General features: G+C 36.0%; 1 protein-coding gene across 5 annotated transcripts; it reads right to left on the reverse strand.

The window, feature by feature from the left end:
* Positions 1-3,612: 3,612 nt before the first annotated feature.
* On the reverse strand, positions 3,613-57,949 carry LOC138699629 (UDP-glycosyltransferase UGT5-like). Of its 5 annotated transcripts, none has more exons than XM_069825654.1 (6): positions 57,758-57,949; positions 55,322-56,163; positions 24,196-25,020; positions 18,060-18,282; positions 16,099-16,318; positions 3,613-4,156 (listed from the first exon to the last, which is right to left on the reverse strand). In XM_069825654.1, the coding sequence occupies exons 2-6, from the start codon at positions 56,156-56,158 to the stop codon at positions 3,865-3,867; spliced, it is 2,397 nt and encodes a 798-aa protein (XP_069681755.1). In that variant the 5' UTR covers positions 56,159-56,163; positions 57,758-57,949; the 3' UTR covers positions 3,613-3,864. The 5 variants fall into 5 exon arrangements, with proteins under 5 accessions (XP_069681755.1, XP_069681754.1, XP_069681752.1 ...); XM_069825653.1 differs by having other exon boundaries at positions 57,754-57,949; XM_069825651.1 differs by having other exon boundaries at positions 57,717-57,949.
* Between the last annotated feature and the right edge of the window lie 14,140 nt (positions 57,950-72,089).

Genomic DNA, 72,089 nt, shown 5'->3' on the forward strand with positions numbered 1-72,089 from the left:
AATTTCCGAGAATTGAAAGAAAACATACCACTCGTGTATCGTACATTATTTTGTGCGAAGATCGTTTATTACATACCTGAAAGAGGAATTTCTAATTAGTTGCAATGAAATCTTCATCTTGGTTTCTGTTCATTGACGGCAAATTTGCAAAACAAAAAATATCTATCTTCAACATTGTTCAACGAAATCGCGGAGGTATTACATTATTTTTGTTGGATAATAGAATTAACAAAAGACTATGATTGATGTTGCACTAAAAATAAACTATTATTATTATTAGACTATTATTATTATTATTATTATTGATGCAATAGTAATAGTAATGATTTACTTAAAATGTTATTCTAGCAAGGAAACACAAGAGTTCCTATTGTAAAAGAAACAATAATACAATAATAATTATCAACAAGTATAATAAAGTAAATATGTCAGCATTTTTATACGTAATCTGTGGGATGAAACATCGGGGGTACGCGTACCATAGATTGAATACTTCTGCATCTAAAGATGATGTTTGCCTTGCAGGTGACTGCTCCGCGTGTTTTTATCTAAATAGGTTAACATTGACTTTCTACTAAATCAACGGAGCAGTGTAATGCTTTCCGAAAACGTACCCAAAACTTGAACAATCTCGTTTCTAGATAAATCCATTCAAAGAAACACTAACATTGCAGTATTCTTACGCAAATGTCCACTTTAAAACCAATAATAGCCTTCAAAATGGCGGAACACGTACAATCTCTGTACCAGTTCTTTGCGAATTCAGTGCTTACTACAACTGTGTGAAAATATAAGAACACTATTTTCGATCCACTTAATATAATGGGAAATTTTGACTGACATATCGTGCTCTTCTGAGCATGAAAAGTTACAGTCCAAAGAATTAACTTGTTCCACTGTTTGAATATAGTCAGTGAGGGAGATTGCAGTATGCTTTAAAATAATGTTATTCAGTTGTCCTTATTATGTACCAAAACAAAAGCGTGCACAATACGTACGTAATTGTTGAGAGTTAATACAAGGGTGGCATTACTCAGACACAAATGCATAAATAATAACTATATCTCGGATTTTTAGGTCCTTAAAATGAATTTTTAGGCACCTAAAATAGGGAGCAAAATTTTCAAATTAGGCACTAAAATACAGTTCCTGGCACGTAAAGATACAATTTCAGGCAGCTAAAAATACGATTTTATGCATCTAAACTGTGTTTCTGTCCGCTCAAACTATAGTAACTAATGAATATAGGGATATCTTATGCGAAGTTTTACCGTCAGATGCCAGGAGCGTTCCATGCGGCGCAACATGTTGTAGGGCTATGTTTTGTCATATGCTACAGTTGATTACGTTTTCCCGCTTGTTGGTTTTCTGTGCGTGTCGAAATTATATTTACAGTTATTTTGTATAACCTAGTAATAATTTAATATAATTCAATATTTTCTTACCTCATGATTTAATTTAATTTACAATAAATAGTAATGTAAACCTGTATAATATTGAGCGATTCCCCGAGATGGGTGGGGAAATCTGCAGTATACAGAATATAAATACGAGTAAATTGAATGTTCATGAATCTAAACGAGAACTTTGAGAACAATATGCACGAATAAAAAAATAGGAAATATGTCGAAAGTGAATATTGCCCTCTTTAATAAGTATTTAAGAACCGGAATACTAAAAACAGGATATGCAGCCACCAATGTGTTTTTATAGGGAAGAGACGGTCGAGATTGAATTCCTTGTATTTTTTCTGTAGTTGCAGAAAGATCAAATGCAATTTTTAATAGGATGATATAATATGATTGCAATAGTATCACGATTTGTAGTATGTTTTGTAGGTTAAGGACATGCAGTTTTGAATACTGTGTGGGATGATTTTGAAAATTTGAACTTAAAACATGGCTTTAATAATTAGGATACAGTACATTAAAAACAATATTCACGAAATGGATTTCACTAGGGATCGTCCTGGATAATAAACATTCCAGTTTATCGAGAGTTTACTGCAGGCCTAAAATTCGGAGACTTCTACTACTACTGCATATAATCTAAGCTAACATAGCTCGTTGTCGAGGTTGCATATGTTTTTATTACGTTTTCTTTTTCCTCTTCCAAAATGAAACTATAGTCAACAATTCTTTGCTTGAAGTAATTACTTTTATTTAATAGCTAGCTCTTTCGAGGCCCAATTTTATTACTTATATTTTTTAAGGTTTAAAGTATATATTCAGAATATTTCGGGACCTGATTGAAGACAAAAACTTTCCCTGGTTTTTACATATAGGAACATAACAACAAAAATTTGCCATTTTTAGTTGTTTTTAAGAGTATTTAATATACTAATATACTACGTATATCTTCAATGTTTATATACCGAAAAACAAATGCACACGCAAAGCGCATAGTACACGTGCGCTATCTGTTGATGCTAGTTCAGGATATCCATATTAAGTATTACGGTATACAGCGACAAAACAGTAAAGAATTATTGTGGTTAGAAAGTTAATTTTTGTTATGTTTTAAATTATGAATAATTATTTATTAATGAATTCATCGGCCTCATTGTTCTATGGCTGTTAATGCAGAAGTGTTAATACTATAGTTAATTTAATTAATTTAACAATGAATTTACAATTAACACATTATTCATAATAAAATTAGCATTGCAATACATAACAAGATTTTTCACCAAAATTTTATACTGTCTTTCCTTAGGTAACCATTTTGTAAGCGGGAATAGATCTTCCCAATTATACCTAAGTCATGGGTGGGTATTTAAATCTAGCAACATTTTACATGGTAATTTCTTCAGGTAGAAATACATCCTCCCCATTCATCACATTCCTACTATCTACCCAAGTGCTCAGCAAGAACAGTCACTTTCTAGGAATTTCTTCATTCCTGCAATCAAACTATTGCGAGGTCTTTCAACCAAGCCAACCCCAATCCACCCCTGATAATCAAAGCTCTCTTCTTTATTGTCAATTACGTGAAAAAAGACATATTAACAATATTGAAATAGGCATTTTTAGGCTCTAAAACCTTAAGATTGGGCATAGTCGGAAAAATAGGAATTTTAAGCACCATAAAACTCCTTTCAAACGTTCATATTTTATTTAAAACGTGAAGGTGTAGTTTTAACGTATCTCTATTGAAATAAATTAAACATTTAACCTAAAGTCCGAGGTCTAATGATGAAATTTTTGACGGGATATTCTTATGCGTTTAATGTATCGTATATCGAGTAACTGTTACTTGTCTATTGAATTTGAATCTCTTAAAAACCATAATAAAACTATTTTTCGTTGCCAGATATTGTATGTTTTTCCGCTGATCACATTGTATAACAGGTTGACCATCCCCATGTTAAAAAACGGTATCATGTGGAAGAGAACAACCACCACGATAGCCATCGTCGATTGGGAACTACCACAAGATGGAAGTACAGTTGCTCCACGTAATTCAAATGAGAGTTTAACGTGACTTCTTATGCAGTAACTAGATGGCAGCATAGTGAAATTGATCAAAGTTGTTGCCGTCAAAGCCTATATGGCAGAGCAATCTACTGTACTTGTATTTAGTATCACATTACCTGTAATAAACTTGCAAGAATGAATAACAAAAGTATATATTCCACAAAAATACAACAATTAAAACACTAGATTTGTACAGAAAGACAATCGTAACTGGTCCCCAACGAGTTCAATTCAAACTCTTGTCTCTTGCATGCTGAGTCTTCAATAGGGCCTATTACAAAATGCATCTTGACTACAACCTCTCATCACACATTGCACTATCATTTCGCTCTTACGCCCTGTGTCCACACTTTCCAATTTCCGATCCAGCAACATTAAATTAAAACTATTATTGTTGTTTCTTGCTCTTGGAAGTTGTTTTTGCACCTCCGCGAACAAATGCAACGAGTTTCTTGAGTATGAAGTAGATAATGAACAAAACCGCCAGAACTCCTGCTAGGAGCACCGCTATCACGTCCAGTAGCAGGTACTGGTACAGGGGGAGGTCCGCCCCCGCCGTTCTCAGATGAGGGGCTCCATGGTGCCTGATGACGTACTCTGTCCAGTAGATGGCGGTGTCCATCGGAGACATGGGTCTGTCCCGGAATATTCTGGAAGTCCGCTTCGCATTTTCCGTGTAACTGTAATTGCAAAAATGATCACTATGAATAATTTCAGCTAAAAATTACTTCGTAATTCTCGAATTTGTAAATTACATAGACGGATGGATAGGTAAATGGACGTAAAACGGATAAACGATATCCTTAAAGGCACTTTTAGGTGCTATGGGTGCTAAAGTGTATTTTAAACTAAAATTTTGAAATTTACCGTACCTTCACAACACCTTCTCTTTCTACTTCGTACAATAACAGATCGTTCAAATGAAACCCCACCATTTCTTATAGATAGGAACTAAAACAGCGCTGACTAAAACTCGAACTGCAGTGATTACAGGCGACAGACAGCCTATCACAGTGTAGTATATACAGTCAAGAAGCTCAATACGTAGTAAATATGCATCCATAGGTAGTTGCTAACCACTAGGATCGCTACTATCGCCTCATTACAGACAATGCGAAATAGTACCTGCACAGTCTATTGTTCCTAGTACCCTCATAAACTCAAGTTTCGTGACTATATACTAGACTGGGAGCCTATGAAGTAAGGAGACGAAGGAAAGGTACTCGGCATGAAAACTACAATCAGTGGTGGTTCCTGTACTAACATCTTGATCAATCCCGCACATAAAAATCTCAAGCTTTCTTGTATCAGTAATGTCACTGCTGTCATCAAGAGCCAGTGAATAATATACGATTTTTCTTGCTTCTTTTTTTTTTTTTTTTTTTTTTTTTTTAACCTTCCTCTTGACTAATATAATCAGGAATTTTCTAAATTCTTCTCCCGATACTTGGTCGAGAAATTCGTAGTTTTTTTCAAAATTAAAAACTTCTTATGGACAAGTTATTTAAGCTATTTTAATCATTACTCTTTTGAGAATTTATTTTCTACTAAAAGACTTTAGAGCACGAGATATTTCAAATCCCATTAGGTAGCTGACTTCCTTACATTTATCTATCTCATAATTTTATGTGATTTAAGACATGTCAATTCCTCGCGTTAAACAATTCGCTGGCACATAATATTGAATCAGTTTTTCTACAATATTATTATTAAACGAATAACTAATAAATAGTTACCTTCATCTAAAGATTAAGAAGATTAAAACTGAGATAAAATCTAATAATGTTATCCTTCTAGGGAGAAGATCTAAAAATATCAATATTCATGCACTTACAGAAGAATTATAGAAACACATACTTAGTGACCAATAATAATAATAATAATAATAATAATAATAATAATAATAATAATAATAATAATAATAATACATTATTCAGCGTGGCAATTAATGTTTCTATATACTCCTAATTGAACCGTTGAGCAAAGTAAATATACTACATTTTGTCCGACAGAGCAACAAAGAAGTTCTCTTTTTCATTCTTTACGAAACCACCTCTTATTGCTTGTAGAGACAGAGTTTGTAGAGCGACATGATACCGCCACTGCTTGCCTTCAGTACATGAATGAAACACGCAGCAATGTGCAGGAAACTCCTAGTACCCGTTTGAATGTCTGTGATTACACGATGTAATCACGACAGCCGCTTTGGTCACCGCTGAACTAAAATCACTGCCCATTAATCGCCACGGCTTTAACACACTACTCGCACTGTCGCACCAGGTGACGGATATCGGCTTCATAGAATCCCTGTGGCCTGGAAGTGAACAGAGTTTAACAGCATTTTGCATTACTTCGTCCGATTAAAATATGATTCCCTTCAGGCCTTTCTTCAAACTTCTAAAATCATGGGAGTCGGGAGACAGTATGGCGAAACCTTTGGTACTCATCGCTTGTTGATTTGGCAGTGTGATTTCGAGTATTTTCCTGGAGCAAAATTAGTCTTCTTACTATTTTTCCACTCTTCAGAAATTCCGATATAAAACTTAACATGAATTTCCCTGCAGCTTGTTTTTAGGTCGAGGAGGATCCTATTAGTGGCTAAAAATGATGGAACCATGACTCGTCACGTGTTACAATTCGATGCAAGAACTGACCATCCTTCCTGATATCGTCTGAGTTCTGTTAGTAGATTCTCACATGTTTGGGCTTTTCTGCTCAGCAGTTATAAAGTATAAGATATTGATCGCAGACTTTGCAATACTGAAGGTATTTGTGAAGAATTTTATGGATACTTTCCTGGCTGATACTCAGTACATAATGAGATACAGTAAGTTCTTTCCTTATTATTGACCTATACTCTCGAACAAGAGCATCAACATGTTGAATTGAATGTGCCATGATAGCCTTAAGCATTCCGTATTTGTGGATTATCCTATAGCAGCGGTTCCCAAACTTTTTCAGCCACGGAGCCCTTTTTGAAGCAAAAGTTTCTCGTGGAGCCCCAAGAAATGTTTACTTTTTAGTTTTATCTGTTTATGTTCTATGAAGCATATTTCACACGATACATAAACGGAAGTATTTATGTAATAGTAGGTTATTTTACGACGCTTTATCAACATCTTTGATTATTTAGCGTCTGAATGAGATGAAGGTGATAATACCGGTGAAATGAGTCCGGGGTCCAGCACCGAAAGTTATCCAGCAGTGCATGAGGGCAGGCCACTACAGGGAACCCAAGAGGTGGAACTTAAACTGAGAGGATTCGATCCGACATCGGGATGGGAATCCGGTGTGGCTTAGTGGATAAAGCGTCAGCACGTAGAGCTGAAAACCCGGGTTCAAATCCCGGTACCGGAGAGAATTTTTCTCTGTTCCACTCTTCCATTATCCAGCATTTGCTCGTATTGGGTTGAGGGAAAACCAGGAAAAAACCTCAACCAGGTAACTTGGCCCGACCGGGAATCGAACCCGGGCCACCTGGTTTCGCGGCCAGACGCGCTGACCGTTACTCCACAGGTGTGGACAGTATGTATGTATGTATGTATGTATGTATGTATGTATGTATGTATGTATGTATGTATGTATGTATGTATGTATGTATGTATGTATGTATCCTCCCCTAACTTAGTCCAAAATTTGGGAAATGGTTTGCTTCTAAATTATGCCTGACAGTGGCTGTTCGAAACCATGTCTATAAGGAACTCATATCTGAAGCAGTGAGAACTGCTGGTTTTGACATCACTGGAAATGGATCTACAATCCACTCATATTTCTTTAGAATCCCTTGGAAAGTATGAATTCATATTTTGAAGCAAATTGTCAAGGAGTTCTTTCATTATTGCTATGAATGAGACATTCATTGTTATGTTATTTTCTTCTATAAAGTTTGGAGTCAATGTGAAACGTAAGCTATTTTATTGTCGACGCTTTCTGTGTAGAACGCTATCTTTTTCTTCAGTGCGACAATTTCGTCATCAGCATCGAATATAGTCTTCCTTTTAACTTGCATGTATGTGCTGAATTCATTTTTGAAAAATGTCTGCCAAGTAACACGATTTGTGCAACCATTCCTGATCATTCAAATAATCTGCTAGCAAACTGTTCTAGTAATTCAAAAGTGAAGAAACTTCCGTTCGAAGTTCATGTAATCGGGACAATGCTTTACCGCGCGACAACCATCGCACTTCTGTGTGTAATATTACTAACAATGACTTATGTACACTACCCATATCTTCGCACAGGATTTTAAGTAGCCTACACTGCGACGGTCGTGCCTTAACAGAGTTTATCATTTTGACGGCGTTGTCTAGTACCTGCTTTAATAACATTTTTTCGTTGCGAGGGCGTGTTGGTGTAGTACACAGTGACTACTTGTTCAGTTTTTAAAACTGTCTTGATCCTTGTAACAGCGCCAGCAACAGGACCTACCATGGCCTTTGCGCCATCTGTGCACATGTCAATGAAATTATCCCGCGGCATCGAGTTTTCAATGAAGAAGAAAAAATTTCAGTACCGCTTGTAGAGGATGGCAATGGCTGCAGAACAAAATATTTCATGAAAGAACCTGAAAATACATACCGCACAAACATCATTAACATAATTTGAATAATTTCGAGGGAAAAATTGTTCCGGGGCCGGGCATCGAACCCGGGACCTTTGGTTAAAGGTACCAACGCTCTCCCAACTGAGCTACCCGGGAACTCTACCCGACACCGATGTGGATATAGAGGGAAAAATTCGATCGGTGTCGGGTAGAGTTCCCGGGTAGCTCAGTTGGGAGAGCGTTGGTACGTTTAACCAAAGGTCCCGGGTTCGATGCCCGGCCCCGGAACAATTTTTCCCTCGAAATTATTCAAATTAACTTTACAGGGAGTTATTCCTGAAAGCTTAATTTGCATCATAAACATAGCTAATCCGGCAAAGACCGTGGATTTGTCAAGTTGTAACGAAAATTTCGTTTAACTGATACGGGAAATCACGATATTTTTTACGTCTTTTCATAGATTCTGGATTCGATTATGCAGTGTTATTTGATAAGGACACACTGGAAATCAAGTTTGCAGTTTTCTCACCCACCATGCACTTCACTACCTTCACTAATAGTGGTTTCATAAGAGTTTCAGCAAGGATGAGGTTTACCACCAAGAGTCTGGCCATGACTAACCAAGTACGATGTTTTCAGTGCTTTCTCGTTGTTTGTTTTTACACGAGGTAAAATTTTGTCTGAAATGCATGGAGTTGATCACTTTTTCTTTCGAAGTAGTCTGCAGTTTTATTGTGAATTCTTGAATTGAGAAATACCGTCTAAGTTTGGCAGGGAACATAGCACTATTGGGAAAAACTTTGTTACACATCACACACTGTGGACGTTCATCAGCAAACTCAGTGAATCCCATGTCAAAATATAAAGCACAATGAAATACATTAAAGATGATATGTTACAGTTGTATGGACACTAATAAGTAGTGTTCATACAACTGTAACATATCACCTTTAATGTATTTCATTAAATCAATGAACACTGTATTATTGACCTAACATGTGTGTTTTATCATTAAATATAAATCACAATATTTTCGTTTGTTATTTTCAATACCTCTACACTAGGCACTGTAGACTCTGAGACAGGATCATGTTCAACATATTCCGAACTCAATTCCCAGGAATTCGCACTATCTTCTTTGAAGTAAGGTTATGGCTGTTGTTATCTCCCTTTGACTGAGCACTGGTTGATGGCTAATGACTCTTAGGTCTTAGGGAGCCCGTCTTATGCCACAGTTCCGGTTCAACAAAAGTTTAGCTAACACATCTGCTATCAAATTAACATGCAGGTATATAGTATATATATATATATATATATATATATATATATATATATATATTTTTTTTTTTTTTTTGAGGTAACGTAACAGTCAATAGATTGTAGATTCCACGTACCACGAATAACAAACGCTGCCTGCCCAATATATAAAAAATAAAATAAATTTCGAGAATCATTGAGTACTTGGCAAGCAAGAAAGATCGAGATAGTTCCAGTGACGATAGATCTAATATTAATGCTTCCATTTAGCAAGAAGAACGCAAACTACTTTCTCAGGAAGTATTTTTCGCTTGATGGAAGTAGTTTCCCTTTTCCCGCTAGAGACTAGATGGAAGCAGCAATTTTTGTCATCTTCATAACTTCCGCGGACGGAGCCCCTGAGAATCATTGGGAACCGCTGTCCTATAGTAATGATTCACCGCAACGAAATTACACACATCAGTCTGTTACAGGTGATTTGCCTAAATATCTCTCTCCATTATAATAGCCATTCTTCGGTGGATTTCAGCAGGTGTACGCTAAGGTGACACTTAAATGGAGATTAAAAATAAAATTTATTTTTTTTGTCTCTGCTATGGATTATTTGAGGTAGTTTTGTGTTTTTATAATCTGAGAAAAATTTGGCTGCATTTCGACATCATTTATCCATGCTTAAACGCCTTAAAATTTATGTTTTAATGAGTATTAACTGTGTAGAGCTTACGTGATATTTATTATACATAGTTTTAATATTTCACTAATATATTTTATCACCAATAATTTAATTATGTACGCTAATGAACAGTAAAAAAAGAGAGAAAACATTATAGTACATTCGCTCTTCTTTTTTTCATTTACTGGAGCAATAATAACAGGTGTGCCAACCACATCTACCAATACGAAGTCTATAACTACTGTTGGGAATACCTCTTAAGGTAACTCCGGTCGATACTCCTCTTACACATTTGTAAGTCTCGTCCGACCTTGATTTGAACTAGCAATATATATCGATGGCTGAGAACCAGACTTTTTATAAGCAAGAAATCTGTGTTTCATTTTATTCCAGTTCATGTCTGCATATATGAATCGAACAAAATTGTAAATATTCCTCTTCATAAGGTTGCTATGAAGCTATTCCACATTATGTCATGAAGCTTTGAATGTCAGAAGCTTAAAATAATTCTCCTGAAAAAAAAAAAGTAAAATGGACTTGGAACAGTCTGGTTCTGGGCCATCGATATAAATAAATATATATATATATATATATACTTATTTACTTACTTACCTACCTACTTATTTATTTATTTATTTATTTATTTATTTATTTATTTATTTATTTATTTATTTATTTATTTATTTATTCATTTATTCATTTATTCATTTATTCATTTATTCATTTATTCATTTATTCATTTATTCATTTATTCATTTATTCATTTATTTATTCATTTATTTATTCATTTATTTATTCATTTATTTATTCATTTATTTATTTATTTATTTATTCATTCATTCATTCATGCATTTGTTTGTTTGTTTGGAGAATGTTTCATGTCTCCGGAAATATTATTGAAGGAATGGCACAAAGTATGTACCGACATAGAGCTTCTTGCACTTCAGTTCTGTCCGTTGTTAAACTATGAATATACTGTATTACAAAATTTGTTTCCCTTACTTTAGTAAACTGAATTATAAGCATTGTCACATAGTAATTAATCACAAATATTTCGAGTGAAGTGTGAAGATAAAAGTGTACTGAGCTCAGTTGACGGGAGCGATATGGTTTTACATATTGAAGCAGTATGTCAGATATAAATCCTCGTGTACATCTATGTGAAAGGAAATAAAAGTCACAGTAAATTTGTGCAGTAGTTGACAAGCAAGGAACAGGACGAATGAACATACGAGACTTAAGAAGATTTTGCGAAGGAAAAACGTTGCTGAATGGCTTGTACTGCGTAACGCAAATCAAATGAGTTCGTGTGCCATTTTTAATTATCATATTTTTTTATGCGCTTTAATCTGGAAAAGAAAATATTCTGTAAATTTCTACTTTAATACTCTGATGCTGTAAAAAATGATTTCGAAACTTTCGCGAATAAAATAATTTTTCCACATCGGTCCTCCTAAAGAAAGTAGTTCTGGACATGCCATCTGCCTGTCTATCCGTCTTTATACAACGGTTTTTTAATCAACTCTTAGGCAGATTTTGTTTACATTCACTACCGCATCTACTAGTCAGTTATCCGGATTGATGCCTGATTGATGTCCCTAAACTCCTATAGTTTGTAGAAGTTTATCATAATATGCCATATTTTCTTCCTTTGGTTGCGAATAGTATTAGTTGAAATATATTACTTAGTGACAAGCACCTCATTGTTGTATGAGTATCATTCTTTGTCATAAACCACTTTTTGCGTATGTATGAACCCAAACAAAGCGTGGTATACCATACTCCAAAATTTATGTCGCTTTTAGATGTCGATTTTCGTAAACACAATACTAAAATCAATATGTATTACAAATTAAAGACAAACACGTGTCAATTTTGGAGTTAAAGAGAAAGCTTTTTGTGTGCAATCTAATAACGAAAGTTTTCTCTCTTTATTTGAGTGCATATGATACACTTCAATTATACACTTTCATGGAATAATATGTAAGACAAGTCGGGCAGTTCCATTTCTTTACTATGCTGCATATCTTTACGTAAACGTATTCGTGGGCGCGATCACTTGACGACAGATGCACAGCTTTACTATGCTGCATTTCTTTACGTATAAACTATTCGTGCGTGCGATCACCTGACGACAGATACAGAGCTTTACTATGCTGTATATTTTTAAGCAAAAGCATTAGTGTGTGCGATCACCCTGACGACAGATGCACAGCTTTACTACGCTACATATCTTTACGTAAAAGTGTTCGTGGTTGCGATCACCTTGACGACAGATGCACAGCTTTACTACGCTACATATCTTTACGTAAAAGTGTTCGTGGTTGCGATCACCCTGACGACAGATGCAGAGCTTTACTACGCTACATATCTTTACGTAAAAGTGTTCGTGGTTGCGATCACCTTGACGACAGATGCAGAGCTTTACTACGCTACATATCTTTACGTAAAAGTGTTCGTGGTTGCGATCACCTTGACGACAGATGCACAGCTTTACTACGCTACATATCTTTACGTAAAAGTGTTCGTGGTTGCGATCACCCTGACGACAGATGCAGAGCTTTACTACGCTACATATCTTTACGTAAAAGTGTTCGTGGTTGCGATCACCTTGACGACAGATGCACAGCTTTACTACGCTACATATCTTTACGTAAAAGTGTTCGTGGTTGCGATCACCTTGACGACAGATGCACAGCTTTACTACGCTACATATCTTTACGTAAAAGTGTTCGTGGTTGCGATCACCCTGACGACAGATGCAGAGCTTTACTACGCTACATATCTTTACGTAAAAGTGTTCGTGGTTGCGATCACCTTGACGACAGATGCAGAGCTTTACTACGCTACATATCTTTACGTAAAAGTGTTCGTGGTTGCGATCACCTTGACGACAGATGCAGAGCTTTACTACGCTACATATCTTTACGTAAAAGTGTTCGTGGTTGCGATCACCCTGACGACAGATGCACAGCTTTACTACGCTACATATCTTTACGTAAAAGTGTTCGTGGTTGCGATCACCTTGACGATAGATGCACAGCTTTACTACGCTACATATCTTTACGTAAAAGTGTTCGTGGTTGCGATCACCCTGACGACAGATGCACAGCTTTACTACGCTACATATCTTTACGTAAAAGTGTTCGTGGTTGCGATCACCTTGACGACAGATGCACAGCTTTACTACGCTACATATCTTTACGTAAAAGTGTTCGTGGTTGCGATCACCCTGACGACAGATGCACAGCTTTACTACGCTACATATCTTTACGTAAAAGTGTTCGTGGTTGCGATCACCTTGACGACAGATGCACAGCTTTACTACGCTACATATCTTTACGTAAAAGTGTTCGTGGTTGCGATCACCTTGACGACAGATGCACAGCTTTACTACGCTACATATCTTTACGTAAAAGTGTTCGTGGTTGCGATCACCTTGACGACAGATGCACAGCTTTACTACGCTACATATCTTTACGTAAAAGTGTTCGTGGTTGCGATCACCTTGACGACAGATGCACAGCTTTACTACGCTACATATCTTTACGTAAAAGTGTTCGTGGTTGCGATCACCCTGACGACAGATGCACAGCTTTACTACGCTACATATCTTTACGTAAAAGTGTTCGTGGTTGCGATCACCTTGACGACAGATGCACAGCTTTACTACGCTACATATCTTTACGTAAAAGTGTTCGTGGTTGCGATCACCTTGACGACAGATGCACAGCTTTACTACGCTACATATCTTTACGTAAAAGTGTTCGTGGTTGCGATCACCTTGACGACAGATGCAGAGCTTTACTATGCTGTATAACTTTACTTGAAAACTATTGTGGGTGCGGTTACCTAACGACAGATGCATAGCTTTACTATGCTGTATATCTTTACTTTAAAAAATAAGACGAGAACAGAGGGAAAAATTGTAGGAATAGAAGGAGAACAAGGGAAAACAGGAGAACAAAGGGAATACATGCAAAACCAATGGCATAAAAGAAGAATTAGAGGAATAGAAGGAGATAGAGGATAATACGAGAACGAGGTGAAAACAAGGAGAAGGCATGCAATACAGGGAGAAAACATGTAGAGCATAGGGGATACGATGAGAAAAATGTGAAGTAAAGGAAAACAACGGAAATACAACGAGAACAAGAGGAATACATGGAAAACAAGGAAATACAAGGAAGAGGTTGCATTTTTACTGTACTCCAAACAGGAGAAAGTCTCAGGGGAATGAGACACAGCGGGGTAATGCTGTGAATGAATGTTGATGTCATAAGGTCACGCACGTGGGTACATGCATCTTCATTGGTTAACTCTCAAACCACAAACGATAACACAGACACATACTTATATTACCCTACTTACAAAATTAGATCACGATTAATCTCCTGGAGTGCTATTCATAGACATTTCGCTAGCCCGCCCTAAGAGCGTGCTAAACTAGCCCCGGTTATCGACTGATTACTTGTACAGGATTCATATCATATCATATCGCTAGTACTGGTTTATGAATACGAAAAACGTTAGTTCGCTGATCATCCACCGGAAGCCCGCGCTAAGAATGTCTATGAATACGGCTCCTGGTCTTTTAATCCCTCCATACAGGAAATAACATATGCAGGAGAGCGCATGTTGTTTAAACTGACGTTATAACGGTAATATTATCTATCTATTTCGCTCCAATATATGACGCAATGGTAAGCACATTCCTTTCACGGTTAATCTCCTGGTTGGAGAACAGTATGTGAAGGCGAGTTCCCTTGTTAACTCCGTGCTTAGTGAGAGGAAATACGTAATTCTACGTCAGAATTATAGTACGTAATTTCATTCGAAACGTCGAAAAGGAAATAAATTTTTACCTATTTTAAAGCGTGTAGCGAGAAAACATATCGTTCTCGTGACACTCTTTATGTAGTTATCTAGTTATGAGATTCAAGAAAATTGTTCATTGAAGGATTTCGCACTGCTTGTGGGAAAGAACACCATGTATGTCTCTCTATTTAATGGAACACATTGAAACTTTAGACTTAATCAATTTTCTTGTCTAATAAACAGGTATAGCGTTATACAGGGACATCATTTTATTTTTACTTCAATTTTTATTGTACCTGAGTTTTTGAATGTACTCCACTCCCACCCCTTCAACCGTCTTCCACACAGATCCAAGACCGCATATACAGTCATAGTAGCCACAGTACATTCCAAAAATATGTTCGCATTTTCCAGTGACGAAAGAGCTTTCAATATTGAATCATTTTCGCATAGGTACTGTCGTCCATTTGCCTACGTCGTATCCCGGTTTCCCCAACCAGCTTTTATTCGCCAGCTAGTGGCTGGGCTGTCTTAGCTCTTTTCTGAGAACATTAATTTCTGTTAGGAATTGGACGTCTACGTAATATTATACAACTGTTTAAAATAACTTAAATAAAAGGGCCTCGTTAAGTAATTAACTGTCACGCGAGTTCCCTCCTTTCTACGACCCTACGACATAACCACTTGGACGGACAGTAGATAGTATGTCTGAGTAATTTTATCTTTTCGGATCGGTCAGAAGTGAAGATTGAATTTACAGTACGCAAGGTACTCTTTTATAGAGTAGGTACAGAATTATTTCAACATGAGTTACTAGTACGAAGAACTGGTAATTGGAATTAAGTACAATATGCTATAGTGCGATAATATGCACATTAGAACTGAAGCCTGTATCGAAATGTGTTTAATATCCATATTATGATTATTTTTCAATTTAACTTCATTCTCTACATTGTACGCTAATGTGCTGTAGACAGTATAATGTACACTGCATAATGAATACGTCCACATGGACAGCTCAGTTCGTGAGTAAAAACACTCATTGTTAATACTGTACTGTATTTTGATTAAACAAAACCTAATGAAAATGATTAAACTCAAAAGCGCAATATTTCCTAGTTTACGTAAATGGATGAACTACGTTTCTTCCCTCCTATACCTAGTAAAGTGATTTGTTTGTATATTACGTCAGTATCATCGAACTCCAGTCGTGGAAGGGGATAGCAAACAGCGTTGATCCAGAGGTATAGTCAAGTTAATATTAAAAATGTTAGTAAAAATAAAATGATGTCCCTGTAGAATTAAATCAGTTTCAAGACGTTTCTTCTCACCTAGGGTTGTCCAGTACAGTCTTGAGGGCCTCGAGGACATTATCCTTGGTTATGTCGGAGTACTGCAACAGCACTCCCATACCTGCCGCCTCCACCATCTTCATGTTGACTTTCTGATCGCCATACATGGGAATGCCCACCATGGGCACTCCCACGTGCACGGCCTCTATGGTCCCGAGCAGCCCTCCATGCCCCAGGAACATCCTTATCTTGGGGTGGTCTGTAACGTGATACGTATTGTGACAGAAAAGAACCACTCACATACCATTAACACTAGGCATTACATAAACAAGCGAATGCATGAGAACATAATGTTCTATCGAGTTGACTGTGCTGATAAGATAACAGTTTTCATTCATTTTGATGCATGAGAAACTCCCTAGAAATTCCACAAGTTTAATTTGAAACGAATTTTTTAAATCTTGTTTACTGTACAGTTATGAATGCATAACTGCTAGAGATGAACAAAACTAACTGCCGCTCTCGCTCGTTGTGTTCATTGGGTTCAAAATTCTTTAAGACTTCGATTTCTTTTATGTCACTACGATTAATACATAAGATTAACAAACCTCTTGTAGGAAGAAACTGGAATGTGCTTTTTAAATTAATATCGTTACATTTGTTAAGCATCTCAAGATATTGCCCTACATTGCTTCAGAGCGTTTCTGAGAGTGTGTGTTTGCATTGCGTAGATATTTAATATTGTAAAATATATTTCAGTAAATGTATCTTTCTCTTAGCTCGAATGGTTTCTCCATTGCACGTGTGGACGAAATGTTGCTGGCTCCTGATTTCTTTTTCTTTTTTTTTATTTCTTAGTTTCGTCTATCCCTATTAAAATCATCTTTTATTGCATATAAGCTGCCTTTAAATATACACTTCGTTAATGCTGTTATTATATCCACGTGATTGTCGTGTCCTTCACTGACTTACACACACAGGTACACGAATAACAGATGTAGACACACTGTAGTAGTAGTAGTAGTAGTAGTAGTAGTAGTAGTAGTAGTAGTAGTAGTAGTAGTAGTAGTAGTAGTAGCAGTAGCAGTAGCAGCAGCAGCAGTAGTTCTGATACCTTCTTCTGCTCAGAACTATTCTCCCGTTCACCATTCCTTCCAGTGCATCCTTCAGTATGCAGTTTTTTCTCAGCCAATGACCCAACCAATTACTTTTTCTCTTTTGTTTCATCATCTTGTATAATAATGAAATCATGAACAAACGGCAACATATTTATGTACTGACCTTACCTTGTTTTAATACTGTCGTTATGTTATTATTGTAAAATGATAGTGTACCGTGATACACACTTTGACTAATCTCGATTAAATGCTTAAGATAGTCTCTTTTCTTAAAAAAAAGAAACGGTATTAAAATTATATTTACACCACAGAATGCTTTTTCGATATATATAAAAGCTACGTATGTCTCTAAATTGTATTATCTTTTTTTCAGTAATTTGTTTTTTAATAAATATGTTGTCGACATAAGATCTAATTGGACGGAATCCATTTTCTTCTTCCAATATTAGGATATCTGATATATTTTGTAGACTTCTGTTTATTATTTTTGCGTAAATTACGTGACCCAAATTTAAGATGACTACACCTCTGTAATTTATGGATTTACTCGTATCTCCTTTTTTGTGGAATGATGTTATTACTGTATCTAGTCATAAGTTAGGCATTTTAATTTTTGTCTAGCACAGATTTTTAATGATAAAATCCGTTGCGTGAATTGCGTTAAGAGAATAAAGAAGAGAAATATTGGAAAGAAGAATAAAAAAAGGACTCCGTGAGAAGTAAAATTGGTGGCATATAAGAAAGAGAAAAACATGAAGATGTAACAGAAGAGCGATGTAAACATGGGGAAAACGAAAGAAAAGGATTGGATAGAGGAAGGAAAGTAATTGTGAAATAAAGAGATTAAGACATAAAGAAAAAAAACTGAAATATGGAACTGACTGAGCACGTCAAACTGGGGCAGCCACTTGGCAGTCTTGACGTTGTGAGGCCGGCCAGGTAGCGAGTCATTCTCCCACTTCCACAGCACGCGCTGGGGCAGCTCGGCGAAGGCCTGCAGGAAGGCGTCGCGCTTGTCTGCCGGCAGCGTCTCTGCGCGGATCATGGAGCCCATGCTGAAGTAGATCACCCCGTGCTCCGCGCCACTCAGAAAATCATCTATGTCCTGTAACGACAGGTCGGGAGCGTATGAGGTAGGCTCTATAACAATAATTAGGTGACTGATTTTTTGGTAACAGTGATAATTGCGAAATGTTTCTAAATTTTATTTGTAATGGACACTTAACTATACTATAATAAGCGAAATAACGTTGCGAAATATGCCAGATTTCTTGGTATGCGAGATTATGTCTGTTGCCGCGAAATGAAACCTTTTTATTACGAAAATTACGAAATATGCCCAAAAATTTGATTCATTGCGGCTCTGGTCTTTATTTGTATTTTCTTGTCTCCTTCCGAGATAGTTTTTTAAAATTTCATTCAAAAATGCTTGTGCGGGTTGCTACAGTAACTAATTTTTCTGTTCTTTGGTAGCGCTCATAATATGTATGTATTTATTTACACTGCAAGTGGGCAAGCACCCGGTGGCAGTGGTATACACAATATAAACAATGCACAATAAAATTACAATACACAATACAATTATTCAATACACAATACAATAAGAATACACAATACAATTATACACAATAATTACAATTAATAATAATAATAATAGATAAAATAATCTAATTAATAAGTCAACCTAATTTTACATTACAACCTACATATGTATAGGCCCTACATAAGTCTAGGTTTTGTGTTTGACATTCTCATTTTAAAACTTGCATACACAAAAATAATACTTACCAACTGTTGCACAAACCTTCGTGCATATAATGTTCAGACTATGCTAGGTATGTGTTTTGTGGTTGTATTTGAATAGTGAGAATGCTGTGTTATGTTTATTATGTTTGTAAAAGTTTGGGCCAGTATGAATCATAAATAACATTTTATAATGAGAAATGTGCTTTAAAATAGGTATTTAGTTCACAAATTATTTACCGAAATAGAAGCATGTATCTAAGTTATTTAATGTATAAAACTCACAGACATTAACAAATCAAAATTTTGATGCTGGGAATTATAGATAATACAGTTTTAAGCTTGTGTGCAAAATTTCATGTTTTTACTCCTAATGGTTGCAGATAAAAATGTTGACTACATAAGCATTGAAAAATGTAAGTTACGAAGAACGACGTTTAACGTTATAATACTATTTATCTATTATCTCACCTCATACAGTACACTCAATGTTCTCCATATCCATAAGTAGTAAGTCACAGCTTTCCTAGCACTGGTCAGATAGTTTGTCTCTCTAAATGCCACGAAAATTTCTATAACACAGAAACTCCAAAATGGCTACTGAAAGGGGGACTGGCACATTGTGGTATTTGAATTTTAAAGACCCCTTAGATCCTTCAGACAAACAAAATATGTCAGTATTTAATACAGAAAGGTATGTACTATTTATTAAAAACAATAACAAAAAATTTCCATTTTTGTCACAATTTATTTCGCGTTTGTTTACCCTTAATCAATGTGCAAACTTCATTCAATAAGATATTAATGTATTACCTCGATATAAGATATTAATGTATTACGTAACACAAATAAGTAACATATTTAGTATTCATATTTACATTGTAGCCCGTATTATTATGAAATTACATCTGTAGTAATCACTACAGCAAGATGTAGCGTTCAACTTTTTCTAACCGCTTTGTTGATCATATGACCGTTTTGGCCGTTTAGAAATCGCTATCATGAATTAAACAGGCTGTAATTCCGTGGATACTTATTTCTTAATGATTCTTGAATTTAGACGGCCGTCAAAGTGATCTTATAACATCTCCAACTTGAAATATTTATTCAATGTAAATTTGTCCTATCGTAGAAAAACATAGTGTGATACGTACTCGTGTCAAAAGAAGAACCTTTACGAACTTTTTATTATGAATAACTATTATCCGATATTCGTGAGTTTAATCCTGATCGAAGGCGATAGATTTTAAGGGCTATGAAATTCTTAACCTTACTTCATCCCAAAGGGAGGCCCATGTTGTATACTTATTGCACGTGAAACAATCGTGTCCCTAGTGGAGAGCTCCTCCCAAAATTTGTCAGCTTCTACAGTTGAAAGAGCTATTAAATAGAATACTTCGTGATGCTGATTTCCTTCACCAGTTTCAATAGTTGTACTTTGTAACTGTAATGCTAATGAAGTTAAATTTGGTACTGGTGACCTGTGGGTGCAATTTGAATGCAGTGGCACATGTCTTCCCACAATAATCATGCAGCATTGAACTGCAATTTGATTACGACATCAAAACAAATGGAGACGCTAAACTATGTCAAGAGCGTGGACAGCGGAAAAAATAAACTGCCGCCGTAATAATAGTGGGTGATAATAATGCAGAAGAGCTGGAGTTCTAATCAGCAGTCTTGAGGAATATGAGGACATGGTCAATTCCGATTCTTGTCAGTACGAGGTCAACTAATTTAACAATAAAGTTCCTAACATTTTAAATAAGTACTGTACCAGACATTACGTGAAGTTAATTATAGGTACTGTATTAGTAGTTTCGGATGTCAGTATTTTTGCAGTGTACATATTCTCATTATATAAATATATTTTAGTTTTATATTTTGCTCCCTATAACATAGTTCTAATAAACTCTATTAAATTAATTCTTATCATTTAACCAATTAGCTATCTCAACTTAATTATAGGTAATTCTTTACGTGTTGCACACAGACTGAATTGAAATACATTACTTCTTCGTGTAGGTTTTATCTCACATTAAAGAAACATGTACAGTACGATTATTTAGTCCTGACAGTCGCCAACGATCTGCGCCTGGGCCAGGCGAAGTCCATTTAGTTACGCCAAGGGGTGTTTGGGTTATTCACTCGCTTGCCTTCAAAGCGATCGGATGTCATGCGTGCGGTATGTTTCCAGTACAATTAAGCTGTACTGCATTTCTTTGCCGACAGCTCGCCCTTATCTCTACTCCGGAACTCTTCCCACTCCTCCTATTACTTACTCTCTTTCATGTCACTGAGCTGTCAGGACTAAATAATCGGTCTGTACTAGTCGTTAAAACTTTACTGAAATATACTGTAAATATCCATCATTTTTAATGTGTATGTCACTATTGTGTTGATTAAGGCTGGTTGAGTGGAAGAGAAGGCCTTATGACCTTAACTCTGCCAGCGAAAATAAAACATTCTATTCTATTCTATTCTATTATATTATATTCTATTCTATTCTATTCTATCTTACGTAATTCTCATTTCTACAGTGTCAATGATTTTATATTTTCTGGAGTCGAATATCTAAAACCAGTTCGGCCTATAAACGACTAAATGGGAATGCATGACCTCAAAAAAGTGGCTAGAGCACTGGATCCATATTCGATCCCCGGCGTATCCCTAATTTATGACTTGTGTTGAGCAAGCCCGCGGTCCAGGTAACATATGTTTTCTCTAGCAGTTGCCGTTCCCTTGTGACAACCCAACAAATCTCCATCATGTCATCGCATCGCGGGTGTAGCGTAGTTCAGATTCCTATGGCACACCCTGGGCACACGACTCTGTCGATAAATTGGTTTATACAACTGGCTTCATATGGGTGAACAACGAACAGTCGAGTAGCCGCTAATAAACGAATTAGCCTAGTTAAATTGGTGTGTAGGTTCGATAAACTAAACAAACACCGTTTTATTCTTAGAATCTATATAAAAATCGGTCTCATAAAATTACCATATTTTCTCAAATGCTTTATATATTTCTCAACAATTGACTTCTTTTATAACAATTTTTTACACAGGTAGGACCCTTAACTTGCTGATATTAGCACCGCCTCTACGAGTATGTCTCATAGATGTCGCTACTGACATGTTCCATATTCTACCTGAGAAGCAATGTAAGCTACTGACATGTTCCATATTCTAGCTGAGAAGCAATGTAAGCTACTGACATGTTCCATATTCTAGCTGAGAAGCAATGTACGCTACCAACATGTTCCATATTCTAGCTGAGAAGCAATATAAGCTACTGACATGTTCCATATTCTAGCTGAGAAGCAATGTACGCTACCAACATGTTCCATATTCTAGCTGAGAAGCAATGTAAGCTACTGACATGTTCCATATTCTAGCTGAGAAGCAATGTACGCTACTGACATGTTCCATATTCTAGCTGAGAAGCAATGTACGCTACCAACATGTTCCATATTCTAGCTGAGAAGCAATGTACGCTACCAACATGTTCCATATTCTAGCTGAGAAGCAATGTACGCTACCAACATGTTCCATATTCTAGCTGAGAAGCAATGTAAGCTACTGACATGTTCCATATTCTAGCTGAGAAGCAATGTACGCTACTGACATGTTCCATATTCTAGCTGAGAAGCAATGTACGCTACCGACATGTTCCATATTCTAGCTGAGAAGCAATGTACGCTACTGACATGTTCCATATTCTAGCTGAGAAGCAATGTACGCTACCAACATATTCCATATTCTAGCTGTGAAGCAATGTAAGCTACTGACATGTTCCATATTCTAGCTGAGAAGCAATGTACGCTACTGACATGTTCCATATTCTAGCTGAGAAGCAATGTACGCTACCGACATGTTCCATATTCTAGCTTAGAAGCAATGTACGCTACTGACATGTTGCATATTCTAGCTGTGAAGCAATGTACGAATACCATGGAATGAAAATTAATAAAATACAATATAACACAAACTTTTCTGGATGATAGAAGAGATCATTTGAATAAATTTCTTATGGGAACCTGTGTCCAGAATCGTTTCGTTTGCCACTTATATAACTTAACGTGATGTGTGTTGTCAAAATATTTTCTCTAACCACAGTTTTTAGTGTAAGGAGTCATGGTAAATCATTACTTTGTGTGTAATGTAGACTTCGATATTGTCATGGTAATGTTTTTAAACATTACAAAGTTCATGCTAATAGGTAGAAATCTTGTTTACATCGTACATTAAAAAAGCTATAGGCATCGAACTTACAACCAGTGCACTATGACCTTTTCTCATTTGAAATGTATCTGTATCATTAAGTACAGACAATAATTTTTGTTTCTTTAGTGTCTCGTTATAAGAGGAAGACTCAGATTTAAGGTAACTTGCTGATATTTTTTTCTCTTGTCGGAGAACAAATGGAGCTGAAAGGAAAGCCACAAAATTTTATCACTCACATCATTTGCGACACCATCTAGCTGAAATCATTTTCACGAGGATGCTGGAACAAGTACTATATGCAACCCAAGTTCAGAAAGTTGGCCTCGAGTTCGATTCTATACTTCGTTCCATAATGTCTGACAGGAGATGTAAACATTACCGGCAGAGGAGGAGAGAAGTATAACTGTTCTTCAGCCAATGGCAGAGATCTCATTCCATGCTTGTCTTGAAGTTGGACGAGGGTAAAACGCTTCGGACCGCCCAACTTCAAGGCAAGCGTAGAATGAAATCTCTGCCATTGGTTCAATAGCAATTATACTTCTCTCCTCCTCTGCCGGCAATGTTTACATCTCCTGTCAGACATTATGAAACGAAGTATAGATGGCTACACTGACTACACATACCAAGGCTTATAACTACCAGACGGAATGTTTCCGGACACAGGTTCCAATATTAAATTTTTCTACAATAATCTTCTCTACCACCCCCGTTTGTAACAGAGTTACAGAATTAGCCTGTATTTGAGAGTGGTAGTGCTGGAATGGTGCTTGTGCTAGTAACGGTTCTGATATTGATAGTGATTATGGTGCTGTAGCGAAGCTAATATGATTGCAATCATATCATTGTAGTATATGTGGTAACAAAAATGATTGTGACTACGAAGTTGGTGATGTTGATGAAAATGATATTAATACATGTGATGATAATGATGATTGTTATTTCTTTTGACAATAATAGGTAGAAATTGTGGTGATCATGACCAGCAGTTGACTGTATCAACATTGATCTATGTTTCTAAATATTAAAGACTTCGTAATCTTAGAGAATACCTTCGGCAAATTCTTTGGTGGTTTTGTAATGTGGATGCCGCCAACCTCAATAACAGCCGGTACCAATGGTCTGGGTCTGTTAACTGTAAAATGGCTGTTCACAAGAATGAGACTTCCTCGTTTAGCGATATCTTCCAGTGGAGGAAGAGACGCCTTAAGACGATTCTCAGCTGTGAATCTTCCTGGACGGTTGAAAAGCATAGGGTACAGAACCCAGGTGAATAACAGCGTGTGGAATGTGTTGCCCAAGCGCTCCATGAAGTTCATCCTGTCACTTAATTCCGTGGCCAAATTGGGTATATATGAAGGATTGTCAGGGTTGCCAATCCTTTCGTTGGCCCAAGCCAACAGATTGCTTGAGCTAAAATATATGAACGGAGTGTTGAAACCGTGGACGAGCCCCAGGAAGCAATCAGTGTTGAACAGTTCTGTGATTATCAGATCGAATGTCCGATTTCTTAATTGCTGTACTTGTGGAAGCGGGAGAATTGATTCACAGTGAATCTGAGCGAGATATCTAAGCATAACGACATTCTCTAGGGGTCCAACAAACTCTATCATGTTAAAGCTTATGCCTTGAACTGGTGGCATGTTGACAGAACCTTTAAGGCTGATGTCTGTTAGATTTGGAAACGGCGAATCTTGAGGAAAATGGCTGACAACTACAACTTCGTGCCCTCGTGCAGCGAGTTGTTTGAGATATGGAATGTACACGTCATGATGGCTCTTCCCCACGTATGGAAAGATTGCTAAGATTCTAGAACACGTGGCGAAACTGATGCAGAAAACTACGACGACTACTAAACAAGCTGCAATCGGCTTCATCTGCAACAAAGGTAATCACTTACGTTGAAAATTCCGTTACAAATATTTTAATTAAATGCATAATTATATATGAAGTGTACACGACAAAAAGGATGAATAGAGTTGCAGGAATATTCAGCGTCATATGCCATTGCTCTATGAAACTTAGAAGGCAGACCGGACCTAATTGGTACGTAAACACAGAAACAAAGCGAATACAGTCCCATTCTACGAGTATACGAGTGTATAGTATACATTCACGTACAGCAGACGTCTCAATAGGGTCTTCTCGGAGCACTTCCTCAGTTCCTCCTCTTTCTTTTTTTTAATGTAAGAGTGGAACAAGATTCGGGACCAGTTCGTGTATCTCCGAATGACGTCATTGACCGCGACGTTTGAAAAAACATCTGCAACCACTATGATGTTGTGTCCATCTCCGAATAAAGAATATCCTTATTACCGCAAATGAAGAAATAGTTTTCGTAGGGAAAGCGAAATTGTGGGAGTCGCAAGTTTCTGTGGGTAACTATTACCACTTCATTAATCTAAAATTTATTGTTACCTAATTTGAATCAAGACCAGTGTAACAAATATAATAAAGTACTGAAGGACTTGAGAAAAGAATTTGAAACCAGATTTAAGATTTGAATAGTTCTAATTTAAAATAATTGTTTGTGAATTTCTAAGATGTTTTGGTTATTTTTAATTATTGAAAACATTACGAAACATATTATTTAACTATTATTGTAATGAATATATTAATATTGGCATATCAAAAGAATACGTACTTCAACAACCAACAAGTTTAATAATTGTAATTTAATTATTATTATTTAATTGAATTTTATTTTATTAAATATAATATAAACTTAAAAGAAAAGAAAGATAACAAAAACCATTTACTAGAAATGAAGTATTGTTGTTGTTTAGTCAACTGTCCGAAGACATGTCTGAACCCCACAAGTGATACCAACAAGGCGTCACTTATGAGGTAACTAGGCCAGGAGATAATGGGGTAGGGTGGCCAGTTCCTTGTGCTTAAATAATTACGTAACATGTACAGTTCTTCATGCTTCAGATTACTTCTTTTTACTTATTGATATATAATTAGAAAATAAATGTATTATTATTATTATTATTATTATTATTATTATTATTATTATCACTGCAAACTACTTAAGAAATTCCTTCCGAAAACAATCGTCTATTGTGACAGTACAACTCAAAAGTGCAGCTTTGTGGCATTTCTTCCGCTACAGTTACCACTTAGCTCGCTCATGCTTGTAACATGAATCATCGATCGGCTATCTTCGGGTACTGCGCTTATCTCTTTAGCTGAATGCGCTATCTACACTTGCTCTTTGTAACAACTTTTATGCGTTGGCCTTGAGACACCTGTCGTACAGGAAGAAAAGATCAGAGAGATTATTTTCATAAACTTAGAGATGAGTCTGAAAATTGTCGCATGTACTGCAAATGTCACGGCGTGGATATCCAAATTATATGTTAAATCTGGTGTTAAAAAGCGTTCTTTAGTATTCATAAGACACATCGGAACGACCTTGGGAAATATACATTTCATAATTTTTTTATGTTGAGATTGTCGGGAAAATATATTCGATCACTTTTTGACTGACCATAATGGCTCTTCCATCCCTTGAATGATTTAATGTGGTTGAGCACACTTTCGAAGATATTATCAGATTTTTTGTTGTGATGATTATGATGTTTGTCTCGTTGATCTTTAGGTAGCATACCTGTATTGTATTATATTGTATTGTATTGTATTGTATTGTATTGTATTGTATTGTATTTATTAACATTCCATGGTATTCATACATTGCTTCACAGCTAAAATATGGAACAAGTCAAAAAACTTAATACATACTACAGTATTATAAAGTCTTAATTTGTAGTTACAGTCTAGTTGAAATATATACAGAAGAGGTTTACAATATAGTCTACTAGTACAACACAAAGGCTCAGTATCAATTCTGCAGTGCTTGGGAAAAGTGACATAAGTCAGTTTCCACAAACCTTTTTTTGTTAATTTATTGGCAACTTACACTGGTTTATGTCGATTTGATTTTTTTCCAAGCGAGCAGATGTTCCGTAAGTTGTCAATAAATTATCAAAAAAGGTTTGTGGAAACTGACTTTGTCACTTTTCCCGAGCACTGCAGAATTTCATGAAGCGTTGTTGAATATCATGAATTCACCTATAGAATAGAAGGTGTGAGAAATTAGGTAGGCCTACTTCTTTAATTTGGTCCCGCATAATCTTATGTTGACTTATGGTAACTCGTCTGAAGCTAAACACGTTTTTGTTTTACAAAATACAGCTATAAGAATAATGGCCGGTGTGCATAAAAGGACATCATGTAAAAATATTTTCCGAAACTTAGAAATCTTGACTTTACCTTGTGAATACATTCTTTCCCTAATGATGCTGTATATTAAGAACCAAGATAAATTCAGTACTAATCGAGACATTCATCATTTTAATACAAGACATAAATCAGATCTTCATCTACCCTCTGTTAGTCTAAGCTGTTTTAAAAAAGGAGTTCGCTATTCATGTATAACAGTCTTCAATGCACTGCCTAATTATCTTAAAGATTTGAAGAACCACGAGAAAATGTTCAGAAAAGAATTAACCAAATTTCTACATACTCATACCTTCTACACAATTGATGAGTTGTTTATGCTTGTGAATTGAATTATTCTACTTAAATGACTTGTACAATTTTATATAGCTCAACTAAAATATGTTTTTATATTGACTTAATCTGTTTACTATGCATTGTATTTTTTTTTTTTTGTCTGGCATTGAATGGTAGTCTGTATAGCTCAATTGATGAATTGTATATGCTGTAAATTGTATAGTAGTCTGTATAGCTCAACTGATGAATTGTTTATGATTATAAATTGAATTAATCTACTTGATATTAATTGCAAAAATTTTAATAGCTTAATGAAAGTATGCTACTTTGTATTGTATATATTTCTATAGTTTTGGCCGATGAATTGTATATGCTTTAAATTGAATAGTAATCTATATAGCTCCATTGATAAATTGTTAGTGTTTGTAATTTGAAGTAGTTTGCATGATATGTATTATCAATTTCTGTATATCACAACTGGTGGAATTGTTTATGCCTTAAATTTAATTAACTTGTTTTGTATTATACATATAGCTCAACTGATGAATGATCGTTTGCGTTTGTAAATTTAATAATCTGATTGGCTATGTATTGTATACTTTTAGTAGAGCCATCGATGTAGCTCAGTCGGCAGACTCGCTGGGCTGCTGATCCGGAGCTGCGTTCGGGCTTGGATTGGATTCCACCTTTGGTCTTCGGTTTCTTCCGAGGTTTTCCACAGCCGTGGGACTGAAGCCGGATGGTCTATGGCGAGTCCTTGGCATCAACCTCTTTGATTTGATTACCCCCCCCCTTTGATTTGATTACCTGGTTGGGGTTTTTCCGAGGTTTCCCCCAACCAAAAGGCAAACGCCGGGTAATATTTTGGCGAATCCTCGGACCTCACCTCATCTCACTACATCTCGCCAAAATGTAAAAAATTGCACAAAATTGTAAAAATTGTAGAAAATTACTAAATTGTAAAACTATAAAAATTTGTAAAAATTGTAATTGTAATATTGTAAAATTTTGACTTGTTCCACATCTTAAAGCTTCATTTCTCATGTAAGATTTATGGAATAAAATAAATGAATGAATGAATGAATGAATGAATGAGAGTTGTGTAGTACCTGAACGCGCGTATAAGAGATTCCATGCAAGAAAATGAATGCTTTCAAACACACTGGTATTTCGTCGATGTCGTTAGATTTTAACACCCTTAACCTTATAAGAATACTTCCTATAATGTAATTTAGCTGCTGCAAAGGGATATTTTACAAGTGTCCCTCATAATAGAAAGTAAGTCTATAATTTCTACAGTCAATGAACGTTTGTTTTTATATGTGAATTTATTTTTTATGACTGTACCTAGTGACTCTTTATTACATTATGCATGAATTGTATCAAAGCACTTAGAGCATATTAATATTTTTCCCTTAATAATTTATGCTCATTAAAGGCTTGATTTAAATAGCTATAGGGCAATATTACAACAATTTATTTGGTTTTATTCTTTAACCCGATCATTAATTATCTTCTCTTATAGCTTATATTACTCTAATAGTTAAGTTAATTAATAGCCTATCATAAATTGTATGCATTAAATAACATAGATCCTATGATTACATCACAACAAAGTACTAATGCATTGCAAACTCTTTGCTCTTTGCTGCGAGTTACTACAGGAGTAGAAGGGTAGTAGAGTAGAGGACAACTCCTTGGCTGCCGCTCCTTCCTCCGCGCAAGAAAAGCATAAGGAACATCGTGCGCTCGAATAGCTACTTATTCATCCTTCTTGCCGTGTAGTCCTCATATATAATATAATATATACACAGATTTCCTCAAAATATTTCAACTCTGTATGAGTTACAGTTCTTGCACAATATATGGCCACACAATATACTAATTGTCAATGTAATGTCAGTACTTATGATCAAACCGTTTTCTGATTTGAGTTTTACAATACAAAGGAAAGGTTCAGTCAATATGAAACATTATCTTCGTAAAATGAACACTACTACATATGGTGTTGGCCGAAATTGTGTAGCATCTTTTAAAAAAATGTACATATCTGATAAATTATAAGCGAGTATTGCATATCTGTTCCGTGCAGTAGTGTTGTGCTCTTAAGTCTAAGCCACCCATGTTTGGACTCGCGTTATACAGGGACATCATTTTATTTTTACTAACATATTTAATATTAACCTGGCTATACCTTTAGAGAACCGGAAACACCGTTCGATACCCCCTTCCACGGCTGGAGTAAAACACAAACAAATCACTTTACTAGGTATAGGAGGGAAGAAAAGTACTTCATCCATTTACGTAAACTAGGAAATATCGCGATTTTGAGTTCGATAATTTTCATTAGGTTTTGGTTTAATCATAATGCAGTACTGTATTAACAATAAGTGTTTTTACTAACGAAGTGAGTTATCCATGCGAGCGTATTCATTAAGCAGTGTATATTATACTGTCTACAGGACATTAGCGTACAATATAGAGAATGAAGTTAAATGGAAAAATAATCATAATATGGATATTTAAACACATATTTGAAAATGGTGGCCGTTCATTTCGATAGAAGCTTCAGTCCTTTTGTGCATGTTATTGCATTATAGACTATTTCATCTAATTCCAATTGCCAGTTTCGTTCTTCGTACTAGTAACTCATGTTGAAATAATTCTATACCTACTCTATAAAAGAGTACCTTGCGTAATGTAAATTCAATCTTCACTTCTTCCCGACCCGCACAGATAAAATTACTCAGACATGCTATCTACTGCCCGTCCAAGTGGTTATACCGCAGGATCGTAGAAAGGGAGGAAATCACGTCACAGTTAATTAGTTAACGAGGCCCTTTTATTTAAGCTATTTTAAACAGTTGTATAATATTACGTAAACGTCCAATTCCTAACAGAAATTAATGTTTTCAGAAAAGAGCTAAGACAGCCCAGCTTTTACAGAGGGGCGTGCAGAATCAGGTGGGGGAAATCGGGATGCGACGTAAGCAAACTGACAGTACCTGTGCGAAAATATGATTCAATATTGAAAGCTCTTTCGTCACTGGAAAACGCGAACATATTTCTGGAACGTACTATACTCACTAACTCAGTGCTGTTTACTATATGCGGCCGTAATTCTGTGTGGAGGACAGTTGGAACTTCATTAGTAGAAGGGATGGGAGTGAAGTACATTCAAAAACTCAGGTACAGTAAAAATTTAAGTAAAATAAAATGATGTCCCTGTACAATGTTCAAGTCTTCATAGAGGAAGAAATGTTTTCATGAAATTTCGGTCAGTATATGGGACCGGTGACCACCAAGCATCATGGTGAATTTTGGTAGCTACGATATGCAGTGAAATTTGGTTTGGGAAACTAGATGTAACGGTGTGGCGGATTATTGTAAGAAGAAAATATTTGGCATTTTCGTGACACCCATTTCTAATTTTAGTGTATGACAGTTATGAAGAAGATGTTCATATACAATTAAGAAGTCTTTGTTTAGACAGGTCTGAACCTCACAAGTGATAGGTACCAAGAAGGCAACTCTTATGAGGCAATTAAGCCAGGAGATAATGGGGTAGGGTGGCCAGTTCCTTTCCCCCTCCATTGCGTACATCGCAGACTAGCTACATACTACACTATTATCTGTGCATTTCGAACTGGCTGCTCAAGGTCAAGCAATGAACTGCATTTTCCACGTGTGCTTACCCCAATCCCGGATAATTCTCCTCAACTAAAGTCAACTGGGACAGCCGGAATTATCAGTGCTTCAGTTCACAGTTTTCAGTTAAGTGGCTCGTGGGTGGTTTGTACTTTTGTACATTTGTACGTGACCTTGATCCGCCAGTTCGAAGTGCACAGATAATAGACTTCAGATGCATAAAACAATATTGACCTTCCTTTGACACAATATACCGTCAAGTGAGATGTACTGTCTGATAATAGATGTGCATATCGACCAGAAGCTCTATAAGAGGATAATTAAGAATTGTACCGATAATCTAAATATAGCAGTGATATAGACCTAGGACATAACTACATTCTACTTGCACACTTTTTTCATTCTGTGGTTGTCATTAAATAATCATTTAATAAAATTGTTCACTAGTATTGCTCTCCTTCCCAAAGTGCCATATTATGTATTTCTGGTAGCTGTGAATAATTACAATACGTTTTGAACTCGACGCCCGCACTTTTATGAGGTACATATCTCCGTAATATTAAGCTCTTAACGTATTCACGGTTAGTTTTGGAATGATAAGATTAAATTCCGAACAACATTAGAGTCTTGCGATATCTTGGCTTTAATTACAGCAAAACGAAATCAATTTCACAGATATCAGCGTTATCTTACATAGAACTGCATGATTAAATTCCGTGACTGGTCAGAAAGTCTTTCAAGGAAATTACATAATGAATCGTAGATACAAATTAAAAGAAATGCCAGACACAACTTATCTATCTTCAGCAGCGCGTCGATTTCGACATCATCATAACAATTGTCGTTGTCACCATCATCATGATAAGCAGCAGCAGAAAAAATGAAACATGACTTGATGGTTTGGGTACTTAAGATTTCTTATTCTACTTTTTTTAAATGTCTCTCTCTCTTAGAATGAGGTCACGTTTTGATTTGTAAGCTTTTCGCAGTAAACTTCAGTATCGAAGAAAGGTTTCTCTATATTTCCGGGAATTAGTTACGAGAAAAATTATTTTAACGATTTTTAAGAATTTATTTCTTGCATAACGTGAAGAGAGAAATAGAAATGGGCAACCCAGTAAGTTATGTCTCTAAGTACATTTCCGAGAAATTATTACATAAGCAGAATTATATATATTTTTTTTCTGTGCGAACATTTTTCGAAACTTTAATAATTCTAGACCAAGTCAGAATTATCACTATTCTTACATCGAAAAGATCACTCAGTCCTTTACTAAGACAAATTTCCTCTCCGTTGTAAAAACATTTGTTTCTAGTGGGGAACAAATAAAGAAGATTTTTATCATTTACCGTCATAACGCTAAAGTTTTGGTATCTCAAATCGACCAAATTTTGATCTCCATTACTGGTGATCGTCGTTGCACTAATTATTTGCGTCAACGCTTAAGTATAGCTATTCAACGCGGAAATATAATGAGCGTTTTAGGTACTCTTCCCAAATCCAGTCCTTTAGACGAATACTTCCTTGTTTAAAATTTATTATTGTATTGTATTGTATTTGATTGCCAACATTTACATCCCTGTAATGTGGACCTCACAATTTTTGTATCCGGTGCCACAATTACGTTCATTACAGATATACCTTTTGTAGACGCTCTTATAATTTGACTTTATACCCCATTTAAATTTTTAATCATTATTCCCACCTTTAAAAACCTAACAACTTCATTTAGATCATTCAAAATTGCTACTTTTACAACTTTGTTCTTGATTTTCAATACACTTATAACTAGACTTCGTGGAATTGCCACGAGATTCGCAAGGTTTACTGTGCACGCGGTATAGACTGTATGAGAAGGGGGCGTGTCTCTGATGTAAACACTGAGCAGTATACTGCTGTTACAATAAAACCTGTATCCTGCATTCAAGAAATATAATGAATGATCATTGAAGTAGGAAATGTCTAAACATGTAAATACACAATAATTTTATAGTGAGATATATTAACTCTTAAAATTTAATGTAAGATACATCATCCTTGAATATAAGTTATACATTACAGTAAAGAGTTATGTACATTTTGAGCGACTGCAAAGTAACCTCCTCCGATGGTCACTTAAACAGTTTTTAGATTGGGAAAATGTACGTTCAACATCACACGATGTAATACGTGCATATTTGAAGAACGGAAAGTCACTACTTTTTAGTACACCAACTTCAGATGTCTTGTCGTGACCTGATAGTACATAATTTATAATACCAAGTTGTGAATAGGCAGAATTTTTAGCAATAATGTTTCTCAACTTACATTTCACTTTTTTTGAAATTAGTGAATTGTTATTTTGGATAATGGTTTGTGATACTTTTAATCCACTATATGAAGGGCTTCTGAGAGTTGTAGTTTAGACGATTCGAACAGGATGATGCTTTTGGACACGATTTTAAAATTAGAATCAATGACAGAATATCTTTCAATAGCTGTTCAGAAAGCAATGATTTTACAGCTACCTCCATTATTTTTCCATAATGTTCTGCATAATAATTAACAGAATTCAACCACGTTCCCCAACGGGTCAAGACTGGCTGCGGGGGTAAGGTTATTCCAGGAGTAATTGTTTGGAACAGCAACACTCTCACTGTAGTATGCTTGATTGAATTCTTGTCTGCACTGAACAAATGTTAAACTTTCACTATTCCAACCACAGTAATGCAAAAACAAGTGCTTACATAGGTATACATTAGCTGTAGCTGCTCTATCTATTTGGACCGGTCACAACTCTTAACATGAACTGCTACTACGAGACCGGGCGGTCGCTCACCTCCTCTATACTACCGTACGTCGGCAACCTGATTGCATGATGCGTATGGCAATTCAACGAAGTCTACTTATAACGAACACATACTGTTTCTAATAATACTTGTTACTAAAACATACTACCCCATTGTCCAATAAGTTCATTATTATGTCTGTTTGTTGTGTGCATTTCATTTTTCAGATCTCACTAATTTTCTACATATTACACTTGCTATCCTAGCTAGCCTCCTCCGCCAGACTCTTCACCTATTTTCAATTATCTCTATCGTTTTACTTAACTTCCTACTACACTTCTCTAATTCATTCAGAATTGACACTTTTATCACTCTGTTCTTGATTTTCAGATCACTAGACTATATCGAACACACACTGTTTCTAATAATACTTGATACTAAAACATATTACACCATTGTCCAATATGCTCGTTATTATGTCTGTTTCACGTGTACCTTTCATTTTCCGATCTCACTAATTTTCTACATATTATATTTCGCCATCCTAGCTAGCCTCCTCCCCCATACTCCTTACCTATTTTATTACCTCTATAAAACTGCTCATCATTAGCAGAATGTCGTCTTTTGTAGCCAGATTACTTGATGACTCTTCTCCTGTTCTGGGTCCTGGATTAAACTCATCATTCTTATTCTTCACTTCACTTCTCACCATTTCAGGTTTAAAATTTATTAAGTCTTCTGTGTGTGTAAATTTATTTACTATAAATAAAATTGTTATAGTGCGAGTAATACTAAAAATATACGAAGTAGAAATGTTTATGGTTCTTTGATGACCCTATTTTTTGTTTAATTTTTAATTGTAATTTACGTGATACCCAATTGCTAAAATACGAGATAGTAGCATTAAAAAATGTTAGAATAGTTATTTCACTTCAGTAATACAAGCATGCGAATAAATAGTTTAAACACGAGAATTCCTTTCACTTAAATGTCACTGTTTCCACCCCAAAATAATTGTTGAAGGTAATACTTCCTTGGGATCGAATTTCGCTCTTTCAATTCGCACGTACACGACACACCGATAGGGCATGTTAGCCATCTAATTCACATATAATTTTAATAAAGGAAGTTCAACCAGAGTGCTACATTTTCTTAACTGATAGGCCTACACACGTAGGTATGTCTACTCAGTGTTGCCACGACCTATTCACGAATATCAGGAGAAAACCATCGAAAAAAAACAGGAAATTACAGTAGATTAATTAAACATTTTTTTTTATAATATTAATTACAAAACAGGGTGTACTGTAAGAATTATGATACTGTTTTATTACTATATAGCACATCCTTAACCAATGAAATGGAACAATTTTGCTAAATATTACTACTGTCATCTTTATTCAGCGTATGTAAGTAAGACATGCAATTTTGTTTTTACACAGTAATGTCTCGCTGACAATGTTTCCCATTAAAATATATTAATCAGGAGTTTTTTTGTATATTAAACTATTTTCGATAGAACGAGATTTATTTTAAAGATGATATTAAAGACAGTACTGCATTAGCTGCGATTATAACAGACGAAAAATTATTTCTTTTCCTGTTTTTGCATAACTACCCTTTAAACTATTCATAATTTTCCCACTCTGATTTATAATTCTGGGAAGGAGTATTTACTTTTTTCTTTCTTGCTGGAACATTTTCACTCATTTTAAAAGATCACTGTGCACGATAACTAACACAAAAATGCCATTACCTACACTTTACCCTCTCACTGTTTCACGTGTTCTTGCGTCTTTAAGCATCATTGTGGGGACGCGTTATGAGCAGGGAGAGACAACGAGCTAGAAGAATATCCTTACTTCTAGCTCGTTGGGGGACAAATGAAAACATTGTTTGATCGTATCTTCTTTTTATATTGCTTGTATTATTTTATTTCTATTTCTCTTGTTTGTTTTTTGTAATTATATTTCTTTATTCTATATATTTAAATTTAAATTTAAATACTCTTAATATACGAGTAATATACCTGAGACTTGTGTATAAGATGCAAAAATAAGACATGTTGACATAATATAATATGTAATAAATTGAAAATCCGAGCATAGAACTAAATGACTGCAGCATGCCAAAAACGAAGGAGAAATTCGGACTTTTGAAAAACAAAGAAGTAGAGCAGTAGATTCAATGAAAAAACAGGAAATCTCCTGCTTAATCAGTTAGGTATGGCAACACTGCGTCTATTCACAGTGTGAAACGCGTTACGATGCGGCGCTTACCTTCTCGCTGCGACGTCTACCGACTTCTGAATGCGGTCAGTGACAAAACAAAAGCTTGTCAGGAGTAAACTGCGCGGAGGAAAACAACAACCAAGGGTATCAACGCTTCCATAACTATATTTACCCAGTATAACATGTAGTCAGTCATGTTTATCAGGTTACTCTAGATTAGATTACATTATTCATTACTTTGAAATTAGACCTAACAAAAATGTAAATTATACTTTTGTTCTGATATAGCTGAGAATGTTGTATCTGCATTTGAGAAACTTTATCCAGGAACTGAAATATTTTATTGTCCAGAATTAACCCTTCTTGATGCACAGATCATGCTTGATGCTGTGAAAATCTCAGCGGAACATAATTTGGATAATCAAAATATGCCCAATAGTTTACATTCAACTAGTGTTGTTGATCGATCAAAAATATTTAATCGATTAGCTATTTGAATCTAATCGATTAATCGAGTTTTGATCGAGTTGAAAAAATGTTTTAATATACTGTAATACACAGTTATTGTTAAATTTAACTTGTGTTCGGTGATAAGCATAAGTATTAAATTAATGTTCTATATATCTGTATATTTTGTATCGTTATATTACAAAACAACTATTTTAATTACCTACTAACATATTTATTATGAGGTTTATAATTTATTGTGTCTATTTCTCCGGGAATTTTTTAGACAAACATAAATAACAAAAAGTATGAAGGCTCATCTAGTTAATACTGCTTCATCCATGATTTTAAACATGTGAGTGCATTCACATGCTCCGAATTAAGTGCCGCTTTACGTTTAGTAACAATGTTTCCTGCATCTCCAAACACAAAAAAACTTTTTTCTCTCAAGCACTTCTCCACGATCGTTCAATTTAAATCCAAACGTTTCACCGAGTTTACCTCTCAAATTCTCGTATGACTTAATGGAGTTTACGCTTTTCACAAACCACAGAAAACTTTTCTTTTCTTTATCAAACTAAACACACAACCTTCATATACAAACTCAGTACAGAAACTGCAACTTCTGCAAAAGTACAGCGGTCGAAACAGAAGACTGGCCCCTATTGTAATCGAATTACCAGATTTTAGAAAGAGAAGAAGGTAGTTACGCAGTTACGCTCTCACTTGCACACAGTGTAGACATGGCTATTTTATAAGGGATGAGGGGGACGAATCCCACATAAGTATTATTTCATATGCTAGAAAGATGAGCTGACAACGAGGTTGAAGTTTTCTTGGGAAACCATAAAACTTAATAAGGGTTTCGCATTGTGTTTCAACTTTCAATAGAGGTAGACTAGGTCACTGGCTTCATATCTCCATCTGTTTCTGAAGTGTCTGTGCAAAGATTTTCTCTATGCTACCTGGTTTACAGTTAGAAAATAACAGCACTATTGTGCTTTTAAGTAAACAGTTTTCGAGAGAGAAATATTGTCGGAATTTTTAGTATGAGTATGTAGGCCTATTAATAAAATAATAATTAATATCGACTACAACCTATTAATTTTAATCGACTCGATTATTCGATTAAATATTTTTGATCGATTAGTCTTATAACAGAAATTAATCGATTAAATTCCACAACACTACGTTCAATCAATCTTCACACAGCTTACTTTCTCTTAAAAATTATTTTGTTGTTTCTAAACTGAACTGTTTTCTTCGTATCACCCCTGTGTGACTTTTTCCTTCTTTTGTCAAGGATGTTTGTGCTATGATAAAGAATTGTTTAGAATATATAGCTAATCTTTCACTTTGACCACAATGACTGGTTATTGGCAAGTTTATCTATACGAAATGAAAACGAGATCAACTGCCAACGCACCGTCATGGTCGTATAAGTTTGGGAGGGATTAGTGTTGGCAGATTTTCTGATAGATCCCTATATATATATATATATATATATATATATATATATATATATATATATATATAAGAGTTGTTGGATAAGAGGAAATTGCATACTGAAAGATGCACTGGAAGGAATGGTGAATAGGACAAAAGTTGGAGCAGAAGAAGATATCAGATGATAGGCACCATTAAGATATATGGACAAGATGCGAATTATCGGGGGGATAAGGGGATTCCACCCCCGTTGGAAAGTTATCCCTCTCTCATAAATTCATATTAACATCCCTGCCAAGGATAACTTCTGCCCCTCTCAAAAAATGTAATTCTATTATTTTAATACGAATATACTTTATAAAGTATAAAGCAAATAAAGAAAATAATATTGATGTCTTATCATCACCGGCAAGCTGACAACAATCAATAACTTAGGAATTACACATCTTATCGTAAGCCTATTATTATTATTATTATTATTATTATTATTATTATTATTATTATTATTATTATTATTATTATTATTATGATCACGACTGCAATACAAGCAACTCAGTGCGACCAAGCGTTGAGTCGTATCGAATGAGGATAATAATAATTTTATGTATGGTATTCTCTATCTAGGATTCTATCCCCTCTCATCAGAAATCTTAATTCGCATGCTGTAGGCTATATGGATCATATCCGGAGACTAAGAAGAAGGATAAAATAGATAACATTGGAGAATGCTGGGTTTGCAGTGAAAGATCTGCTCTTTGGCAGAAAACTATGAATGAATTCATACTGATATCATCTTCTTCATTAGCTTCCGTGTTAATTTTGAAATCTATATATTCAAATTCATTACATCCTTTAATGAGACCTTTTCCATGTTGCAAAATTAAATCTTTAGTATTTTCACCACGTCCCATAAAATAAGGTCATTATCAGTAAGGAGCGGATTCCTATGTAATTAAATATTCTTTTTGCGTGCGATAAAACACAATTAACAAAGTTAAAAATTCCGAACATGGAAGTTTCAAGTTTAAAACCCGAATTTTATTTCACATAGAAACACATATTTTCACAAAAAATTATATAGGCTAAATACATATTTTCAGGAAATCTATTATAAACACATAAATCTTGGAGTTTTTTTTAATTAAATAATTTTTACAAGAACTTATAACTATTTTAAAACTAAATCAATTATGTCACTCAGAAGTACGTTATCTTTTTTAAGAATTCTTGGTTGCTTCGTGTTTCTAAGCGCTGTGTGGTGCATCCGTGATCCATTTTCGTAATAGTATCGCCTCAAGTTCTGAGAACTGCTAGGCAGCATATCAATGTTATTATTAGAGAATAAATTAACATGGACAAGGAGGAGAGATCTTGTAACACATAATTAGGAATGTTTATTATTGCTGAAGATGATTTCATTCCACCTTTTTGTTTGTGGAACACAACAGATAGGAGCTCGGGTAAAACATTATTTAATTTAAACAAATATCTCGCCTCTCGCTCATGTCTATCAAGTAAGGCAATACATCTTGTTGCGATTCCCTGCCATCGGGCTTCGTCAATCGATATCCTTCAAGATGTACTGAAAGATGGTTATTTAAAAAACGATTTGGCTTTCCTATTAGCAAATTTAAGCTTTTTGTGTGACACCATAAAAAACTCGAAACATCCGAAAACCTATTGTCTGAAACAGGGAGATGCGTGCCGTGGAAATTAAACTAGACTCGTTACCAGCTTCAGAAGCACAATTACTAAGGGACAAATTCCACAATGTATTTGGGAAAAACAGTGGATATAAAAAATGTGTGAAGTTGCTTAAGTATTGGAAGATGTGCCTGTAGATGAAATTGACGGTGTATGTGTTTGTAACATTCCTCTTTTTAAATATGCACATCCGACGTCCTGTGATATGGAAAGATCGTTTTCACAGTATAAGTCGTTGTATAGAGATAATGGGTATGCATTTGTGATGGAGAATTTGGAGATGACCTTTGTTGTTCACTGCAATTCTCGGCCAACTACTAGCACTCAAGTGTGGTTGATGAGTAGGCCTACCTAGTAACATTTTTTTTTCAAGCTAAGTAAGGTATTTTTGTCATATTTAAAAAAAAATATTTTTTAGCAAATATTTTCGTACTTTTTAGCACATAAAAAATAAATATATTTAAATTTTTAGCACATAAAAATCCGCTCCCTAATTATCAGTACATTGTAAATAATATTCAATTTTTAAAAACGCTTGAGGAGAAAAAGAAAGAGATTGTACAAAAATGTTATTGAAATTGTAGGCCTGGTGATATTTTTCTGAAATATTTCCTCTTATTAAACATGTTTTTAGCTTATTGTTTTCGCTGTTATATAATTGTACTGATATAATGAAGTTATCACTCATCTCTTATCCTTATCAGTAGATGAACTGTTACTCAAATATCCGCTGATTACATAACACATATTGTATTAATTACAAGAACATTGTATACAGCACGCTATGAATGTGGTTAACTGGCAATAATGAGCTTTAAAATATGAAGTGTGAAGATTACAGATATTACAATGTCGGGGAATGAATATGTTAATGGTTTCCTTAAACGTTGTATATTTCAAAATAATAGGTAAACATCAGTTACATGTGTGTGCTGACAATGTAGATTAGATCAGTAAAATTCTCAGAGTATGATATTCGTGAGCGTTTGTTTCTTAATCAATATAAATTTTATGGTAAAACAAAATTTAACGTCACAGTGCAGTTGTTTTGAAGTCAGTATCGACACATCAATCAAAGGTCAGACGACTTAGGTTTGATAAGCTGGTGGCTAATGAGATTATTGTGTGAGCAATCATGTGTCCAGTTCTTGAGGCTGCAAGCAAAGGAACAAAGAAAACAATATTTTTTTCAGGAGACAATTTTCTCGAAAAATACAGGCTTATTAAAAAAGAAAGAGCAGATTTCAAATATTTATTTTAAACAAACTATAAATAGCAAAAACACTTGCCGCACACCATTGGATAGAGGAAGGTTTAAAGTTTTATAGTCCATGAGGTTGCAAGCACTCAACATGCGCATCATGTGTTGCGCGACAAACATAAAAACGGTGGTCCGTTTCTTGCCACACAAGAATCAATTGGTCCCTAGTTATGGAATTCACGGTTCCAACAATTCAATGTCACAGATCTTGAAGAGTAGCAGGGAGGTGTGGTACAAACACCCTGTCTTTTATGTACCCCACAGATAAAAATCACAGGGGATAAGATCGGAGGACCTGGGGGGCCACATACGATGAACACGATCTTCTCCACCTTTTCCAATTCATCGTCCCGGAATGGTGTCGTTCGGATAATGCTCCACTAAAAAAAAAGTTCATATACACTTTCTTTACAGAAATGGCGCAAAAAACATTCACCTTCGATGAGTTCGTCCACAGCTGTGAAGTAACGGTTAGCGCGTCTAGCCGCGAAACCAGGTGGCCCGGGTTCGATTCCCGGTTGGGACAAGTTATCTGGTTGAGGTTTTTTCCAGGGTTTTCCCTCAACCCAATATGAGCAAATGCTGGGTACCTTTCGGTGTAGGACCCAGGAGTCATCTCACCGGCATTATCACCTTCATTTCATTCAGACGCTAAATAACGTAAGATGTTGATAAAGCGTCGTAAAATAACCTACTAAAATAAAAAAAAATCGATGAGTTCTTGCATGTTCGACGACTGCGCAAGAATTTACAGTCCCTCAAATTCGGATTGGTGAGTAACTGCGTCGGACAGGCCGTTGCTGTTTACACTTTTCTTATGGCCCCGGATCGAGCATCGCGTGTAACCAAACGTTAAAAAAAAAATTGAATCTTCCTCTATCCATTGGTGTGCGGTAAACGCTTCTAGTGTTTACAGTTCGCTTAAAATAAATATTTGAATTCTGCTCTTTCTTTTTGAATAGCCCTGTATATGGAAACATTTTCCGGAAAATTTTCCTTCTCACATCCCTAGCACCACAATACAGTCTCAAAACATTTTAATCATGAACTGTCAGTCTTCAGCTATGCTAATATGGTTCATTGCGCGTATCCTTTTCCGAATCGTGAGAATAATTAAATTTAACTTCCCTAACCTTGAAATCCCTATCATACTTATATATTCGCTAATAGTCATTTACGTAGTATATTAAAACATAGGCCTACTAAACAGCTCTGCTATAAGAATACTAAAAGAGAACAGCCGACAGTTAATAAATAATTTAATACCGTATGTAATACAGTAAGTGATTCTCTTGTTAAACATCATGTGAATACAAAGAAACACATTTCGAAAGTTGATGTTTCCATACAAGCAAGTGACTACAACGATCACTCGAAAGAATCGACTTCTGACGTCTCTAGTAAACCACGTGGAAGGTACAGAGTCAGAGCGAAACGTTTCAACTACTGTCTTCGCGCTACGAGTTGGCGCGGGGAGTAGATAGGCGGGACGGGGGAACTTTACGCTACACTCTGACCTGAAAACTTCGTCCACTTTCTTGGCTACACGGGAACGGAGTCAGACATAAAAGATTCCGCATCTTCGGTGCTGTCGCTATGACTCTCATTATCACATTTTTCAAAATTTGTGGAGTATGATCTGTCCATGATAATCGTCTGTTTATGTTGCAGCCGTGTATATTAATTCGAATCTCTCAACAAAGCCATCAGCCCCACCGCCCCCATCAATGAGTGTTCTGGACACATTTACGGTAGTCAAAACTCCCGTAACATTTTTATCGTGCCAGAACTTGGGAAACGTTAAATTGGTAGGCCTATCTATCCGCATTTCGTCCAGATACAAAATCGGTTTTTCTACTTTCCTAAGCTTTCTTATTTGCTGTAGATATCTTCACGTATTCTAATTTACAGTGTTTTCCTCAATTTTTTTTTGCTGCACACTTCTTCCACCTGAAATCCTTTTTCTTCAGTATTCGTCTTAATGTTGTCTTTCATTTCAAATCAATTTTCTCTTGTAAAAGGGTAGACGTTTGTTGCAGCTTGGTACTATTTTTTTACTTGTTATTTAACGACACTGTAATAACTACTAGCTTCTTCAGTGTCGATTGAATTGATGATGGCGACATGGTATTTGGCGAAATGAAACCAAGGATTAGCCATAGATTACCTGACATTCACCTTCCGCTTGGGAAAACCTCGGAAAAAACCCAACCAGGTAGTCAGCGCAAACGGGAATCGAACTCACTCCCGAGCACAACTGCATATCAGCAGGCAAACGCGCTACCTCCTGAGCTACGCTGGTGGCTCTCTTTCTTTTTCAAATAAAAATTCTCAATTATATCTTTTTTTGTCAATCTCTCGTCGAAGTCATCTACATTTGCGTGTCGGTAGTCTGGACGCTTACATTTTTTTTCTCCCTCAGGTGTCGACAACGCACTTTCTTCTGTGCAGTCTTTCATTTCATTCCTTATACGCTGTATTGTTCTTGTGGATAGATTAGAGTACTTTTCTACCTTTGCTGTAGGTTTCGTAAGAGGAATGCAAAGGCACTGTTGTTCTTTTTCTTCATCACAGAATTATTTTGCACTTCTAATAATATTCCTTTCTTCGCTATAGATTGTCAATCCTTGTTTCCTCTTTGTCGACATATTTACAATAAACAAAAAACTGCTATAAACCTAAATAACAGTATACAATAACATAAATTATATTAACTATATTATTATCAACACTATTAAAACGAAAAGCAAAGGATAACTAAAGCAATACAAGATTTGCGGTATACTGAAAACAATTGTCTTGTTGAAACTAATAAAACACTACAGTAAAAACCCCACTATTATTTTCACAAAGTCGCAAAGATTCATAGACACGTGCAGTAGATGTTTGTGAAACAGGAATATTGCAGTGAACAGCGCGGTGCGCATGCGCAACTGTTTCCCCTCCGTCCCGTCTAAGTACTTCAGCCGCCTTCTCCTGGCGTGACAACAGTAGCATCTTACCCCTCCCCTTACCACGGGTATACGGGCAGGCAGAGATTTTGTGTTGAATACTGATTAGCGCGTAAGGATCTATATGATAACGCCGTTTTCAGTTCTTGTGTGACGCTAGAAAGTCGAGTAACGAATCCAGTTCTCAATGACTGAAGGATCCCGGGAGCGGATGAATAGAGTTCAAAAATAGGCGTTACGGAGCTGTCAGGAGTCGCTTTTTTTGGTTGCGAAAATTATATATGGACCTAAAATATTATAAATATATGTTTCTAGATTTCAGAGCCAATAACCACTCTATTAATGGGTTGAATTTTTTTAATGAGGGCTTAGAAGAAATCTTGTAAGTTGCTCTACATTTAGTTCGTATGGCTTTTTCTAATAATTGACTTAGGGAATTATTAATTCAATGATAATTTCTTGATTTTTTTTTAATATTGAATTAAAACAATTATTGTCTACCAAACAGATATATTAATTAAAAATTGCTATGGTTGAATTATTGATCGACTCATTGGAACATACTATATAAATCTCGTGTCTGTAGGTGTGATAGATTTTGGTTTTTAAATCTTTGAATTCTAAGATACAAAGATTTTTCATTGCGCCCAGCAATGTGAAACAAAATTGCAAAATTATTCACAAGGCATCAATCAATATAACAGACCAAAAACCAAATATATATATTTTTTGCCAAAAATCGACTATTGTTATAGGTCTTCCCCCTTAAATTATTTCGAAATCTGCTAAAATTTGCATATGAAGAGTACAGGGGATAAGTCACGTTTTACTGTTTTTACAGGAGAACAAGTTAAAAGTTCCAAGACCATTTATATTTTATTATCATTAGGTTATCATTCTTTCAAATTTCTTTGCACTAATGAGATTGTTATTGTGTACAGCAGTAGCGGCCGGTGATCGAAATCCTCGGTGAGGCCAGATGCAACTAGTTTAAGTGCCTCCGATAGGAAATGTTTATTTATGATATTAATTATTGTTGTATTATTAATATCATGATTACTGTATTATTATTAGTATTATTATGAGTCTATTATTATTAGCCTACTATTGATGAAAAATAATGTTACTCATCAAATAAGCTGTTATGCTGTGAATTTCAGTGATTGTTTCAGTGCGATGAAGGCAACCCACATTATGTGTTGAAAATCCTCTCCTTTCTGTTCTTTTTATTTTTTTCCCTTGACAGCAACGAACAAGGCCAACAGAGAAGTTTATTTTACACCACATTACCACATAACCATTTATGTTGCCCATACCAGGATGCATAGAAACTCGCGTTTTAAGATTATCTGTCAGAAAAATTGTCAGCGATGTCGTAGGTATCTCGGTAGGCTCTCTCTTTATTTAAAACTTCCTTTCTTTCAATATTATTTCTTCTTGAAAAAAGGACACTCTAACAATGAATTAACTACACCAGCATTATTTCTCGCATTTGTTTCTGTTTATATTTTCCCGAAATACATAACAACATTGGCCCAGATTCACTACTGTACTACGAATTACAATAGTACAACACCTCGCTTAAGTCATAAACTGAGACATAAGGGGAGGGAATAGTGTGGGTCTCTGCCTGCCAAAGAGCTGGAATTTGTGTTATTTATGACCTATTTAGGAAGACAAGTCACCATTGCTATTCCCACCCCTCTCTACCCTTGAGGCCGGCCCATGGATGTGAGGAGTGAAACCTGACCAGGCCACGAGGCCAGACGAATTGTGCCTCGGCTACAACGTTTTAAGCGCAAGCTCAAACCCCGCGAAAATACAGGAAATTCAGAAGACAGACCCGGCACGAACGATTCTGGCCTCAGGAACAAATTTTACTGCAAAACAGGTCTATATACACCACAACCAGACCCGACACGAGCGATTCTGGCCTCAGGAGTAAATTTTACTGCAAAACAGGTCTATATGCATCACAAAGTTTTAAAATCCTTCTACAGCGATGTTTCATTCGAATAACTAATACATTATATAAAAACACAAAATTTGATTTCTGTTAAGCCAAGTGACTGAGGCCCGGACTCACTTGCCTCAGTCAATCAGCCGCCACTGGTGTACAGTTAAACTACACAAATCCACACTACCTGAGCTATTAAATTACATCTAAAACATAAAATCGATTATTTTTGACTTATCAAGATTTTCCCCTGTGCTCTTCACAAGGTATGAGATGGATTTGGAAAAAAAAATCGTAAAACGCTTTATAAAGTATAAGAGCTTAACGAAATATTAAAGGTAATTCTAATTTAATTAACAGTTTTTGTTATTCGCACACAAATGGGATTGATTAATAAGTATGGGGAGTATAAAGACAAAAATAGTTGATGCAACATAAGGAATCTAATTCTAAAGTACTTAAGTGTGGTATTAATTTTGAAGTAAATGCACTTCTCTGTAATGATACTATTCATTATAATTTCAAACCACTTATTGATGTCATTTTTATGTACTATTTATTGTTTGTACTAACAATTACAGTATTGTCTCTCTACTAGGCCTAATAGGATAAGGAAGTTATAACGAGAAGGCTCCGCCTTGTTAAATTTAAATTGGGGGAGTTTGGCTACACCTTGTTAAATTCAAATGCGGGGAGTTTGGAGGCAGGGATGAAAAGAAACGCATAAACGCCACACGCAACTATAGTGATTCGATGAATCCCATGACATTTTTTGTCGAATGGCAGGGCCCTTAACTTGCCGTTATTCTTCGCGACTCTATGAGCATGCTCATATATATGTTACTAATGCCGAGAAGCTTAGACCACTTAGTTCGTCAGGGGCTATCCAGAGTGCACCACAGACGTTGGATCTACATTACACTTGTAAAATGAATGATGAAGAAAATTTTTGGGATGTCAGAGGGGAAACGGAATATGAGGAGAAAACACTTATGTTTTCCCAACACAAGTTACAGATTCATAGTTAAGCAGAATGTGAACCAAGGTCTCCTCGCTTGTAAGTCCAGCTCTCTGGGACTGAGGCACCGTGTTGGTTACTGTATAAAATATCTAATTGAAACTGTTTTTCTAGGTTTGTTGTGAAAAACAAATTGCTAAGGACAACCGTAATATCTATCTATCTATCTATCTATCTATCTATCTATCTATCTATCTATCTATCTATCTATCTATCTATCTATCTATCTATCTATCTATCTATCTATCTATCTATCTATCTATCTGTCTGTCTGTCTGTCTGTCTGTCTGTCTGTCTGTCTGTCTGTCTGTCTGTCTGTCTGTCTGTCTGTCTGTCTGTCTGTCTGTCTGTCTGTCTGTCTGTCTGTCTGTCTGTCTATCTATCTATCTATCTATCTATCTATCTATCTATCTATCTATCTATCTATCTATCTATCTATCTATCTATCTATCTATCTATCTATCTATCTATCTATCTATCTATCTATCTATCTATCTGCCTGCCTGCCTGCCTCTCTGTCTGTCTATCTATCTATCTATCTATCTATCTATCTATCTATCTATCTATCTATCTATCTATCTATCTATCTATCTATCTATCTATCTATCTATCTATCTATCTATCTATCTATCTATCTATCTATCTATCTATCTATCTATCTATCTATCTATCTATCTATCTGTCTGTCTGTCTGTCTGTCTGTCTGTCTGTCTGTCTGTCTGCCTGCCTGCCTGCCTGCCTGCCTGTCTGCCTGCTTGTCTAGTTTATTCTGTCTGTCTGTCTTGTCTGTCTTCCTGCCTGCCTGCCTGCCTATAACAGGGCAAAGCCCCAATTACAATAACAGTACAAATAGTTGCTTACAATATGAAAAAATAGCGATAAGAATATTAAAAAGAGACAGAAACAGATAGGGCCTAATATAAATGCAAGATTCAGGTATAAAAAAGTAAAATGCAAATTAAAAAAGCTGATAAATACGTACGTAAATAAAATACACTAAATACAGGGTGAAAGTGCAATAACCTTGTAGATTTTCAGAACGAATAGCTCATGTTGTATGTATAAAAAAAATGTGTATTATATTGGTGGAAAGTTTTTTTTTTTTTCAGGGATAAAAGTTTAGCGAAACACACAGAGTTCGTTGTCCTCTTACATCTGTATCACTAGAAGCGTGTGTTAGTGGCGATGTTACTGGACTGCTGAAACTTCAAAATTAATTTTCTAATTTAATCACCAAACGTAATATAGGTTTTCTATTAATTTAAGTGTACCCTATCGTCTCTTTCAATCTGCAAGATTATTTCACGTTCACTCTGTATAAATGAGAGATATAAAATTAAAAAATATATGTAAATACAGATAGCATAAGTAAAAGATGTAAAATATGCCTATAAATAAAAATTACGGAGTAAGAAATAGATAGCAATACTATTTAAAATCAACTACCTACAGTATATTAATGAGAAAATGTTTATATTTAATACAAGAAGTGCTGAAATCTAGATCCCATGTTCTACATATTTCATTGGAGTTTGAATTATTTATTTTATTTTATTTTAATTTAATTAATGGGTGACAAATACAGTGTGTCCGGGACAAAATTTACCAATAAGAAAGTTTAATAACTCACCAAATAATTGATGGATGAAAATGCTGTTTGCGGGAATTGACAAAGGGACTTCCAAAGTTTCGAATGACCACTAATAAACTTCTATGTGTGCACATCTTGTAGCACGACAGATGTCCAGGCGATATTCAAGTTCTTGCCTTGTGTTTCGTAACATCTCTGGAGTGACAGTTGCACAAGCAGCGACAATTTTCCGACGCAGATCCTCCAAATCTGCCACTATAGTCTTGTACACAATGTCTTTTATGTATCCCCCCAAAAAAAAGAAGTCCAGTGGGGTTAGGTCTGGGGATCTGGGAGGCCATGCTGTAGGTCCACCTCGACCAATCCATGGCTGAGGAAAGCATTCATTCAAGTGATCTGTAACATATAATGCATAATGAGGCGGAGCTCCGTCTTGTTGGAAAACATATCCCTGTGGAATTTGAGGAATGGCGTAATTTTGCAGCATATCAAGATACACATTTCCATTGATAGTGTTTTCCACAAAAAAGAACGGTCCAATCACAGTTTCATGTGCAAGTCCGCACCAAACATTAATCTTAGGGCTGTCTCTTTCCAATTCCCTCACTACATTCGGATTTTCTGATCCCCAGATGCGACAATTATGCCTGTTGACGATCCCACAGACGTGGAAGGTGGACTCATCACTAAACACGACCTTCTGCAGATATCCATTTTCAATATCAATTTTCAACAGAATGTCACTAGCAAAATCATATCGTGCAGGCAAGTCGTTTGGTTTCAACTTTTGAACCAATTGAATCTTGTATGCATGCAGACGTAACCTCTTGTGCAGAACATCGTGGATAGTTGACTTTGGAATTGCAAGTTCCTGCTGGCACGGCGAACAGACTTACACGGGCTCCGTTGGAAAGCTTGCTGAATTCTGTCACTTTCTTCCCGCGTGGTGTTTTCTCTACAAGAGAACCGGTCTCAAGAAGCTTTCTATGCCAAGTTGTTATTGTGTGCCTATCTGGTGGTTGCTTCTCAGGCCACTGTTGTCTAAATCTTCTCTCCACTATCTTCGGATACTTGAATTCGGCAAGCCAATAGCAGCATTGAATTTTTTGTTGCACTGTGAACGCCATTTTAATTACAGCTATGTCAACAACAATGACCAAATGTTGCCAACATCACACATAAAACTTAAAATTTCCCTCTTTCATTTGGCGCAAATTTCATTTTCCTATCTCCATTATTACGCGAGTTATTTAAACTTTCTTATTGGTAAATTTTGTCCCGGACACAATGTATATCATAGTCTTAACAATATGCAATAAACTCACGCGAACATGACTGAAAACAAAGAAATGGTGAAATATAGGTCCCATGTTTTACATATGTCATTGAATTTTGAATTATTTATTTTATTTTAATTTATGGATGACAAATACTGTAAATCATAGTCATAAAAACCTATAATGGACTCACGCTAACATGACTGAAAATAAAGCAATGATAAGTACTATGACATTTAAACAGATAAAAGCAGATATATATACCTAACTACAAAAATATCGCAATTTATAGTACAAAGGAGAGATATAAGACTGAAGAGAGTTGACTCATGTAAAAAATAACGATTTTAAATTAATGTAAATGTAATGAAATTAATGTAGCTTCTGAAGGTTGTTCAGTATTAAGGTATTTAAAACGTTATTTTATTTTATGCTCGACCATGCCGAAATGTAGTAATTATACACCTGGTAGCAGTCCTTTAATGCATGTCATTAAAGTACACCTACTCATTAAAGTACAGGTCTTCAGCCAATCACAAGTCAGCTTTGTACCGTTATATCGATTATTCTCGGATATGCAATCGACAGACAATTAGCGAAAAGTCACGGAGGCTGGAAATCCAATACTGTCCCAGAAGGTTATGTTCTGTTACTGTAATAATTAGCGTTAATTGTAAATAATATTCAAATAAGTTCAATTTGTCATCTCGTTTTTCAATTCTAAATCAATTTCCAGGTTATATCAGACTAATGTTCATTCTTATTCTGTACCAAGGTCAATGACATTCAGCCTTGGAAAAAATCAATACTTTCGCGTCTGCGCACATCTCACAATTCAGGTCAGTTCGCACATAACCATAAAAAGGCCTAATTTTCAATGCTCGTTTCATAAACAGTCATACTTGCGTCTTAATTACTACCATTATAGGTTCGTTGCATAATGTACTATAAAATCTCTCATTGCACGAACATTTAAGAAGAGTACTACATATTCACGTCTCTAAGCCTAACATTCTTTTTCTTTATTTTTTGCAGATTCAGAAGTCTTCTTCGTGTTTTTGCACTCTAGCCTATGAGATGGATTCTTTGCCAAGAGCTATTCTCCAGAGTTCCGCTTAGGCATGGGTTCAATTCCAGTCTGAGCTGATTATTACCTGGTTAGAATTCTTTCGAGGTTTTTCTCAACTCTAAGGAGAATTTCAGGTAATCTATGCCTTATAAAGTATTTTCTCCACTGACGAGACTATATTCTTTTTCCTGTATCGCTTTTTGATAATATTTTTAGCAGTTTATTTCTTCCAGTCTCACATCTTATTATTATTATTACTATTATTATTATCATTAATATTGTTATTATTATTATTATTATTATTATTATTATTATTATTATTATTATCTTCTATTAGTATTACTTTATGTAAAATTATTTCAGTATTGCAGTTATTACACTATTTATGCAGTATTTTAAAAATATTTTATATTTGATCAGAATAAAGTAACAATTCAAAAAATTACCCACCAAGTCTAAGTACATGATTTATTTCTGTGTATATTTTAGTCGTTTTAATTGAAAATTTTCCTTCATATTTTCTGACCTTAGTGCAGTTTGCAAGGTGATTAAAAATGATTATCCATAATTTAAAAATGAAAAAGACTAATAGAAGAAAAAAGTTCCAGTTAACATTGGTTTGTAAATGAACCATTCTCGAGATAATGCACATTTTCTGTTAAGATACACTACTGTCTATGATAGTACGAGTTCCGAAGAAAACCGTGAATTCATAATTTATAAACCTAAATTTTAAAATATTAATTACGTAGTCACATTACTACTTTAATAAACAATATGACTGTAAAAGAATAACAAATTTGGGGTTAATACTTTTTGATCATATACGTATATAAAAAACACATTTCCCGACAAATTTAGTTTGCAGCGTTTAGCGACTCCTGAAAAAAGACTCCTCATTTGTTACTGCTGCTCCAAGATATTTGAATTTTTCCATAGTAATATGGATTATTTATATAAACATGTGTCCTATTTTCAAGGGTGTGTTGGTACAGCTGTCTGATGTTACGTATAACACGTCTTACAAATATCTTACGAAGGAACGACAAATGGCTACTGTCCGTCCGAGTGGTTATGTCGCATTCCGGTTTCTGCTCGCCCCCCCCCCCGTAAAGGCTAGTGACTGGACTATTAGACTCTTCCCTGAAAATATTTTCTGTAAGGAATTGGAAGTCTACGTAATATTACATAACTGTTTAAAATAATTTAAAGAAAAGGGCTCTGTTAAGTAAGTAACTATCTTGAGATTTCCCCCGTTTCGACGACCCTGCGACATAACCTCTCGGACGTACAGTGTGTACTATTGATTACGTGCAAAGGAATAGTACCTACGTGTAGCTTTTCTGAGATCCGAGAACAAGACTGACCATAATGAGTGTAGAGAAACAGCTGGCGCAATATACCATAATTCAATCATGAATGACATCGAAAATTTCTGTGAATAATTTCATGTATGTACAGAGAGTCGTACTGAAAGTCGTCACATTGCTATAATTTCAATTTCAACAATGTAACAAAAACGATTACATGATCATAATCTACAGACTTTACACTATCATCATCATTATCTTCACTTCATGGTTTAGGCTTAGTGCCTGTTCCGTCTTCACATTTTATTTAGTTCCACCTCTTCCTAGGACGTCCGACATCTCTTTTGCCTTTAGGTTGGTATTGTTGTATCAGTGCTGGAATTCTTTCATTATCCATTCGAGACAGGTGTTCTTTCCACTTTTCTTTATAATCTTCAACTTTATCGTTTATGTTGTATATATTTAATTCTTTACGGATATCCTCATTTCTTATCAGATCACTTCTTGTACATCCCTTTACTCTGCGAAGAAACCTCATCTCTGCAGCCTGTAATTTACTTTTATCTCGTTCTTTAATTATCCATGATTCGCTTCCATATGTCAACACAGGTACTGCCATAGTTTTATAGAACTTTAGTTTTGTTTCTTTTCTAGTTTTATTTTTAGTGTTCTATTTATTGTTCCGCATATCCACTGAAATTTGCTTATTTTGTTGTCAATATCTCTATCTACATCATAAGTTATGTTACAACCTAAATAATCAAAATGAGATACTTGTTCTATGGGCTTATTATCAACTATTATTTTTGTACGAATTGGAAATTTACTACTGTGGGCCATTACTTTAGTTTTATGAGTTGATATGCTCAAATTATAGTCTTCTTTTCCTAGTAGGTGTAGTTTGTGAATGGCATATTGCAATTTTTCTTCACTGTCTTGTATTAATATTACATCCTCGGCAAACATTAGAATATTTAAAAATGTATCTTTACTAATCTTTATACCTGGTTTCACCTCCATTTTCCATTTTTTAATTAAGTCATCTAGATATATGTTGAAGAGACTAGGTAATAGGCTACAACCTTGTCTGAGTCCTTGATTTATTCTTATTTCTTCTGTTTTCGATGTTCCTGTGTTTATTATTATCTTTGTATCTGTGTAGAGGCATTTTATTATTTGTATCAAATGTGGAGGGTAACCTTTATTATACATTATTTTCCATAATTTGGATCGTTCTACACAATCAAAAGCTTTATCGAAGTCAACGAAAGCTACGTGCGTTTCTAGATTGACTTCTCGTCGTTTCTCTAAAATTCTCTTTATACTAAAAATATTGTCACTGCATGAGCGCCCTTTTCTAAACCCCATCTGCTCTTCTTCTAGATTCACTTCAGATATCATTTTTAGGCGATTATTAATTATTTTAGTATATATTTTATAAGTAGTATTTAAAAGGCTTATTCCTCTGTAGTTTTTACAATTATTTCTTTCTCCTTTTTTAAAAAGTGAAATTACTTCTGCTACTTTCCAAGTCTTGGGAATTGTGTAACTTCTCCAGCATTCATTTAGTAAATGTAGTAGTCTCAAATGTAGGATCAAGCCTCCATATTTCAATAATGCAGTATTTATGCCATCGGGTCTATTTTTCATATTGCCTAGTGCTGTTTTCAGTTCTTCTAATGTAATTGGATCGACCGAGGTATCATAGCTAAGTGTGTTTTCTTCTATTTCCATTCCTGATTTTTCGTTGCACCACAATGATCTATAATGTCGCTTCCACTGTTCTTTGTCTATTACATTTATATTTGCTGTATCTCTTTCTGATTGATTGAGATGCTTCATAATTTTATAAGACATAGTTTGTCGACCATGTACATCGTTTTCAATCTGTGTTATAAATTGATCCCAAGATTGTTTATGTGCATTTGTTATTAATTTTTTGGCATGGTTTCGTTTTTGCTTGTACTGTTCTTTAGATTCTTCAGTTTGCATTTGTAGAAATTGTATGTATGCTTTTCTTTTTTCATTCACTGCTTGTTCTATGGTTTCATTCCAAATTCTTACACCTGCCTTTTTCCTTATTTTCTTCTTCTTTCCAATTGCCTCATAGGCTGCTTTTTCTATACACATTTTTATATTGACATATTGTGATGTCATTAACTTCTGTCAGGTGACCACAGGCAATGTTTGCAAAATGGTCGACAACGATGGTTCGTTTCGGCGGCGTGCTGTCATTAAATTCCATGTTAAAGAAGAAAACTCTGCTGCTGAAATTCATCTCAGACTTCAGCGTGCATACGGAGATGTGCGGATGGGCGCCAGCAATGTTAGGAGATGAGTGAAACATTTCTAAGATGGGAACACAAGCATCCAAGATGAGCCTCGTAGCGGTCTCCCTCGAACTGCCTCCACGGAACGCAATAAGGAAAGAATTGAGTTCTGGGATGCGTTTTGGTTGAATTTCTTGAACTTGGACAGACCATAAATGCTGTCCGCTATATTCAGACAGTTTTGAATGTCCGTCGTGCATTGCGCGAAAAACGCCCTGGAAAGAAGATCATCCTACAACACGATAAACGCGTGGCCTCACGCTGATCGTGTCACCGAGGAGAAAATCAGAACATTTGGGCGTGAAACTCTTCCGCAATCTCCCTACAGTTCCGACTTTGTACCCTCCGACTACCATCTTTTCGGTTCTGTAAAGGAGCAGCTGCGAGGTCAACGCTACGAGACGCTGGAGGGCATCCGGAAATCAGTGCGTCAGTGTCTTCGGGAAGATGAAACGGACTTCTACAGCAAGGGAATTTTCAAACTTACAGAACAGCAGGAAAAATATGTGCAAAGAAATGGAGAGTATGTTGAAAAGTGACAGAAAAATCTGTAGATTAAGATGGTGTATCTGGTTTCTCTAAAAAATAAAAATAAAAATTTATAATAATGGGTTGCTCATGACTTGTATCTTGCACCATACAGGGACTTACCTTGGGCAGTTTCTCTGCTTCCTTGATATGTAATCCCGCAACTTCTATCACTCCTGGCACCAGCGGGTGTGGTCTGTTTAGGCTGAAGTGATTGTTAACGAATATCAGGCTGGTATTCCTCGAGAGTTCAGGCATGGACGGCAGATTATCACCAAAGTGCTTCCTTGCAATTCTGTGTGCTGGTATGTCCATAAAAAAGTGATAGAATACCTTATGGAAGCTGTAGGCCAGGGTGTTGATAAATCTCTCACTGAAATCCATACGATCAGAAGATGCGGCGAATTCGTTCGGGATGTAGGAGGGATTGTCCACGTGGCCTATCCTGTCAGGAGTCCAAGGCATCAGAACACAAGAACTAAACGCTATGGAGGGTATCTTAAACTTGTGTGCAAAAGCCAGGAAACAGTCTGTGTTGAAGGATTCTGTTAAAAAGAGGTCGAACTTGTCATCTGATTTGATGATTTTCTGAACATCCGGGTGTTCGAATATCTTCTCACAAGCTTCTGCACCCCACTCACTCAACATCCAAACAGATACGATTTGGTTGAAGTTAATAAGACCATCGTACGATATGATTTCTACAGTCTTGTTTATTGATAAAGTACCTCTTAAGTCAATGTCCTGATAATTAGGTATAGGGTGTTTTCGAGGAAAGTGACTGATGACGAGCACTTCGTGGCCTATGGCTGCAAGTTTTTCTAGATAGGGCTCGAATACGTCAAAGTGGCTTTTCCCAACATGTCCGAACACTGCTAGTATTTTGTGAGCATCAGAAATGTTTGTCATACAAAGCGTTAGAAAAGTTGCAGATAAATACGTCACTGAAGGAAGCAACATTTTGTCTGTGAAAAAAAATTTAAATTTTATTAAATCTAAGTTTCTTGTACTACGGATAACACGATTCAAAATTTTATTGATTTTGGTGTTGATTTTTGGCCAACTTCCAGGTCCTTAAAATGTTATGTATGTTAATTTAAATTTTCTGTGTTGTTATGAAAATGAAACAGAAAACAAAGTGTAAGAAGTTTGTAAAGGATCTCTCAGAAGTGTTTAAAAGTACGCGTCTATTCCATTTCTTAGAACAAGAATAAAATTAGGTCTATGAGAGAAAATAGGTTTTCTAAGTATGTTTAATTTGCGTTGTGCATTATATAATGATAACGAGTAAGATTTTATGAAATTGGTGCGAGTTTTGAACCAATTTTCAAACAATAAATTGAACAAACTGACAGAGAGATATTGATTTTGAGCAATTTATGTAAGAAGTTATTTCTGTTATAGGAGCAAATGAAATTTTCAAGCACTTATTCAAGTGCACTAGGTCTATAACCAAACTTCATAACATACGCTTATATAATTTCTGTAATTTAATGCTTAAAAAGTACGAAATGAAATGTTTGGCAAAATTTAAGGAAATTCAACTACTTCTGAATGTAATTTGGAGTGTTCTGTGTCATATAATCTGAAAATGAATAAATTATACCTGTACTAACAATCCCACCAGAAGAATACCCAAGAATCTCTCTGATATGTGGTCAGTAATGAAAGAAAAATTGTGTAATACTGTATGTCACAACTTTATTATGACACAATTTATGTGCCCAGCTGGAAATAGACTAATGAAATAAAGTTTTATTAATCTCCTGCAAAATATTGTTTTTTTTAATAAAATCTCACGTCTTTCACGGATTTTTTTAAAAGAAGTTGGAATATATCAGTGTTGTGGAATAATTATGAAAATACCGTAACATTAAATTGGGACTTTTATAACGTGCATCTCATGGGAGCAATTGTAAGGACAGAATTTGTTAGAGCAGATTATGTATCGTATTTGTCTATTGATATAACAATTTTGTTTCACCAAATTGACTTATTTAATTAACCATTCTGGCAATGCAAAGAAAATGATTTTTATATCGTGTCATTTTGTGCCTCCGCTTTGATATATATTATATTATATTATATTATATTATATTATATTATATTATATTATATTATATTATATTATATTATATTATATTATATTATTGTAGGTGTAATTTTAATTTTAGTTCCTGTTTCTTTTTATTTTCTATATTCCTCTTATATTAATAATATATCTGAACTGCGACCGAACACGAGCGCTGCTCATTCGGTCCTCAAATTTGGTTAATATTATTGTATCCTTTTTATATTAATTTTATTATTTTATTTCTACTCGTATTTCTATTGTTATAATTATATTCTGTAGTCTGATGTATTATTCTGTATTATATGTTCTGTTATGTATTATTATATAAATTTGTAGTTGACCATGTTATAGCATCTTCCGATGGATTTTAAATCTAAAATAAACATTTGAAAATTTGAAAAGTAATTCATCAATCCGGCGAATATTTTTCAGTGTTAAATGAACCTCAGTTGCACTTGGTTACGTATCACTAAAACCTCACTGACAACACGAAATGTAACAGCAAATCGCTTCGCACTACCGTCACAAGAGCTCTGATTATAATCAGTTGCAGTTCACTCCTTCAAACGAGACGCTGACACAGTGGCTATCGCTGCATGCACTTGAACGGCTTGATGAGTTGTTCTGGGGTCGTCGTCACTACGATCACAGTCCGGCACGCACTGAGTCTATTTCAGCATTCACTTGGTTGTTGGCTCTTCGGCCTTGGACCACGTTCAATACATTAAGTAACTTATGTAATGCAATGACAGATGTGCTGAAAAGTTTTACGCACGATAGTCAATGCAGTAAGTTTCCCATACATTCTAATAATACAGTATTACAGCCTTCGTTTCATGTTATGTAAAGCATTTCTTAACGAGCACGAATACGTATCAGATTTTATGCATAAGTTCGTAGCGCTTTTATTTTCAATGTCATTCAGGGAGTCTTCACTGAAAACCGTGAAGATTAAAAAAAAAAAATTATTGGTTATTTCATTTGTATAGAATGTATATTTTTCATGTCTCAAATGGATTTAGTTTATTTCTGCTTACAAATATGTTTACTTCTTCTTTTAAGTAAGACTGTAAAGGGGCGTGGCGTTTAAAGAGCTGCCAAAATTATTTATTCATCAAAGAATTCTTTTTTACAAATTTCTGATTACAAATCTAGTAACATTTTGTTCTAAAGTTGGCTCCCTGACGTTACTAGATGGATGTAACGGAAGAGAATTTTAATAGGTATAATAATAATCCGTGGCGCTACAGCCCGTGAAGGACCTAGACCGACCAGCCGGCTGGGCTGCTGGCCTCACGCCCACATGCCGAAGCAGAGGTGGACGATCATCCAACCAGAATGGAGGTGTCGTGTGGTTAGCACGATGATCCCCCAGCCGTTATAGCTGGTATTCGCAACCGGATTTCGCTACCTATCGTAGCTTCCCAAGTGCATCACGATGCTGGGTGGGCAGCGGTCCCATACACTTGCCGAAATTGCATGAGAAAATTTCTTCCCCCATGAGGACTCGAGCCAGCGCGCATTCCGTAACGCGAGTCCTATGCGGGATGCCTTAGACCGCGAAGCCACGGCGCGGGACTTAATAGGTACCGTATACGTTATATGAATATTGATTTTACTTTCAAATCCATTTTTCCGTAAATAAGTTTATTTTTCTTGATTCAACACCAACTTTTTTATGCCAAATATTAATCAATATGTATGAAATGTTTATTGCAAATAATATATATGAGGTAGCTGCATGTTTCTAAGCATTTATTTGTAAGTAATGCTACTAGTTTATTTTATTAATATTTTCTTCGTGAATTATAGAAAAATAACATTTTCAAAATTTCAAAAAATATTTTTGAAGGTGAATAAATGAGATATTTCATAAAATGAATGCATAAAAATGTTTTTCTATGTCTTGTGAATGTAACCAAAAAAAGGAAGGTTAAAAATTAAAATATTCTACTGAAAACTTGCGTTTCTAAAAATAAATAGAAAAAAGTCAAAAGCATTTCGGAGTTCAAAATTTATATACGTTAGTTCTTTACATAGTGACCATGCTCTCAAAATTTGATTGAAATGAAATAATTAGGAAAAGAGTTGTTTTTTTAGTGGAGTGTTCCTTTAAGGCCTTAGTAAGAAATTTATTTAAAATTTGTTGTTTGTCATTTTAATGTCATTGTATAGTTTTACTGAATACTTGTTGAATTTTTTAATGTTGATGTAAATTCGGTCCAGTAGTAGGGTACCATCTCAGAAAGTCGACCGACCGACACATTTTTAGGCCAGTTTTACCGCGCCTGAAATTTCTGAATTACATGACATATCTCAATGAAATTAAAGTTTCGTTGTGTTTTAGCAGTTTGAATGTTATTATTTTCCTGATCTGAACTTAAATTTAAAGAATCTCGATTTTTTAAGTTACAATAACTATTACGTCATACATTCATAACACATTCCCGCTATGCCTGAGCCCAGTCATTCCTGACGGTCGAACACAGCAATGTTCTGTGGACACGCCATTCGTGGTGGCTGCGAAAACTTGCGAAGTTGTACTATGACTGATACACATCTAAAACTTCGTATGAAAGCAGGTCTTTGAAGTATAATAGTGTGGAGTCAGGCAGAAATAATGTCATTCAATTGTGTCGCGTTGTTGAGAAATCTGTTTTGAAACGTTCAACTGTTTATATTTCAACTAATAAAGAAGCGTTGCCTGTACTGTCATTGTTAGCTAAAGATATTACAACACGAACAAGCACGCTAAAGCCATATAATGACCTCGGCCATTGTGTTGCGTGTGCCGTCTCTACTCCACCTACATAATCGCGTTCAGACAGTGGGGAACTGATGAAGAGGAAGCCGTATGAAACCCTCAGCAATGAAGTCACTGCAGTCTGAGTAAGGCTTGTTTATAGTTAGGTATGAATTGTATCACCAAAAAGGCAAAACTCTTTACAACATTATACACATTATTTTTTGCGATTAAAATACATAAAAAATGTGTGGGTATGTGTGGGTGTGTGCGCACGAGTTTTAGTCATGATTATATTAAATATTATTTAGGCCTACAATAAATTGTATTCTTGTCAGGTGTGAGATACGTACACTTCGCGTCACCGTTTTTGGCGTGTGAAATAAGTAATGCGAACGTTAACTGCTAGTGTTTCACATTTGCCGCAGTCAGTCTGACAACTGTGTTTGGCAAATGGCTGATGTAACATGCATAGGAAGTGGTACCATTCTCAGCTGCACTAGCAACATGCTCACAAACTGGGCACTATATATCTAGGACGCTGTACTGTACGCACTTTTCATTGGTCACATTATGAGACCGTAATGATAATTTAAAATTTGGGTATGCCGAACGCGGTACTCGCTCGTAACTTCACCGTTGTGCGAATACCGCAATCACAGATATGAATTAGGCTATCGCTTTGTAAGTGTGATGTCCTCTGTTACCTCAGAGAGACGACGGGAATAATACATAGTCTTACCATTTAGAGTGGATAGATAAGAAGCTAAAATATTAACTTAGGATAATCCTGATACAAGTATCCTGAAACGCAAGAATGGATGATTGAATTATGTAATGGAGTGAAAGTGTCTTTCGGTGGCTTGATGGATTGGTTAGGTGGGCGATTAGATAATTGCCTCAGATAGTACGTTGATGGACAGAAGAATGGGTGTATGAGCTGGTTGGTGGGTAGTTGATGGTAAAAGACTAATGGACGGATGGATAATTGATCGATAAGTGACTGAATGTATGCGTATATTGGCGGACGGATGTGTGGATGAAAGAATCTTCGATGAATGATGAATGAATGAAAGGGGACGAAGAAAGAATGATGTTTAAAATGGCAGGCAGGATAAGCATCCCATGCCTCCATTGGTTCCCGACTTGCAATTCACTAACCTTAGATCGAGGTTCCCAGCTAAAAGCCGTTTGCCCTCTCATCTACCAGTAGTGTATTTTCCCCTGTAAATGATAATATGAGACATGTAAACGCTGACAGTTGAATAGTGATATGAATGAAGTGAAGTTAGCACCATGCCTCGCAGATGTTAATGAGAGGTGGAGAGTCCAATGCTCTGGTCAGTTCAGTTCTAGTCACGTTTTTGTAGTGGCGCTAGGGAGACTCGTAACCTGTTACCAACAAAGTGGTGGGCTACTCGTTTCCGTAGAAGCCGTCTGGCTGCCTGGTTGGCTGTGGCAAGTGTCATGTGTCGTTTCGTGGGGTTTGTGTGTGTAGTGAGTAAGGAAATAGTGAATGTCACTATTTCGTCCTGTAGTCTGTTTAGTTGCCGGTCAATGTAGGATTCTATTTTCTGCATAGCAGAACGTAGAACCCCCTCGACCAGCTGTTCCGTGGTTGTTTTGTCTGTCTGTGGATCGTCTGTAGTGGTTGTCTTGGTTGTCATAGTCTTAGCCGCATCCGCATAAGACAATTCGGGTTTGGGAAGTGTTGGTTTGAAGACGGACTGTGATGGTTTGGGTATAGGTGGCGGTAGTGGTTTGTGAGTGTCTATGGGGACATGCGTGGGATCGGTGGAGGTTATGAGATTAGTCCTTGGATATTTTGGACAGCGAACTTGGCCCGTATAATGGGTGTCGCTGTTGCACGTGGCGCAATACCTAATCTGGGATAGGCGGTTGTGGTTGCAAAGGTCGGGATTCTTGCCGCACTTAAAGCAAGTCTTGGGCTTGTCACAGTCTGTCTTTGTGTGGCCGTATTGTGCACAGTTAAGGCACGGTCGGTGGAAGATTGTCTCGTGTGATGGCTCTACTCTGTAGTATCGTCCTGCGAGTTTAATTCCTGCTAGTAACTTGTATGCTGTAGTGATGTCTTTTGTGAATATTCGAACTAAGTTCGTGGGTTTGTCAGTCTGTGCGGAGATAATTCTCGTAATGCGTGTGATACCTGGATGCATTACAGCCAGGATCTGCATTAGTTCGTCCTCAGAGATCAGCGTGTCGACATTTTTCATGACGACACTGATCTCTTTATTTCTGGTCTGTTTCTGTCTTGGTTCACTGGGCGGCGTAATGTTGATTTCTGCGGACGGGCCGAAGTTGTACAGTGGAATTGCCCTAGCGAACTTCTCCGCGTCGTCAATCGTGGGGAATGTAAGTGTTGTTGTCTTGGTAGTGTGTGCCCAGAACTGTCGTGGGGTTTCAATGTCGAGTCGGTACTGTTTCATTAGTCGCTCTATGTGTAGTGGGTTGTTGCCTTTTTTGTGTGGTTCAGTATTTTCAATACTGTCCTTGTCTTGGGTCCTTGTGCGGTTTGACGTGTAGTATTAGAGGGAGTGGGAGAAGTGGGGCTTGCCGGAGTCGAACCGGATATAGTTGTGGATTTAGGTTTGCGCCTGTTGGACCGTTTCCCTTCTGAGGATTCGTGAGACGACTCCTCAGAGCTGGGAGGTGGTCCGTTGGGAGACTTCTCTGCTGTGGGTTTATGGACAGGAGACCTCTCTGCTCTAGGTTTTGGGTTGAGAGTCGGCCCTTCTGAGGGCCCGTCTTGTGGATTGGAAGTAACCTCTGCCTCTTCCTCAGAAGAAGAAGAAGAAGAAGAAGAAGAAGAAGAAGAAGAAGATTCACTGTCCAATGGAGAGGGGGGTGGGGAGGAGGGATGGGATGGGTGGCCTGGTAATTCCCAAGGTCCGAGGAGAGTGGCGGTTGGTGGAGTTTGGTATCGGGCGTTCTTCCCGAATTGTCGTGGATGTAGTAGTGTCATCTGACGTAAGTTCTCTCGTGAGGCAAATACGTAGGCTCTCGTGGTGGAGTTTATAGTCAAGGTCGTTGTGGGTTTCCGTGGAGTCACTGCGACCAGTAGGTCGGGGTCAGCGTTTGTGATCACTACTGTTCTGTTAGCAGTGATCGGTGCCATGGTCTTTAGTCTATTTACGTCGTCGAGCGTCTTAGTTGGTGTAGCGCTGGGCTTACCAAATGATGATGGTTGTGGTGATGGTTGTGGTGGTGATGTTGCTTCCGGTGAGACAGGTTTTCCGGCGGCCGTCGGTTTCACCGTCTTCCGCTTCCCCGGTGGCTGGCCTCCGTCCGGCCGAGACTTGTCGACACAAGGCGGCGGCCGGCTCCCGCTGCTCATTTTCGTTGGTTGTAAGCTGGCGACGAAAAGGTGGAAAGTGGAGTTGGACGAATGGACGATTATGATTCAACTTAGGGAACTAATAGGAGGGAGTGTGGGTGATTGAGTGAACGTGCGAGGAGATTGAAGGGATGGGCGAATTGAAGGATACACGGATGGATGGTTGGGATAGTGTGCGGTTCGATAGGTAGATGGGTAAACGTAGATTAATAAATTGTAGTGGAGTTATGTGGATAGGTTAAGAAATGGTTGGATAGATGTGTGGATAGGTTATAAATGGTTGAAGAGGTGTGTGGATAGGTTAATAAATGGTTAGATAGGTATGTTAATAGGTTAATAATTGGATGGATATGGGTGTGAATAGGTTAATAATTGGTTGGATAGGTGTGTGGATAGGTTATAAATGGTTGAAGAGGTGTGTGGATAGGTTAATAAATGGTTAGATATGTATATATTGCTTAACAAATGATTGAACAAGTGAGTAGATAGATTAATAAATGGTTAGATACGTATGTGAATAGGTTAATAATTGGTCGGATATGGGTGTGAATAGGTTAATAATTGGTTGGATAGGTGTGTGAAGAGGTTAGCAAATGGTTGGATATGTATGTGGATGCGTTAATAATTCGTTGGCTAGGTGTGCAGGTAGGTTAATAAATGTTTGTAGATGGATTAGCAAATTTTAGGATAGGTGAGTAGATACACTGGTAAATGATTGGCGAAGTTTGCGGATAGGGTAATAAATGGTGGGACAGGTGTGTGGATAAATTAATAATAGGTTGAACAGGTGTGCGGATAGGTTAATGATTGGTTGAACACGTGGGTGGTTAGTTTAATAAATAATTGAATAGATGTGTGAGTAAATTAGTAAATGATTGGATAAGAGTGTGGGTAAGTTAATAGGTGGTCAGTTATTGCTGTAGATACGTTAATGAATGGTTGAACAGGTGTGTATAGGTTATAAATGATTGGACAGGTGTTTGTATAGATTAATAATTGGTTGGACAGGTTTGTGGATATATTAATAAATATTTGGATATATATGTGGATACGTTAGTAAATATTTGGATAGGTGTGTGGATAGAGTTAGAAATAGTTGTATACGTTTGTGGATAGGTTAATAAAAGTTTTGAATGAATGAATGAATGAATGAATGAATGAATGAATGAATGAATGAATGAATGAATGAGAAACATTTAATATAACATTCTGAATCTCCCAATACATTGATAAATAATTTAGAAAAGCGCCAGGGTCTGTAAAATGTGTGTGAATTTCTCTTAACATCAATTTTTGTAGTACTTTCTTTGAATAACATGTTTTCTGATTTTTATTATAAAACTCTTAGGGCCATATTCATAGACATTCTTAGCGCGGGCTTCAGGTGGTTGACCAGCGAACTAATGTTTTTCGTATTCATAAACCAGTGTTAGCGATATGATATGATATGAATCCTGTACAAGTAATCAGTCGATAGACGGGGCTAGTTTAGCACGCTCGTAGCGCGGGCTAGCGAAATGTCTATGCATAGCACCCTTAGTATATAGCTTCAAGAGGCTTTATTTACATTTTTAATATTCCTTATTAATTGTAAATAGCGAGTCAAACCTAAGGGACTGGCACGCCTAGGCATGTAGAACGGATCATTCTTGCCTTTTGACAGCGCTACTGTCTGGTAAGTAATCTTCGCGCAACTATTGAAATATTTACTTAAGAAAATGAAGAGAATTTTTATCTGAAATTTTTAACTTTGGCTCAAAAATCCTCCCTTACGTTTTATAAGTATGTTGGAGCTATGTATAAAGTTCTCGGAAACTCTCTGGAGCTCATCCTCTCTAATATTACTTATTAATCGTATTATTTTGTCCTTAGAGTATTAAATAAATAATTATAATAACTTGTTAAATAATTTAAAAACAGCGTTTTGATAGTTGCGTAGTCTCTGTGAAGGGCCGCTGGGTTGAGCCGGACTTGAAAGAAAACCCAAATTATCGGCATTCTAACCGAGCTGTGGGATTGCCTTATGACAGGTAGTGCGTTTGGTTTTCCAAATACGTATTGATCAACTGCTTTTAAATTCAGGTAAGAATCTCTTAATTTTCTCAAGTAAATTTTTCACTATTCACTTACCAGATTATAGCGCCATGAAACAGCAAGAATACTATCCGCAAGAGCTGGTGATGTGCTTGCTAGGCTCTAGTGTCGAGGGGTGGTAGGAATGTCTGGCCCTTAGGTTTGATTCTTGCTGTATATTTCAATGCCTTGTGTACATGAATGTCTCAAAATGTTTAAAAATTCTGACTTAAATTAAGTCTAAGATGTTTCATTGTATTGTTTACAGGTTAATGTACTTCATAACTCTGGTTTGGATTATCGTATTCTCCAGAGTTGACATAACTGTATGCTCATTTAGTAGAAAAATACAACTGGAGACTCAGGCACAGAGACACATAGTCTCGTGTGTGACTACCATAGTTCAGAAATACTTCCCTAGACACGGTATCACTGTCTCCTTCCAAGGCGACATGGAATCACTACAAGCAAGGAACACAAGCTCTGATTTAGACTTGCTGACTCATTTCCTACAAACGTTGCACAATCATCAACAATTCCCAATTCACGTTAGCCGAGAAGGCGGAGATTTAGAAACGTATGACGATGATCAGAAACATGGCGGGTACGTGATCTTCATGCATGCACACGAGAATAACTTTGTCGGAGATATTGAATCACAGGTGGAAGATCTGCAGGAAGAATATCACTGGAACGTGAAGGCACGATTTATAGTAGTCAGCCTTAAATACAAACCTCACAGAATGGGGAAAGTGGCAGTCAAATCTTTGTCACTTATGTGGAGAATTTATTTTGTGTCAGATTTAATTTTCCTTGCAAGTAATCAAGAACTGGACAACAGCACAGCAGAAGACTCTCAAATCTCTGTATACGCTTGGACTCCCTATCATTTACGGAACTGTGGATTGGTACGAAGAGCTTACACTATCGACACTTGGCTGTCAAACAAATCTGAACCATATTTCCTTAACAACACGAAAATTTTCAACGATGATAGAGTCCCAAAACCCATAAAGAACTGTACGTTGAAAGTGGCTGTTTCAGATATTGAACCATTTGTGATTGTGAATGAAACATTGAACGATACTGGAAGAAATTATAGCTACAGCGGATTTGAATTTGACATTCTTTATTTCATAGTAGGTGTTTTAAATCTCTCAATAGAATACAACAAACCCCCAAAATCTGAACTTACACAGAAAGAAAAAATTCAATACACTATTGAGATGACTGCCTTTAGATTGCAAGATATTGCATTTGGCCATTACCCGATTGATATACAAATAGTTGCTTTCGCAGATCCTATCGCTTCTTACTGGGATAGTACCTTCAGATGGTATGTTCCTTGTGCAAAAGTGATTCCAAGGTTACAGAAAATCTCTCAAGTATGTACTGCATCAGTGTGGATTGTTATCTGCGTCGTTCTCATTGCTGCCACGGTGGCAATGCTCTACATAGGAAGGAGGAGCACTTCAAACTTTCTTGAGGTTGAACTTCATGAAGACAGAAATCAAGAATCGAGAACAGAGTCCCAAAGGTACAACACTTTCTCAGACGTTGTTTACAATATTTGGGCTGTTGCCCTGGGAGTATCTGTGCCCGAAATGCCAGTCTCTTCAGGACTCAGGAGTTTTTTCCTTCTCTGGGTTTGTTACTCCTTAGTGATGAGCACGGTTTTCCAAGCCTTCTTCACTACTTACTTGGTAGAACCTGGCTACGACAAGCAGATCAAGAATCTTGACGATCTGGCCGATTCTGATATCGAATTTGGAAGTCATCCTGCTTTAAATATATTTTACAGAGACTCCTACAATCCAAGAGCAGTAGAAATTTACAATAGATCCACAAATTGCGAAGATTATAAGTCCTGTCGCTGGAAATTAATAACGACGGATGATTTTGCTTTTCTAGGGAGCGATATGAATATCGATTACTTTTTGTCAGGCCCAGCAAAGAACAAGCAACTGTGTGTCATCTCGGAAATATTCCTAAGTTTCCAGCTTACAATGTATTTACGAAAAGGTCATCCTCTTCTTCGACACTTCAACAACATTGTCACTCGCATGGTGGAAGCTGGTTTGGTTACCAAGTTCAAAAAGGATTTCATGCTGAAACAGAGGGATTTCTATTATGGAAGTGATGAATCAAATGAAGACTTTTCTGATAACGGATATTTTGTTTTTACGGTACTACACCTCTCAATTGCTTTCTACGCACTATTTCTCGGTTACATTTTAAGTTTTATGTTGTTTTTAGGCGAATATATAGTTAACAGGAAATGTAATAGCAGTTAATTTGTTTTGCATAGAAAATAATAATATTCATGCTTGGTTTCCGATCTTGTTTATTCCAATATGTTTTCTATAATATACCAGATTTATTTCTAAATGTTCAGGAGATTTGTTTTATTTTGAAGCAAATGCATAAGTATTTTAAGTGTGAATAGCATGATATATAAAGACTAGACGATATTATTGTAATATGTTGTGTCGTAGAATTTTAATGTTAGTGTTCCCTGATTGATAGTCTGTTGAAATACTTTAGAATAATTTCATTATAACACCAAAATGTTAACTAAATTTTCTTTAAATTTTGTAGTTTCAATACAACAGGGATATCAGCTGTGACTCATAAATTGAAGACAGTTTTTAGTGTTTCTTCATGTTTGTACCACAACCAATGTACTCATCTCTTCATAGCGTGATCTTTTTACCACTGAAAACTATGTAATGCTCCGTTCTTGTACAACGTTTTCAGTGATTCACTAGTCAGTGGTATTATGTTTCAATACTAGCCGATCTTATGCATATGTGAAGCTAAGACTCCTTTAAGCAATTTTTTACACTGCCTGAAAGGAAGACGATTCATATATTTTTTGTATGATCGGATCTTTTGTCCTAACGTTACTCAACATTATTGTTGACAAGCCTGGTAAGTTGATTTACAACACGCGAACTGGTTCCTAGTGAAACATATTATTATTATTGCACCCTTAACAGCACTAGTGCTGTTACAAGCGCTGTTACAGATCTCGAATTATATCTCTGCCGGTCAGTGGCCGTTAAATTTCAAGTTTATCTTACAATGTGGGCGTCAGTGTATTGAAAAGCAATACAACTTTCCTCCCATCTCCTTGCGTCCCCACCGCAAATGTGACGTTGCACAGAGGCAGAGATAAAATACGAGATCTGTACATGCCATAACAGTACCAATGAATTAAAGCCAATTTTACATATGCCTTCAATCTTTATGCCCACGCACATGTCAAAATCACCGCTTTCAATCATCTTAGCTGCTATGATGTATCGGATGTATTGCAACACCAACTTTTACTAATATATTTTATCAAAATAACAGTCCCTCAAATGTATAGTAGGTTACACAAACTAAAATGGCGGAGCATCAACAGAATCTGTTCTTGGGATTACTTAGTTACGTATTGGTATGCAATGAAATAATAATGTATGTATGTATGTATGTATGTATGTATGTATGTATGTATGTATGTATGTATGTATGTATGTATGTATGTATGTATGTATGTATGTATGTATGTAAAATATATGGCACCGAAATTCCGTTCAGTGAATCAGTAAAGAATCTAGGTATTTATATGGACTATTACACTCTTACTACGTCATACTACTTTTGACCAATAAAACGGTACGAAAGGACGTATTTCAACCAATCATGGCTACTTATCGCACAATTTTATCGCGTCCCTAGCATTTGTTTAATTTTATCGCGTCCCTAGCATTTGTTTCTTTGTTTGCCAACATTTGAAACTGCGCTGGTCTGGACGTCAAAATATATATATAAAATTACAAACCACTCCAGTCGATGCACAGCAGTTTCAAATATGACTCGCATTGGCATTCAAGAACAAGAATTAATAAAAATCACTGATCATACCTATGCATCTTCTGAAATCCGATTTACAAATTAATGAAGAGCACCATTCGGAAATCCTGAATAAGTTGAATACACCATGTAGGCCTAAATCAACGAGTTCCACTTCTATTACGCACACGTCCAATATAACATCAATTGAACCACCAACCATATTCAAATTTGAAAATTGTACATTCAATAATTATTTCTTTTAAAATTATTCATTCGGAAATTCTGAATACGTTGAGTACACCATGTGGGCCTAAATCAACGAGTTCCAATTCTATTACGCACACGTCCAATATAACATCAATTGAACCACCAACCACATTCAAATTTGAAAATTGTATAGTCAATAATTATTCCTTTTAAAATTATTCATATTTATTTTTTATGTCGTCGTCGTTAATTAAAACTTTTCTAACACTTGTGATATTAGTTAGGTTATTTATAGCTTCAGCTATATGATATTATGAATAGTCACGTATCAGAGATTGTTTAATATTAAGATTTATTGAAAATCATCTGTCAAGTGACGTTGATTACTGGGATTCGGATAATTGAAATGGAATGCAAATGTTTTAATAAAAATGAAACTGAATCAACAAAGCCTTCTTGACTAGTAACATTGCCATCGTGTATAATAGATCGACAACTTCTCGACGAGAAGGCATTGCTCACTACTGCCATATAGCATGCATCTAGTTTAATATTTGTAATGTTGAGATGGTACAATAATACATTTGAAGACAGTTGTATTTTCGTAAGTCAATTAATATTTTATTGTAGGCTATTGGAGTACTTCGTTACTTCTAATCTTTATATACTTTCTTCTAATCGTGTAATAGTCAATTAAATCCCACTCGAGTTTTGATTTTCTCTAGATAAATCAAAACGTCTAGTGAGATTACTGTTGATAAAAGTTTAAATTGTAACATTCAAGTTGCAGAAACCTGCAAAAAAGTATTCTCATTAATCCACTCGTTTAGGCGATTGAAGAATTTTCTACCCTTTTCCATGAAAAAAATGTTAGTGCAAACACTCATGATGCCCCACTTCGATTACTGTGATATTCTGCTTACTGACCTAAGCGTTACTTCGGCGCAGAGACTACAACGTGTTCATAATATGTGCGTCCGTTTCGTCTGCAATATTCGCCGGGCTGATCACGTAACACCATCCCTCGAAATGTTGTCCTGGCTCCGTCTAGAAGATCGTAGGAAAATCCACTGTCTTTCCCTTCTCTTTCACATATTGCATTTCTCTACTCCTGTCTATCATGCGTCACGTTTTCAAAATTTATCCACCCATCATAACCTAGACACACGATCACAATACTCCTCAACATTATCCATTCCCTCCCACCGAACATCCTCATATCCATCTTCTTTCACTGTGGCTGTTCCTTGGCTTTGGTATTCCCTACCGAGTAATGTCAGGGACTGTCAGACATCAAACCAATTTAAGAATAAGCTAACGAAATATTTTTCTAACAATTCTTGTTAACAATAATAGCTGTTTCAAGTTTCTCAATGTTTAATGGTTATATATATATATATATATATATATATATATATATATATATATATATATATATATATATATCACAGATAAATATCTAAATTAGCTCATTATTATTATTATTATTATTATTATTATTATTATTATAACTATTTCTTACCAATGTTTATTATTGTCACTAACATTACTTATCCAACTTCATATTTACTTTCATGTTGTTTTATGAGGCCGAGTGAATAAAGCTGAGCAAGTCCTTTTACTTCACTATTTTGGATGAAATGCTTCCAATATGTTGAATAAAAAAGAGCCCAGCCTCCTGCTCATGGTGATGCAACAGCAGACGTGAGCAAGTGCTTACCGTGGGATCAATTGCTCTTTGATTAGAAAAATAATGTGAATAAAGTGATGGATTTGCTTCAGGGAATGAGCAAAAGCTTCTGAAAATTGCAAGTCTGGTCAGTAGCAGACTCACCTGACTACAGAGCAGATCATGGCACAGTTGCCTATTAATATACGCCATGACAAACGGTACAAAATGCGCCGTTCTCCTCCAATAGAAGATTATAAGGCTTTATACAGATTCAATAAAGAAAATGTGAAGTGCATTGCATCCCATTTCTTGGGAGAAACTCATGAAACAAGAGGAGGTGCTCTGACGATGGAACAGAGAATGAAAATATTTTTGAGATACCTGGCTGACCCCGGCTTTCAGTCTGGTATAGCAGAAGAGGTAGGCGTTCACCGAAGCACAGTTTGTAAGACAATTAATGGCGTGGCTCATATGATTATGCAGAAATCTGATACATGGATTAGATTCCTTCAACAGAAGATGACATAGCTGCTGCTAAAATTGAATGGTTGGACACATACAAGTTTCCAAGTGCGATTGGTGTACTGGACTGTACGCATGTGCGCACTCTAAAACCTGGAGATCACGGTGATGAGTATATAAACAGAAAGGGATATCCGAGCATTATCTCATCCTGCCTAAGTTTTTCCGTGGTTTTCCTAAGGCGCTAAGACAAATGTCGGGATGAGCCCTAAAAGAAATGGGCCACGGACCTGCATTCATATCCCCATGAATCTCCCTAATTACTCTAAATTAATTAATAATTACATCTCTCCCCTCTCTTCGTAATTGAGTCACCATAAAGCCAAATGGCTGGTCTCTAAATTGAGACGATTCAACAAGGCTCATGACAACAATCACCTCCTACATAATAGCCAAATTGGC

The sequence above is a fragment of the Periplaneta americana genome, chromosome 5, assembly GCF_040183065.1.
Source record: "Periplaneta americana isolate PAMFEO1 chromosome 5, P.americana_PAMFEO1_priV1, whole genome shotgun sequence".
Classification (NCBI taxonomy): Eukaryota; Metazoa; Arthropoda; class Insecta; order Blattodea; family Blattidae; genus Periplaneta; species Periplaneta americana.

What these genes read in the sequence shown, in the direction of transcription:
- LOC138699629 (XM_069825654.1), bottom strand. Translation starts at nt 56,158, where the DNA reads ATGTTGCTTCCTTCAGTGACGTATTTATCTGCAACTTTTCTAACGCTT. An exon ending in AAGCAGAGAAACTGCCCAAG is followed by an intron (nt 25,021 to 55,321) that starts GTAAGTCCCTGT and finishes CCTTTGTTGCAG; the next exon opens with ATGAAGCCGATTGCAGCTTG. An exon ending in GCCCCAGTTTGACGTGCTCA is followed by an intron (nt 16,319 to 18,059) that starts GTCAGTTCCATA and finishes ATCACGTTACAG; the next exon opens with ACCACCCCAAGATAAGGATG.